Raw genomic sequence first — 72,089 nt, 5'->3', positions numbered from 1 at the left:
TGTGAAAAGTTGTAGCCTCAAAATCAGGCAATGTAGAACTTAATACCTTTTTGAAATTATTTAATACATAATTGTATTAAAACATGAACTGTTTGGGCAGCATTACAAGTTAATTTTAAGGCTGACCATAGCCATACCATTCCAAGATATTAAAAATCAGTTCATAGTTGTGTGTCAGGGCTATAATATCATGCTGACCACATTTTGTGTGAATGTGATGAACCCCCTAGGAAGAGTATTTCAAAGTTTGGTACGTGAAAAAACACTTAAAAACACACAAAATCCAAAATAGCTCACTTCCTGTTGGGAAAAGTTAAGGGATGCAAAAGAGAAATGTGTGTGTCTTGAGGAGACCCATATGCCTACCAGATGTGGTGCATTTACGTGAAAGTATATGTCCACAATATTAGAAAAGAGCCATAGGGGGCGCTGTGTAGCCACGCCCAGATGAATGTGGATATGGATGTGATTGCACTCCAAAAGTGAATATATTTGTAAAATATCAGCCCGATCAGATGATGTAGAACGGAATTAAGCCCACTTCCTGTTTTTGGGCGTAACGTGTGTATTATACGCCTCGCCATTGCCAAACCGTTTGAGATATCAAAAATCCTTTCGTCATTTAGGGTCAGGAGTATTCTAAGATCATGATGACTACATTTGGTGTGAATGTGATGAATACCCTAGCAGGAACGCATACAAACATGATAAAAACCTCACTTCCGTTGCCAGATGGTGGCGCTATAACATTGATTTTTTCTTGGTATTTGGATGTGATTACACTCTAACAGTGAACATATTTGTAAAATATCAGCCAGATCAGACAATGTAGACCATGAATTTATGTCGACTTCCTGTTGGCGCGGCGTGACATGAAAATTGTACGCCTCGCCATGACCATACCGTTTGAGATATCAAAAATATCCTTTGCAATTAGTATCATGACTATTCTGAGACCACTTTGACCACTTTTCGTTTGAATGCAATAAACCCCCTAGGAGGAGTACTTAAAAGTGTAGTACGTGTAAAATGCACAAAATTCAAAATGGCTGACTTCCTGTTCACATATTTGATTCGATCCGAATGAGAAATGTGTTTGTCCAGAGGAGCTCCACATGCATACCAAATTAGGTGAAGGTAGCTCAAAGTGCCTGTCCACAATAGAAGACAAAGCATTAGGGGGCGCTGTGGAGTCCCTCGGCCACGCCCAGGTCTGAGCATCTGATAGGTCCTGACAACCAACACTTCTCATGTGTGTGCAAAATTCCGTGAGTTTCCATCCATGGCAAGCACCTCAAAAATGCAAAATACATTGAAAAAAAAGAGAATAATAATTATAGGGGGCGCTGTCTAGTCACGCCCCGATTGATATGTATATATTTCATATTGTACTCCAACAGTGAACATATTTGTAAAATATCAGCCAGATCGGACGATGTCAAAAAAAAAGTCATTTTTTTGCACGCAATATGTGTACTGTACGACTCGCCATTTCCATACCGTTTGAGATATCAAAAATTCCTTCACAGCTTATGGTCATGACTATCCTAAGATCATGCTGACTACATTTCGTGTGAATGTGATGAATGCCCTAGCAGGAAGGCATACAAATATGATAAAGACCTCACTTCCTGTTGCCAGATGGTGGCGCTATAACATTAACCCGTTCTTGGGATATGGATGTGATTATACTCCAACACTAAACATATTTCTAAAATATCAGCCAGATCAGACGATGTAGACCATGAAATTATGACCACTTCCTGTTGGCGCGGCGTGACATAAAAATTGCACGCCTCGCCATGACCATCCCGTTTGAGCTATCAAAAATATCCTGGCAATTTAGCATCATGAATATCCTGAGACCATTCTGACCACAGTTGGTGTGAATGCGATGAACCCCCTAGGAGGAGTACGTAAAAGTGTAGTACGTGTAAAACACACAAAATCCAAAATAGCTCACTTCCTGTTCGCATATTTGCATCAATGCGAATGAGAAATATGTTTGAATTGAGGAGCCACACATGGTTACCAAATTAGTTTCATGTAGTTCAAAGTGCCTGCCCACAATAGACAACAATGCAATGGGGGGGGGGGGTCAGCGCAATAGGGGGCGCTGTGGAGTCCCTCAGCCACACCTAGGTCTGAGCATCTGATAGATCCTGACGGCCACCACTTCTGATGTGTCTGCAAAATTTCAAGACTTTTTAGCCAGGGCAAGGCCCTCAAAAATGCCCATTTGACGGAAGAGAAAGAATAATAATAATAATAATAATAATAATAATAATAATAATAATCTTTACAATAACAATAGGGTCCTTCGCACCCTACGGTGCTTGGGCCCTAATAATAATAATAATAATAATCCTTCCAATAACAATAGGGTCCTTCGCACCCTACGGTGCTTGGGCCCTAAATATAGCTGCAAGCAGCAATGAACGGGCCCAAGCACCATGGGCGCAACCGCCTTGGTGGCATAGTTGTGCCAATGACATGTTTCACAATATGTACACACTTTGGAAATAATCAGCTTCCTGGACAACGTATAGTGTGCACAGGAATTCCACTTTGATCAATGAAGATGTTGCTGCTGCTATTGGAATGCATCAATGATATAAGCCTCACTTCCAATTGCCAGTTGGTGGCGCTATAATATTGAGCCGTGTATGGTTCATGGATTTGATTACACTCCAATAATTAACATATTTGTACATTTTCAGCCAAATTGGAAGATGTCGAGTAAATTTAAAGTCACTTCCTGTTGCCAGATGGTGGCGCTATAACATTGAGCCATTTTTGGTATATGGATTAAATTACACTCCAATAATAAAAATATTTCTATATTTTCAGCCACATCGGAAGATGTCCAGTGAAATTAAGGCCACTTCCTTTTGCCAGATGGTGGCGCTATGCCATTGAGCCTTTATTGGTATATGGATGAGATTACACTCCAAAAATGAACATGTGTGAAGTTTCAGCCACATCAGACAATGTAGAATGAAACAAAAATAACTTCTTGCTTGCACATTGTGATAACATGCTCCAGTCCTGTATGGAGAGCAGAGATGAATTAATTTCCATAGATTTTACAGCGGGAGGCACAATTTATGCTTGAGAAGTCATTTGGTTATAAATATGCACTCAAAATAAAACCATTGGCTTAAAGAAACTATTCAACTTTATTGTGGCCGCACCGGGGATGGAACCGCGGACCGTGCATGCCTTACTCCACTGCATGAACCATTAAGCTAAACTGCCCTCTTATACACGTACGCCGTCTATTGGCCAAAAGTTGTATGTTTCCTTTTATCTTGGTTAAATAATTTCTCTATGAAGTGTCTGATAATATTGCATTAAACGTCGAGTTAGCCAGCATCATTCTTTTCCATTTCACCGGTAATTATGCTGCCTGACACGCATTTGTTCTGCCAAATCTAAAGGAGATGCCAAGTCTCTGCCCTCAATCCGGTATTTTCATATTAAGTCAAAAATTCCTAGCGAAATTGTATGTTCTCTTAATTCGTGTTTAATGACAAGCAAAATAAACTAACATAGCTGGCGATTTAACTGAAAGTTTTCAATTCCTGTAAACCAACGTAGCTGACCTGTTTTTTGACTCACACAGACAGTGGACAGGCTGGCTGCTGTTAGCCCATGCCTCTCATCTCGCAACGACCTGCATGAGATACCATTGTTGAACATAACGGTCTCATGTTAACACAGAGTTCGACCAGAGCCACCTCAAACGCTCACGTTTCTTTTTGACTTCATGTCTTAATCTTTTAAATATATGATACTCTCCTGCCAGTTAAAGACAGTCATTAAATGTCTTTAATATTTATTTCAGATATGCAATTCATATAATGAAAATAGATGCAAAGAAACGTCGGGCTGGGTGTTGTCAATACATTTTGTCACGTAGGCTGCAGCTGTAAATCATACATCGTTATGCCTACTGGCTCGCTAGAAAAAAACAAAAACCTATCGTTGAAAAATCACTTGAAGGAATAAAAAAAAAAAAATAACCACTTTCTACCAATAAATGGAATCCTCGTATCAGAAATGGGGGGAAGTTACAGCGACGCAGTTAGTCTGTGAGTAGAATAGATTGTGTAGACAACTTCACCGTTTCCACAAATTAACCAAAAATGTGCTTTTTAACAGGACTTGGTCAGTGTAATGATATAAATGCTAGCATTCGATTATGGTCAACGGTCCCGAAAATGCCTGTTGCACCAGCCATCATAACAAATGTCCCAATATAGGATCGATTTAAACCTCTATATATTTTTATTTCACGTTCACAGTGTAGGCTATTATGTGTATTCCGACGCGAATTACATTTAATTGGGTTACGGCATTCACTTCAATCGAATGAAGTCAAATAGAAACGGCTCGAATTCCTTAATAACGCTTCTTGGTTTTCAAGCCAACTTTCCGAACAGCTGTTTTGTATTGAGTCCTTAAAATGCTACAACACGGTTTTTTTTAAACCAAATAACATTGAACGTCATTGCAAGATATGCATTATATGTGTTAATCTTTGAAATATATGCTACTTTCCTGCCAGTAAAAGCCTGTCTTTTATTTTAGTTATTCAATCCATATAATTAAGGTAGATGAGAAAAAACGTTGCTGTGGGCTGGGTGTTGTCAGTACATTTTGTCACGTAGGCTGCCGCTGTTACTCATACATCGTTATGGTTACTGGCTCGCAAAAAGAAACAAAACTTGTCATTGACGAATTACTTGAGAAACAATACCAACTTTTGCCAGTAGATGGCAGTCGCGTATTAGAAATGGGAGAGTCATTTGCGACTTGCGTTGAAGTTTTAAGACTGGATATAATGAGTCTCCAGCGAAAATAGTGAACTATTATTGCTTAATGGATGTGATGACACTCCAACAATGAACATATGTGAAAAGTGTTAGCCTCAAAATCAGGCAATGTAGAATTTAATACCTTTTTGAAATTATTTAATACATAATTGTATTAAAACATAAACTGTTTGGGCAGCATTACAAGTTAATTTTAAGGCTGACCAGAGCCATACCATTCCAAGATATTAAAAATCAGTTCATAGTTGTGTGTCAGGCCTATAATATCATGCTGTCCACATTTTGTGTGAATGTGATGAACCCCCTAGGAAGAGTATTTCAAAGTTTGGTACGTGAAAAAACACTTAAAAACACACAAAATCCAAAATAGCTCACTTCCTGTTGGTAAAAGTTAAGGGATGCAAATGAGAAATGTGTGTGTCTTGAGGAGACCCTTATGGCTACCAGACGTGGTGCATTTACTTGAAAGTATATGTCCACAATATTAGAAAAAAGCCATAGGGGGCGCTGTGTAGCCACGCCCAGGTGAATGTGGATATGGATGTGATTGCACTCCAAAAGTGAATATATTTGTAAAATATCAGCCCGATCAGATGATGTAGAACGGAATTAAGCTCACTTCCTGTTTTTGGGCGTAACGTGTGTATTATACGCCTCGCCATTGCCAAACCGTTTGAGATATCAAAAATCCTTTCGTCATTTAGGGTCAGGACTATTCTAAGATCATGATGACTACATTTGGTGTGAATGTGATGAATATCCTAGCAGGAACGCATACAAACATGATAAAAACCTCACTTCCGTTGCCAGATGGTGGCGCTATAACATTGATTTCTTCTTGGTATTTGGATGTGATTACACTCTAACAGTGAACATATTTGTAAAATATCAGCCAGATCAGACAATGTAGACCATGAATTTATGGCGACTTCCTGTTGGCGTGGCGTGACATGAAAATTGTACGCCTCGCCATGACCATACCGTTTGAGATATCAAAAATATCCTTTGGAATTAGTATCATGAATATCCTGAGACCACTTTGACCCCATTTCGTGTGAATGCAATGAACCCCCTAGGAGGAGTACTTAAAAGTGTAGTACGTGTAAAATGCACAAAATTCAAAATGGCTGACTTCCTGTTCACATATTTGATTTGATGCGAATAAGAAATGTGTTTGTCCAGAGGAGTCCCACATGCATACCAAATTAGGTGAAGGTAGCTCAAAGTGCCTGTCCACAATAGAAGACAAAGCATTAGGGGGCGCTGTGGAGTCCCTTGGCCACGCCCAGATCTGAGCATCTGATACATCCTGACAGCCAACACTTCTCATGTGTGTGCAAAATTCCGTGAGTTTCCATCCATGGCAAGCACCTCAAAAATGCAAAAAACATTGAAAAAAAAGAGAATAATAATTATAGGGGGCGCTGTCTAGCCACGCCCCGATTGATATGTATATATTTAATATTGTACTCCAACAGTGAACATATTTATAAAATATCAGCCAGATCGGACGATGTCGGAAAAAAAATCATTTTTTTGCACGCAATATGTGTACTGTACGACTCGCCATTTCCATACCGTTTGAGATATCAAAAATCCCTTCACAGCTTATGGTCATGACTATCCTAAGATCATGCTGACCACATTTCGTGTGAATGTGATGAATGCCCTAGCAGGAAGGCATACAAATATGATAAAGAACTCACTTCCTGTTGCCAGATGGTGGCGCTATAACATTGACCCGTTCTTGGGATATGGATGTGATTATACTCCAACATTAAACGTATTTCTAAAATATCAGCCAGATCAGACAATGTAGACCATGAAATTACGGCCACTTCCTGTTGGCGTGGCGTGACATAAAAATTGTAATTCTCCCCGTGACTGTCCCGTTTGAGCTATCAAAAATATCCTGGCAATTTAGCATCATGACTATCCTGAGACCATTCTGACCACAGTTGGTGTGAATGCGAGGAACCCCCTAGGAGGAGTACTTAAAAGTGCAGTACGTGTAAAACGCACAAAATCTAAAATGGCTGACTTCCTGTTTGCATATTTGATTAGATGCGAATTTGAAATGTGTTTGGCCTGAGGAGTGCTATAGGCATACTAAATATGGTGCAGGTAGCTCAAAGTGCCTGCCCACAATAGATGACAATGCGATAGGGGGCGCTGTGGAGTCCCTCAGCGACGACCAGGTCTGAGCATCTGAGAGATCCTGACAGCCACCACTTCGGATGTGTGTGCAAAATTCCGTGAGTTTTCATTCATGGCAAGCACCTCAAAAATGCACAAAACATTGAAAAAAAAAGAATAATAATAATAAATATAGCTGCAAGCAGCAATGAACGGGCCCAAGCACCATGGGCGCAACCGCCTTGGTGGCATAGTTGTGCCAATGACATGTTTCACAATATGTACACACTTTGGAAATAATCACCTTCCTGGACAACGTATAGTGTGCACAGGAATTCCCCTTTGATCAATGAAGATGTTGCTGCTGCTATTGGAATGCATCAATGATATAAGCCTCACTTCCTATTGCCAGATGGTGGCGCTATAATATTGAGCCGTGTATGGTTTATGGATTTGATTACACTCCAATAATTAACATATTTGTACATTTTCAGCCAAATTGGAAGATGTCAAGTAAAATTAAAGCCACTTCCTTTTGCCAGATGGTGGCGCTATGCCATTGAGCCTTTCTTGGTATATGGATGAGATTACACTCCAAAAATGAACATGTGTGAAGTTTCTGCCACATCAGACAATGTAGAATGAAACAAAAATTACTTCTTGCTTGCACATTGTAATAATATGCTCCATTCCTGTATGGAGAGCAGAGATGAATTCATTTCAATAGATTTTACAGCGGGAGGCAGAATTTACGCTTGAGAAGTCATTCGGTTATAAATATGCACTCAAAATAAAACCATTGGCGTAAAGAAACTATTCAACTTTATTGTGGCCGCACCGGGGATGGAACCGCGGACCTTGCATGTCTTAATCCACTGTCTGAACCATTAAGCTCTACTGCCCTCTTATACACGTACGCCATCTATTGGCCAAAAGTTGTATGTTTCCTTTTATCTTGGTTAAATAATTTCTCTCCAAAGTGTCGGATAATATTGCATTAAACGTCGAGTTAGCCAGCATCATTCTTTTCCATTTCACCGGTAATTATGCTGCCTGAAACGCATTTGTTCAGCCAAATCTAAAGGAGATGCCAAGTCTCTGCCCTCAATCCGGTATTTTCATATTAAGTCAAAAATTCCTAGCGAAATTGTATGTTCTCTTAATTCGTGTTTAATGACAAGCAAAATAAACTAACATAGCTGGCGATTTAACTGAAAGTTTTCTATTCATGTAAACAAACGTAGCTGACCTGTTTTTTGACTCACACAGACAGTGGACAGGCTGGCTGCTGTTAGCCAATGCGCGTCATCTCGCAACGACCTGCACGCCATACCTTTGTTGAACATAACGGTCTCATGTTAACACAGAGTTCGACCAGAGCCATCTCAAACGTTAACGTTTCTTTTTGACTTTTTTAAATATATGCTACTCTCCTGCCAATTAAAGACAGTCATTAAATGTCTTTAATTTTTATTTCAGATATTCTATTCATATCATGAAAATAGATGCAAAGAAACGTCGGGCTGGGTGTTGTCAATAAATTTTGTCACGTAGGCTGCAGCTGTAAATCATACATCGTTATGCCTACTGGCTCGCTAGAAAAAAAAAAAAAACATATCGTTGAAAAATCAGTTGAAGTAAGAAAAATATAAAAGTTCCACTTTCTGCCAATAAATGGATTCCCCGTATCAGAAATGGGGGGAAGTTACCGCGACGCAGTTAGTCTGTGAGTAGAATAGATTGTGTAGACAACTTCACTGTTTCCACAAAGGAACCAAAAATGTGCTTTTTAACAGGACTTGGTCAGTGTAATGATACAAATGCTAGCATTCGATTATGGTCAACGGTACCGAAAATGCCCGTTGCACCAGCCATCATAACAAATGTTCCAATATAGGATCGATTTAAACCTCTATATATTTTTATTTCACGTTGACAGTGTAGGCTATTATGTGTATTCCGACGCGAATTACATTTAATTGGGTTACGGCATTCACTTCAATCGAATGAAGTCAAATAGAAACGGCTCGAATTCCTTAATAAGGCTTCTTGGTTTTCAAGCTAACTTTCCGAACAGCTGTTTTGTATTGAGTCCTTAAAATGCTACAACACGGTTTTTTTTAAACCAAATAACATTGAACGTCATTGCAAGATATATGCAATACCAACTTTTGCCAGTAGATGGCAGTCGCGTATTAGAAATGGGAGAGTCATTTGCGACTTGCGTTGAAGTTTTAAGACTGGATATAATGAGTCTCCAGCGAAAATAGTGAACTATTATTGCTTAATGGATGTGATGACACTCTAACAATGAACATATGTGAAAAGTTGTAGCCTCAAAATCAGGCAATGTAGAATTTAATACCTTTTTGAAATTATTTAATACATAATTGTATTAAAACATGAACTGTTTGGGCAGCATTACAAGTTAATTTTAAGGCTGACCATAGCCATACCATTCCAAGATATTAAAAATCAGTTCATAGTTGTGTGTCAGGGCTATAATATCATGCTGACCACATTTTGTGTGAATGTGATGAACCCCCTAGGAAGAATATTTCAAAGTTTGGTACGTGAAAAAACACTTAAAAACACACAAAATCCAAAATAGCTCACTTCCTGTTGGGAAAAGTTAAGGGATGCAAATGAGAAATGTGTGTGTCTTGAGGAGACCCTTATGCCTACAAGACGTGGTGCATTTACGAGAAAGTATATGTCCACAATATTAGAAAAAAGCCATAGGGGGCGCTGTGTAGCCACGCCCAGATGAATGTGGATATGGATGTGATTGCACTCCAAAAGTGAATATATTTGTAAAATATCAGCCCGATCAGATGATGTAGAACGGAATTAAGCCAACTTCCTGTTTTTGAGCGTAACGTGTGTATTATACGCCTCGCCATTGCCAAACCGTTTGAGATATCAAAAATCCTTTCGTCATTTAGGGTCAGGACTATTCTAAGATCATGATGACTACATTTGGTGTGAATGTGATGAATACCCTACCAGGAACGCATACAAACATGATAAAAACCTCACTTCCGTTGCCAGATGGTGGCGCTATAACATTGATTTCTTCTTGGTATATGGATGTGATTACACTCTAACAGTGAACATATTTGTAAAATATCAGCCAGATCAGACAATGTAGACCATGAATTTATGGCTACTTCCTGTTGGCGCGGCGTGACATGAAAATTGTACGCCTCGCCATGACCATACCGTTTGAGATATAAAAAATATCCTTTGGAATTAGTATCATGACTATCCTGAGACCGCTTTGACCACATTTCGTGTGAATGTAATGAACCCCCTAGGAGGAGTACTTAAAAGTGTAGTACGTGTAAAATGCACAAAATTCAAAATGGCTGACTTCCTATTCACATATTTGATTCGATGCGAATGACAAATGTGTTTTTCCAGAGGAGGCCCACATGCATACCAAATTAGGTGAAGGTTGCTCAAAGTGCCTGTCCACAATAGAAGACAAAGCAATAGGGGGCGCTGTGGAGTTCCTCGGCCATGTCCAGGTCTGAGCATCTGAGACATCCTGAGAGCCAAAACTTCGCATGTGTGTGCAAAATTCCGTGAGTTTTCATCCATGGCAAGCACCTCAAAAATGCAAAATACATTGAAAAAAAAGAGAATAATAATTATAGGGGGCGCTGTCTAGCCACGCCCTGATTGATATGTATATATTTCATATTGTACTCCAACAGTGAACATATTTGTAAAATATCAGCCAGATCGGACGATGTCGAAAAAAAAGTCATTTTTTTGCACGCAATATGTGTACTGTACGACTCGCCATTTCCATACCGTTTGAGATATCAAAAATCCCTTCACAGCTTATGGTCATAACTATCCTAAGATCATGCTGACCACATTTCGTGTGAATCTGATGAATGCCCTAGCAGGAAGGCATACAAATATGATAAAGACCTCACTTCCTGTTGCCAGATGGTGGCGCTATAACATTGACTCGTTCTTGGGATATGGATGTGATTATACTTCAACATTAAACTTATTTCTAAAATATCAGCCAGATCAGACAATGTAGACCATGAAATTATGGCCACTTCCTGTTGGCGCGGCGTGACATAAAAATTGTACTCCTCCCCATGACTGTCCCGTTTGAGCTATCAAAAATATCCTGGCAATTTAGCATCATGAATATCCGGAGACCATTCTGACCACAGGTGGTGTGAATGTGATGAACCCCCTAGGAGGAGTACTTAAAAGTGCAGTACGTGTAAAACGCACAAAATCCAAAATGGCTGACTTCCTGTTTGTATATTTGATTAGATGCAAATTAGAAATGTGTTTGGTCCGAGGAGTGCTATATGCGTACTAAATTTTGTGAAGGTAGCTCAAAGTTCCTGCCCACAATAGATGACAATGCGATAGGGGGCGCTGTGGAGTCCCTCGGCCACGCCCAGGTCTGAGCATCTAATCGATCCTGAAGGTCCTCATTTCTGATGTGTGTGCAAAATTCCCAGACTTTTTATGCATGGCAAGCACCTCAAAAAGGCCCATTTGCATATAGAAAAAAGAATAATAATAATAATAATAATAATAATAATAATAATAATAATAATAATAATCTTTACAATAACAATAGGGTCCTTCGCACCCTACGGTGCTTGGGCCCTAAATATAGCTGCAAGCAGCAATGAACGGGCCCAAGCACCATGGGCGCAACCGCCTTGGTGGCATAGTTGTGCCAAGAACATGTTTCACAATATGTACACACTTTGGAAATAACCACCTTCTTGGGCAACTTATGATGTGCACAGGAATTCCCTTTTGATCAATGAAGATGTTGGCGCTGCTATTGGAATGCATCAATGGTATAAGCCTCACTTCCTGTTGCCAGATGGTGGCGCTATATTATTGATCTGTGTATGTTTTTTGAATTTGATTACACTCCAGAAATAAACATATTTGTACATTTTCAGCCACATCGGAAGATGTTCAGCGAAATTAAGGTCAATTCCTGTTGCCAGATGATGCTGCTATAATATTGAGCCGTGTATGCTTTATGGATTTGATTACACTCCAATAATTAACATATTTTTACATTTTCAGCCAAATTGGAAGATGTCAAGTAAAATTAAAGCCATTTCCTGTTGCCAGATGGTGGCGCAATGCCATTGAGCCTTTCTTGGTAAATGGATGAGATTACACTCCAAAAATGAACATGTGTGAAGTTTCTGCCACATCAGACAATGTAGAATGAAACAAAAATTACTTCTTGCTTGCACATTGTAATAATATGCTCCAGTCCTGTATGGAGAGCAGAGATGAATTAATTTCAATAGATTTTACAGCGGGAGGCACAATTTACGCTTGAGAAGTCATTCGGTTATAAATATGCACTCAAAATAAAACATTGGCGTAAAGAAACTATTCAACTTTATTGTGGCCGCACCGGGGATGGAACCGCGGACATTGAATGTCTTAATCCACTGTCTGAACCATTCAGCTCTACTGCCCTCTTATACACGTACGCCATCTATTGGCCAAAAGTTGTAAGCTTCCTTTTATCTTGGTTAAATAATTTCTCTCCGAAGTGTCGGATAATATTGCATTAAACGTCGAGTTAGCGAGCATCATTCTTTTCCATTTCACCGGTAATTATGCTGCCTGAAACGCATTTGTTCAGCCAAATCTAAAGGAGATGCCAAGTCTCTGCCCTCAATCCGGTATTTTCATATTAAGTCAAAAATTCCTAGCGAAATTGTATGTTCTCTTAATTCGTGTTTAATGACAAGCAAAATAAATTAACATATCTGGCGATTTAACTGAAAGTTTTCTATTCATGTAAACAAACGTAGCTGACCTGTTTTTTGACTCACACAGACAGTGGACAGGCTGGCTGCTGTTAGCCAATGCGCGTCATCTCGCAACGACCTGCTTGCCATACCTTTGTTGAACATAACGGTCTCATGTAAACACAGAGTTCGACAAGAGCCATCTCAAACGTTAACGTTTCTTTTTGACTTTTGACTCTTTTAAATATATGCTACTCTCCTGCCAGTTAAAGACAGTCATTAAATGTCTTTAATATTTATTTCAGATATTCTATTCAAAAATGAAAATAGATGCAAAGAAACGTCGGGCTGGGTGTTGTCAATACATTTTGTCACGTAGGCTGCAGCTGTAAATCATACATCGTTATGCCTACTGGCTCGCTAGAAAAAAAACAAAAACCTATCGTTGAAAAATCAGTTGAAGGAAGAAAAATATAAAAGTTCCACTTTCTGCCAATAAATGGAATCCCCGTATCAGAAATGGGGGGAAGTTACAGCGACGCAGTTAGTCTGTGAGTAGAATAGATTGTGTAGACAACTTCACTGTTTCCACAAAGGTGATGTGCTTTTTAACAGGACTTGGTCAGTGTAATGATATAAATGCTAGCATTCGATTATGGTCAACGGTACCGAAAATGCCCGTTGCACCAGCCATCATAACAAATGTCCCAATATAGGATCGATTTAAACCTCTATATATTTTTATTTCACGTTGACAGTGTAGGCTATTATGTGTATTCCGACGCGAATTACATTTAATTGGGTTACGGCATTCACTTCAACCGAATGAAGTCAAATAGAAACGGCTCGAATTCCTTCTTGGTTTTCAAGCTAACTTTCCGAACAGCTGTTTTGTATTGAGTCCTTAAAATGCTACAACACGGTTTTTTTTAAACCAAATAACATTGAAAGTCATTGCGAGATATATGCAATACCAACTTTTGCCAGTAGATGGCAGTCGCGTATTAGAAATGGGAGAGTCATTTGCGACTTGCGTTGAAGTTTTAAGACTGGATATAATGAGTCTCCAGCGAAAATAGTGAACAATTATTGCTTAATGGATGTGATGACACTCCAACAATGAACATATGTGAAAAGTTGTAGCCTCAAAATCAGGCAATGTAGAATTTAATACCTTTTTGAAATTATTTAATACATAATTGTATTAAAACATGAACTGTTTGGGCAGCATTACAAGTTAATTTTAAGGCTGACCATAGCCATACCATTCCAAGATATTAGAAATCAGTTCATAGTTGTGTGTCAGGGCTATAATATCATGCTGACCACATTTTGTGTGAATGTGATGAACCCCCTAGGAAGAGTATTTCAAAGTTTGGTTCGTGAAAAAACACTTAAAAACACACAAAATCCAAAATTGCTCACTTCCTGTTGGGAAAAGTTAAGGGATGCAAATGAGAAATGTGTGTGTCTTGAGGAGACCCTTATGCCTACCAGACGTGGTGCATTTACGTGAAAGTATATGTCCACAATATTAGAAAAAAGCCATAGGGGGCGCTGTGTAGCCACGCCCAGATGAATGTGGATATGGATGTGATTGCACTCCAAAAGTGAATATATTTGTAAAATATCAGCCCGATCAGATGATGTAGAACGGAATTAAGCCCACTTCCTGTTTTTGGGCGTAACGTGTGTATTATACGCCTCGCCATTGGCAAACCGTTTGAGATATCAAAAATCCTTTCGTCATTTAGGGTCAGGACTATTCTCAGATCATGACGAATACATTTGGTGTGAATGTGATGAATCCCCTAGCAGGAACGCATACAAACATGATAAAAACCTCACTTCCGTTGCCAGATGGTGGCGCTATAACATTGATTTCCTCTTGGTATATGGATGTGATTACACTCTAACAGTGAACATATTTGTAAAATATCAGCCAGATCAGACAATGTAGACCATGAATTTATGGCTACTTCCTGTTGGCGCGGCGTGACATGAAAATTGTACGCCTCGCCATGACCATACTGTTTGAGATATCAAAAATATCCTTTGGAATTAGTATCATGACTATCCTGAGACCACTTTGACCACATTTCGTGTGAATGCAATGAACCCCCTAGGAGGAGTACTTAAAAGTGTAGTACGTGTAAAATGCACAAAATTCAAAATGGCTGACTTCCTGTTCACATATTTGATTCGATGCGAATGAGAAATGTGTTTGTCCAGAGGAGCCCCACATGCATACCAAATTAGGTGAAGGTAGCTCAAAGTGCCTGTCCACAATAGAAGACAAAGCATTAGGGGGCGCTGTGGATTCCCTCGGCCACGCCCAGGTCTGAGCATCTGATACATCCTGACAGCCAACACTTTTCATGTGTGTCCAAAATTCCGTGAGTTTTCATCCACGGCAAGCACCTCAAAAATGCAAAATACATTGAAAAAAAAGAGAATAATAATTATAGGGGGCGCTGTCTAGCCACGCCCCGATTGATATGTATATATTTCATATTGTACTCCAACAGTGAACATATTTATAAAATATCAGCCAGATCGGACGATGTCGAAAAAAAAGTCATTTTTTTGCACGCAATATGTGTACTGTACGACTCGCCATTTCCATACCGTTTGAGATATCAAAAATCCCTTCACAGCTTATGGTCATGACTATCCTAAGATCATGCTGACCACATTTCGTGTGAATGTGATGAATGCCCTAGCAGGAAGGCATACAAATATGATAAAGACCTCACTTCCTGTTGCCAGATGGTGGCGCTATAACATTGACCCGTTCTTGGGATATGGATGTGATTATACTCCAACAATAAACGTATTTCTAAAATATCAGCCAGATCAGACGATGTAGACCATGAAATTACGGCCACTTCCTGTTGGCGCCGCGTGACATAAAAATTCTACGCCTCCCTAGGACCGTCCCGTTTGAGCTATCAAAAATATCCTGACAATTTAGCATCATGAATATCCTGAGACCATTCTGACCACAGGTGGTGTGAATGTGATGAACCCCCTAGGAGGAGTACTTAAAAGTGCAGTACGTGTAAAACGCACAAAATCCAAAATGGCTGACTTCCTGTTTGCATATTTGATTAGATGTGAATTAGAAATGTGTTTGGACTTAGGAGTGCTATATGCATGCTAAATGAAGTGCAGGTAGCTCAAAGTTCCTGCCCACAATAGAAGACAATGCGATAGGGGGCGCTGTGGAGTCCCTCAGCGACGCCCAGGTCTGAGCATCTGAGAGATCCTGACAGCCACCACTCCTGATGTGTGTGCAAAATTCTGTGAGTTTTCATTCATGGCAAGCACCTCAAAAATGCACAAAACATTGAAAAAAAAAGAATAATAATAATAATAAATATAGCTGCAAGCAGCAATGAACGGGCCCAAGCACCATGGGCGCAACCGCCTTGGTGGCATAGTTGTGCCAATGACATGTTTCACAATATGTACACACTTTGGAAATAATCACCTTCCTGGACAACGTATAGTGTGCACAGGAATTCCCCTTTGATCAATGAAGATGTTTCTGCTGCTATTGGAATGCATCAATGATATAAGCCTCACTTCCTATTGCCAGATGGTGGCACTATAATATTGAGCCGTGTATGGTTTATGGATTTGATTTCACTCTAATAATTAACATATTTGTACATTTTCAGCCAAATTGGAAGATGTCAAGTAAAATTTAAGCCACTTCCTGTTGCCAGATGGTGGCGGTATAATATTGAGCCGTGTATGGTTCATGGATTTGATTACACTCCAATAATTAACATATTTGTACATTTTCAGCCAAATTGGAAGATGTCAAGTAAAATTAAAGCCACTTCCTGTTGCCAGATGGTGGCGCTATGCCATTGAGCCTTTCTTGGTATATGGATGAGATTTCACTCCAAAAATGAACATGTGTGAAGTTTCTGCCACATCAGACAATGTAGAATGAAACAAAAATTACTTCTTGCTTGCACAGTGTAATAATATGCTCCAGTCCTGTATGGAGAGCAGAGATAAATTAATTTCAATAGATTTTACAGCGGGAGGCACAATTTACGCTTGAGAAGTCATTCGGTTATAAATATGCACTCAAAATAAAACCATTGGCGTAAAGAAACTATTCAACTTTATTGTGGCCACACCGGGGATGGAACCACGGACCTTGCATGTCTTAATCCACTGTCTGAACCATTAAGCTATACTGCCCTCTTATACACGGGCGCCATCTATTGGCCAAAAGTTGTATGTTTCCTTTTATCTTGGTTAAATAATTTCTCTCCGAAGTGTCGGATAATATTGCATTAAACGTCTAGTTAGCCAGCATCATTCTTTTCCATTTCACCGGTAATTATGCTGCCTGAAACGCATTTGTTCAGCCAAATCTAAAGGAGATGCCAAGTCTCTGCCCTCAATCCGGTATTTTCATATTAAGTCAAAAATTCCTAGCGAAATTGTATGTTCTCTTAATTCGTGTTTAATGACAAGCATAATAAACTAACATATCTGGCGATTTAACTGAAAGTTTTCTATTCATGTAAACAAACGTAGCTGACCTGTTTTTTGACTCACACAGACAGTGGACAGGCTGGCTGCTGTTAGCCAATGCGCGTCATCTCGCAACGACCTGCATGCCATACCTTTGTTGAACATAACGGAGTTCGACCAGAGCCATCTCAAACGTTAACGTTTCTTTTTGACTTTTGACTCTTTTAAATATATGCTACTCTCCTGCCAGTTAAAGACAGTCATTAAATGTCTTTAATATTTATTTCAGATATTCTATTCATATAATGAAAATAGATGCAAAGAAACGTCGGGCTGGGTGTTGTCAATACATTTTGTCACGTAGGCTGCAGCTGTAAATCATACATCGTTATGCCTACTGCTGCTAGAAAAAAAACAAAAACCTATCGTTGAAAAATCAGTTGAAGGAAGAAAAAAATAAAAGTTCCACTTTCTGCCAATAAATGGAATCCCCGTATCAGAAATGGGGGGAAGTTACAGCGACGCAGTTAGTCTGTGAGTAGAATAGATTGTGTAGACAACTTCACTGTTTCCACAAAGGAACCAAAAATGTGCTTTTTAACAGGACTTGGTCAGTGTAATGATATAAATGCTAGCATTCGATTATGGTCAACGGTACCGAAAATGCCCGTTGCACCAGCCATCATAACAAATGTCCCAATATAGGATCGATTTAAACCTCTATATATTTTTATTTCACGTTGACAGTGTAGGCAATTATGTGTATTCCGACGCGAATTACATTTAATTGGGTTACGGCATTCACTTCAATCGAATGAAGTCAAATAGAAACGGCTCGAATTCCTTAATAAGGCTTCTTGGTTTTCAAGCTAACTTTCCGATCAGCTGTTTTGTATTGAGTCCTTAAAATGCGACAACACGGTTTTTTTAAACCAAATAACACTGAACGTCATTGCAAGATATATACAATACCAACTTTTGCCAGTAGATGGCAGTCGCGTATTAGAAATGGGAGAGTCATTTGCGACTTGCGTTGAAGTTTTAAGACTGGATATAATGAGTCTCCAGCGAAAATAGTGAACTATTATTGCTTAATGGATGTGATGACACTCCAACAATGAACATATGTGAAAAGTTGTTGCCTCAAAATCCGGCAATGTAGAATTTAATACCTTTTTGAAATTATTTAATATATAATTTTCCTATTTGGGCAGCATTACAAGTTAATTTTAAGGCTGACCATAGCCATACCATTCCAAGATATTAAAAATCAGTTCATAGTTGTGTGTCAGGGCTATAATATCATGCTGACCACATTTTGTGTGAATGTGATGAACCCCCTAGGAAGAGTATTTCAAAGTTTGGTACATGAAAAAAAACACTTTAAAACACACAAAATCCAAAATAGCTCACTTCCTGTTGGGAAAAGTTAAGGGATGCAAATGAGAAATGTGTGTGTCTTGAGGAGACCCTTATGCCTACCAGACGTGGTGCATTTACGTGAAAGTATGTGTCCACAATATTAGAAAAAAGCCATAGGGGGCGCTGTGTAGCCACGCCCAGATGAATGTGGATATGGATGTGATTGCACTCCAAAAGTGAATATATTTGCAAAATATCAGCCCGATCAGATGATGTAGAACGGAATTAAACCCACTTCCTGTTTTTGGGTCTAACTTGTGTATTATACGCCTCGCCATTGCCAAACCGTTTGAGATATCAAAAATCCTTTTGTCATTTAGGGTCAGGACTATTCTAAGATCATGCTGACTACATTTGGTGTGAATGTGATGAATACCCTAGCAGGAACGAATACAAACATGATAAAAACCTCACTTCCTGTTGCCAGATGGTGGCGCTATAACATTGACTTCTTCTTGGTATATGGATGTGATTACACTCTAACAGTGAACATATTTGTAAAATATCAGCCAGATCAGACAATGTAGACCATGAATTTATGGCAACTTCCTGTTGGCGCGGCGTGACATGAAAATTGTACGCCTCGCCATGACCATACCGTTTGAGATATCAAAAATATCCTTTGGAATTAGTATCAAGACTATCCTGAGACCGCTTTCACCACATTTCGTGTGAATGCAATGAACCCCCTCGGAGGAGTACTTAAAAGTGTAGTACGTGTAAAATGCACAAAATTCAAAATGGCTGACTTCCTGTTCACATATTTGATTGGATGCGAAAGAGAAATGTGTTTGTCCAGAGGAGCCCCACATGCATACCAAATTAGGTGAAGGTTGCTCTAAGTGCCTGTCCACAATAGAAGAAAAAGCATTAGGGGGCGCTGTGGAGTCCCTCGGCCACGCCCAGGTCTGAGCATCTGATACTTTCTGACAGCCAACACTTCTCATGTGTGTGCAAAATTCTGTGCATTTTCATCCATGGCAAGCACCTCAAAAATGCAAAATACATTGAAAAAAAAGAGAATAATAATTATAATGGGCGCTGTCTAGCCACGCCCCGATTGATATGTATATATTCCATATTGTACTCCAACAGTGAACATATTTGTAAAATATCAGCCAGATCGGACGATGTCAAAAAAAAAGTCATTTTTTTGCACGCAATATGTGTACTGTACGACTCGCCATTTCCATACCGTTTGAGATATCAAAAATCCCTTCACAGCTTATGGTCCTGACTATCCTAAGATCATGCTGACCACATTTCGTGTGAATGTGATGAAAGCCCTAGCAGGAAGGCATACAAATATGATAAAGACCTCACTTCCTGTTGCCAGATGGTGGCGCTATAACATTGACCCGTTCTTGGGATATGGATGTGATTATACTCCAACAATAAACGTATTTCTAAAATATCAGCCAGATCAGACGATGTAGACCATGAAATTACGGCCACTTCCTGTTGGCGTGGCGTGACATAAAAATTATACGCCTGCCCAGGACCGTCCCGTTTGAGCTATCAAAAATATCCTGGCAATTTAGCATCATGAATATCCTGAGACCATTCTGACCACAGGTGGTGTGAATGTGATGAACCCCCTAGGAGGAGTACTTAAAAGTGCAGTACGTGTAAAACGCACAAAATCCAAAATGGCTGACTTCCTGTTTGTATATTTGATTAGATGCGAATGAGAAATGTGTTTGGACCGAGGAGTGCTATAAGCGTACTAAATTTTGTGATGGTAGCTCAAAGTGCCTGCCCACAATAGATGACAATGCGATAGGGGGCGCTGTGGAGTCTCTCGGCCACGCCCAGGTCTGAGCATCTAATCGATCCTGAAGGTCCTCATTTCTGATGTGTGTGCAAAATTCCCAGACTTTTTATGCATGGCAAGCACCTCAAAAAGGCCCATTTGCATATAGAAAAAAGAATAATAATAATAAATATAGCTGCAAGCAGCAATGAACGGGCCCAAGCACCATGGGCGCAACCGCCTTGGTGGCATAGTTGCGCCAATGACATGTTTCACAATATGTACACACTTTGGAAATAATCACCTTCCTGGACAACGTATAGTGTGCACAGGAATTCCCCTTTGATCAATGAAGATGTTGCTGCTGCTATTGGAATGCATCAATGATATAAGCCTCACTTCCTATTGCCAGATGGTGGCGCTATAATATTGAGCCGTGTATGGTTCATGGATTTGATTACACTCCAATAATTAACATATTTATACATTTTCAGCCAAATTGGAAGATGTCAAGTAAAATTAAAGCCACTTCCTGTTCCCAGATGGTGGCGCTATGCCATTGAGCCTTTCTTGGTATATGGATGAGATTACACTCCAAAAATGAACATGTGTGAAGTTTCAGCCACATCAGACAATGTAGAATGAAACAAAAATTACTTCTTGCTTGCACAGTGTAATAATATGCTCCAGTCCTGTATGGAGAGCAGAGATGAATTAATTTCAATAGATTTTACAGCGGGAGGCACAATTTACGCTTGAGAAGTCATTCGGTTATAAATATGCACTCAAAATAAAACCATTGGCGTAAAGAAACTATTCAACTTTATTGTGGCCGCACCGGGGATGGAACCGCGGACCTTGCATGTCTTAATCCACTGTCTGAACCATTAAGTTATACTGCCCTCTTATACACGTACGCCATCTATTGGCCAAAAGTTGTATGTTTCCTTTTATCCTGGTTAAATAATTTTTCTCCGAAGTGTCGGATAATATTGCATTAAACGTCGAGTTAGCCAGCATCATTCTTTTCCATTTCACCGGTAATTATGCTGCCTGAAATGCATTTGTTCAGCCAAATCTAAAGGAGATGCCAAGTCTCTGCCCTCAATCCGGTATTTTCATATTAAGTCAAAAATTCCTAGCGAAATTGTATGTTCTCTTAATTCGTGTTTAATGACAAGCAAAATAAACTAACATATCTGGCGATTTAACTGAAAGTTTTCTATTCATGTAAACAAACGTAGCTGACCTGTTTTTTGACTCACACAGACAGTGGACAGGCTGGCTGCTGTTAGCCAATGCGCGTCATCTCGCAACGACCTGCATGCCATACCTTTGTTGAACATAACGGTCTCATGTTAACACAGAGTTCGACCAGAGCCATCTCAAACGTTAACGTTTCTTTTTGACTTTTGACTCTTTTAAATATATGCTACTCTCCTGCCAGTTAAAGACAGTCATTAAATGTCTTTAATATTTATTTCAGATATTCTATTCAAAAATGAAAATAGATGCAAAGAAACGTCGGGCTGGGTGTTGTCAATACATTTTGTCACGTAAGCTGCAGCTGTAAATCATACATCGTTATGCCTACTGGCTCGCTAGAAAAAAAAAAAAAAACCTATCGTTGAAAAATCACTTGAAGGAAGAAAAATATAAAAGTTCCACTTTCTGCCAATAAATGGAATCCCCGTATCAGAAATGGGGGGAAGTTACAGCGACGCAGTTAGTCTGTGAGTAGAATAGATTGTGTAGACAACTTCACTGTTTCCACAAAGGAACCAAAAATGTGCTTTTTAACAGGACTTGGTCAGTCTAATGATATAAATGCTAGCATTCGATTATGGTCAACGGTACCGAAAATGCGCGTTGCACCAGCCATCATAACAAATGTCCCAATATAGGATCGATTTAAACCTCTATATATTTTTATTTCACGTTGACAGTGTAGGCTATTATGTGTATTCCGACGCGAATTACATTTAATTGGGTTACGGCATTCACTTCAATCGAATGAAGTCAAATAGAAACGGCTCGAATTCCTTAATAAGGCTTCTTGGTTTTCAAGCTAACTTTCCGAACAGCTGTTTTGTATTGAGTCCTTAAAATGCTACAACACGATTTTTTTTAAACCAAATAACATTGAACGTCATTGCAAGATATGCATTATATGTGTTAATCTTTGAAATATATGCTACTTTCCTGCCAGTAAAAGCCTGTCTTTTATTTTAGTTATTCAATCCATATAATTAAGGTAGATGAGAAAAAACGTTGCTGTGGGCTGGGTGTTGTCAGTAAATTTTATTACGTAGGCTGCCGCTGTTACTCATACATCGTTATGGTTACTGGCTCGCAAAAAGAAACAAAACTTGTCATTGACGAATTACTTGAGAAACAATACCAACTTTTGCCAGTAGATGGCAGTCGCGTATTAGAAATGGGAGAGTCATTTGCGACTTGCGTTGAAGTTTTAAGACTGGATATAATGAGTCCCCAGCGAAAATAGTGAACTATTATTGCTTAATGGATGTGATGACACTCCAACAATGAACATATGTGAAAAGTGTTAGCCTCAAAATCAGGCAATGTAGAATTGAATACCTTTTTAAAATTATTTAATACATAATTGTATTAAAACATGAACTGTTTGGGCAGCATTACAAGTTAATTTTAAGGCTGACCATAGCCATACCATTCCAAGATATTAAAAATCAGTTCATAGTTGTGTGTCAGGGCTATAATATCTTGCTGACCACATTTTGTGTGAATGTGATGAACCCCCTAGGAAGAGTATTTCAAAGTTTGGTATGTGAAAAAACACTTAAAAACACACAAAATCCAAAATAGCTCACTTCCTGTTGGGAAAAGTTAAGGGATGCAAATGAGAAATGTGTGTGTCTTGAGGAGACCCTTATGCCTACCAGACGTGGTGCATTTACGTGAAAGTATGTGTCCACAATATTAGAAAAAAGCCATAGGGGGCGCTGTGTAGCCACGCCCAGATGAATGTGGATCTGGATGTGATTGCACTCCAAAAGTGAATATATTTGTAAAATATCAGCCCGATCAGATGATGTAGAACGGAATTAAGACCACTTCCTGTTTTTGGGCGTAACGTGTGTATTATACGCCTCGCCATTGCCAAACCGTTTGAGATATCAAAAATCCTTTCGTCATTTAGGGTCAGGACTATTCTAAGATCATGATGACTACATTTGGTGTGAATGTGATGAATACCTTAGCAGGAACGCATACAAACATGATAAAAACCTCACGTCCGTTGCCAGATGGTGGCGCTATAACATAGATTTCTTCTTGGTATTTGGATGTGATTACACTCTAACAGTGAACATATTTGTAAAATATCAGCCAGATCAGACAATGTAGACCATGAATTTATGGCTACTTCCTGTTGGCGCGGCGTGACATGAAAATTGTACGCCTCGCCATGACCATACCGTTTGAGATATCAAAAATATCCTTTGGAATTAGTATCATGACTATCCTGAGACCACTTTGACCACATTTCGTGTGAATGCAATGAACCCCCTAGGAGGAGTACTTAAAAGTGTAGTACGTGTAAAATGCACAAAATTCAAAATGGCTGACTTCCTGTTTACATATTTGATTCGATGTGAATGAGAAATGTGTTTATCCAAAGGAGCCCCACATGCATACCAAATTAGGTGAAGGTAGCTCAAAGTGCCTGTCCACAATAAAAGACAAAGCATTAGGGGGCGCTGTGGAGTTCCTTGGCCACGCCCAGGTCTGAGCATCTGATACATCCTGAGAGCCAACACTTCTCATGTGTGTGCAAAATTCTGTGAGTTTCCATCCATGGCAAGCACCTCAAAAATGCAAAATACATTGAAAAAAAAGAGAATAATAATTATAGGGGGCGCTGTCTAGCCACGCCCCGATTGATATGTATATATCTGATATTGTACTGCTACAGTGAACATATTTGTAAAATATCAGCCAGATCGGACGATGTCGAAAAAAAAGTAATTTTTTTGCACGCAATATGTGTACTGTACGACTCGCCATTTCCATACCGTTTCAGATATCAAAAATCCCTTCACAACTTAGCGTAAGGACTATCTTAAGATCTTGCTGACCGCATTTGGTGTGAATGTGCTGAATGCCCTAGCAGGAATGCATACAAATATGTTAAAGACCACACTTCCTATTGCCAGATGGTGGCGCTATAACATTGACCTGTTCTTGGGATATGGATGTGATTCCACTCCAACAATAAACAAATTTCTAAAATATCAGCCAGATCAGACAATGTAGACCATGAAATTATGGCCACTTCCTGTTGGCGCGGCGTGACATAAAAATTGTACTCCTCCCCATGACCGTCCCGTTTGAGCTATCAAAAATATCCTGGCAATTTAGCATCATGACTATCCTGAGACCATTCTGACCACAGTTGGTGTGAATGCGATGAACCCCCTAGGAGGAGTACTTAAAAGTGTAGTACGTGTAAAACTCAGAAAATCCAAAATGGCTGACTTCCTGTTTGGATATTTGATTAGATCCGAATGAGAAATGTGTTTGGACCGAGGAGCGCTATATGGCCACCAAATTAGGTGCAGGTAGCTCAAAGTGCCTGCCCACAATAGAAGACAATGCGATAGGGGGCGCTGTGGAGTCCCTTGGCCACGCCCAGGTCTGAGCATCTGAGAGCTCCTGACAGCAACCACTTCTGATGTGTGTGCAAAATGTCAAGACTTTTTACGCATGGCAAGGCCCTCAAAAAAGCCCATTTGCCTGAAGAAAAAGAATAATAATAATAATAATAATAATAATAATAATAATCCTTCCAATAACAATAGGGTCCTTCGCACCCTACGGTGCTTGGGCCCTAAATATAGCTGCAAGCAGCAATGAACGGGCCCAAGCACCATGGGCGCAACCGCCTTGGTGGCACAGTTGTGCCAATGACATTTTTCACAATATGTACACACTTTGGAAATAATCACCTTCCTGGACAACGAATAGTGTGCACAGGAATTCCCCTTTGATCAATGAAGATGTTGCTGCTGCTATTGGAATGCATCAATGATATAAGCCTCACTTCCTATTGCCAGATGGTGGCGCTATAATATTGAGCTGTGTATGGTTTATGGATTTGATTTCACTCCAAAAATGAACATATTTGTACATTTTAAGCCAAATTGGAAGATGTCGAGTAAAATTAAAGCCACTTCCTGTTGCCAGATGCTGGCGCTATAATATTGAGCCGTGTATGGTTTATGGATTTGATCACACTCCAATAATTAACATATTTGTACATTTTCAGCCAAATTGGAAGATGTCAAGTAAAATTAAAGCCACTTCCTTTTGCCAGATGGTGGCGCTATGCCATTGAGCCTGTCTTGGTATATGGATGAGATTACGCTCCAAAAATGAACATGTGTGAAGTTTCTGCCACATCAGACAATGTAGAATGAAACAAAAATTACGTCTTGCTTGCACATTGTAATAATATGCTCCAGTCCTGTATGGAGAGCAGAGATGAATTAATTTCCATAGATTTTACAGCGGGAGGCACAATTTACGCTTGAGAAGTCATTCGGTTATAAATATGCACTCAAAATAAAACCATTGGCTTAAAGAAACTATTCAACTTTATTGTGCTTTATTGTGTTTAATCCACTGCCTGAACTATTAAACTATACTGCCCTCTTTTACACGTAGGCCATCTATTGGCCAAAAGTTGTATGTTTCTTTTTATCTTGGTTAAATAATTTCTCTCCTAAGTGTCGGATAATATTGCATTAAACGTCTAGTTAGCCAGCATCATTCTTTTCCATTTCACCGGTAATTATGCTGCCTGAAACGCATTTGTTCAGCCAAATCTAAAAGAGATGCCAAGTCTCTGCCCTCAATCCGGTATTTTCATATTAAGTGAAAAATTCCTATCGACATTGAATGTTCTCTTAATTCGTGTTTAATGACAAGCAAAATAAACTAACATATCTGGCGATTTAACTGAAAGTTTTCTATTCATGTAAACAAACGTAGCTGACCTGTTTTTTGACTCACACAGACAGTGGACAGGCTGGCTGCTGTTAGCCAATGCGCGTCATCTCGCAACGACCTGCATGCGATAACTTTGTTGAACATAACGGTCTCATGTTAACACAGAGTTCGACCAGAGACATCTCAAACGTTAACGTTTCTTTTTGACTTTTGACTCTTTTAAATATATGCTACTCTCCTGCCAGTTAAAGACAGTCATTAAATGTCTTTAAAATTTATTTCAGATATTCAATTCATAGAATGAAAATAGATGCAAAGAAACGTCGGGCTGGGTGTTGTCAATACATTTTGTCACGTAGGCTGCAGCTGTAAATCATACATCGTTATGCCTACTGGCTCCCTAGAAACAAAAACAAAAACCTATCGTTGAAAAATCACTTGAAGGAAGAAAAATATAAAAGTTCCACTTTCTGCCAATGAATGGAATCCCCGTATCAGAAATGGGGGGAAGTTACAGCGACGCAGTTAGTCTGTGAGTAGAATAGATTGTGTAGACAACTTCACTGTTTCCACAAAGGAACCAAAAATGTGTTTTTTAACAGGACTTGGTCAGTGTAATGATATAAATGCTAGCATTCGATTATGGTCAACGGTACCGAAAATGCCCGTTGCACCAGCCATCATAACAAATGTCCCAATATAGGATCGATTTAAACCTCTATATATTTTTATTTCACGTTGACAGTGTAGGCTATTATGTGTAGTCCGACTCGAATTACATTTAATTGGGTTACGGCATTCACTTCAATCGAATGAAGTCAAATAGAAACGGCTCGAATTCCTTAATAAGGCTTCTTGGTTTTCAAGCTAACTTTCCGAACAGCTGTTTTATATTGAGTCCTTAAAATGCTACAACACGGTTTTTTTTAAACCAAATAACATTGAACGTCATTGCAAGATATGCATTATATGTGTTAATCTTTTAAATATATGATACTTTCCTGCCAGTAAAAGCCTGTCTTTTATTTTAGTTATTCAATCCATATAATTAAGGTAGATGAGAAAAAACGTTGCTGTGGGCTGGGTGTTGTCAGTACATTTTGTCACGTAGGCTGCCGCTGTTACTCATACATCGTTATGGTTACTGGCTCGCAAAAAGAAACAAAACTTGTCATTGAGAAATCACTTTATCCAAGAAAATTAGAAAGAATACTAACCTTTGCCAGTAGATGGCAGTCGCGTATTAGAAATGGGAGAGTCAGTTGCGACTTGCGTTGAAGTTTTAAGACTGGATATAATGAGTCTCCAGCGAAAATAGTGAACTATTATTGCTTAATGGATGTGATGACACTCCAACAATGAACATATGTGAAAAGTTGTAGCCTCAAAATCAGGCAATGTAGAATTTAATACCTTTTTGAAATTATTTAATACATAATTGTATTAAAACATGAACTGTTTGGGCAGCATTACAAGTTAATTTTAAGGCTGACCTTAGCCATACCATTCCAAGATATTAAAAATCAGTTCATAGTTGTGTGTCAGGGCTATAATATCATGCTGACCACATTTTGTGTGAATGTGATGAACCCCCTAGGAAGAGTATTTCCAAGTTTGGTACGTGAAAAAACACTTAAAAACACACAAAATCCAAAATAGCTCACTTCCTGTTGGGAAAAGTTAAGGGATGCAAAAGAGAAATGTGTGTGTCTTGAGGAGACCCTTATGCCTACCAGACGTGGTGCATTTACGTGAAAGTATATGTCCACAATATTAGAAAAAAGCCATAGGGGGCGCTGTGTAGCCACGCCCAGAAGAATGTGGATATGGATGTGATTGCACTCCAAAAGTGAATATATTTGTAAAATATCAGCTCGATCAGATGATGTAGAACGGAATTAAGCCCACTTCCTGTTTTTGGGTGTAACGTGTGTATTATACGCCTCGCCATTGCCAAACCGTTTGAGATATCAAAAATCCTTTCGTCATTTAGGGTCAGGACTATTCTAAGATCATGATGACTACATTTGGTGTGAATGTGATGAATACCCTAGCAGGAACGCATACAAACATGATAAAAACCTCACTTCCGTTGCCAGATGGTGGCGCTATAACATTGATTTCTTCTTGGTATATGGATGTGATTACACTCTAACAGTGAACATATTTGTAAAATATCAGCCAGATCAGACAATGTAGACCATGAATTTATGGCTACTTCCTGTTGGCGCGGCGTGACATGAAAATTGTACGCCTCGCCATGACCATACCGTTTGAGATATCAAAAATATCCTTTGGAATTAGTATCATGACTATCCTGAGACCGCTTTGACCACATATCGTGTGAATGCAATGAACCCCCTAGGAGGAGTACTTAAAAGTGTAGTACGTGTAAAATGCACAAAATTCAAAATGGCTGACTTCCTGTTCACATATTTGATTCGATGCGAATGAGAAATGTGTTTGGCCAGAGGAACCCCACATGCATACCAAATTAGGTGAAGGTAGCTCAAAGTGCCTGTCCACAATAGAAGACAAAGCATTAGGGGGCGCTGTGGAGTCCCTCGGCCACGCCCAGGTCTGAGCATCTGATTGGTCGTGACAGCCAACACTTGTCATGTGTGTGCAAAATTCCGTGAGTTTCCATCCATGGCAAGCACCTCAAAAATGCTAAATACATTGAAAAAAAAGTGAATAATAATTATAGGGGGCGCTGTCTAGCCACGCCCCGATTGATATGTATATATTTCATATTGTACTCCAACAGTGAACATATTTGTAAAATATCAGCCAGATCGGACGATGTCGAAAAAAAAGTCATTTTTTTGGACGCAATATGTGTACTGTACGACTCGCCATTTCCATACCGTTTGAGATATCAAAAATCCCTTCACAGGTTATGGTCATGACTATCCTAAGATCATGCTGACCACATTTCGTGTGAATGTGATGAATGGCCTAGCAGGAAGGCATACAAATATGATAAAGACCTCACTTCCTGTTGCCAGATGGTGGCGCTATAACATTGACCCGTTCTTGGGATATGGATGTGATTATACTCCAACACTAAACATATTTCTAAAATATCAGCCAGATCAGACGATGTAGACCTTGAAATTATGACCACTTCCTGTTGGCGCGGCGTGACATAAAAATTGCACGCCTCGCCATGACCATCCCGTTTGAGCTATCAAAAATATCCTGGCAATTTAGCATCATGAATATCCTGAGACCATTCTGACCACAGTTGGTGTGAATGCGATGAACCCCCTAGGAGGAGTACGTAAAAGAGTAGTACGTGTAACACACACAAAATCCAAAATAGCTCACTTCCTGTTCGCATATTTGCATCAATGCGAATGAGAAATGTGTTTGAATTGAGGAGCCACACATGGTTACCAAATTAGTTTCATGTAGTTCAAAGTGCCTGCCCACAATAGACAACAATGCAATGGGGGGGGGGGGTCAGCGCAATAGGGGGCGCTGTGGAGTCCCTCGGCCACACCCAGGTCTGAGCATCTGATAGATCCTGACGGCCACCACTTCTGATGTGTCTGCAAAATTTCAAGACTTTTTAGCGATGGCAAGGCCCTCAAAAATGCCCATTTGACGGAAGAGAAAGAATAATAATAATAATAATAATAATAATAATAATAATAATCCTTCCAATAACAATAGGGTCCTTCGCACCCTACGGTGCTTGGGCCCTAATAATAATAATAATAATCTTTACAATAACAATAGGGTCCTTCGCACCCTACGGTGCTTGGGCCCTAATAATAATAATAATAATAATAATAATAATAATAATCCTTCCAATAACAATAGGGTCCTTCGCACCCTACGGTGCTTGGGCCCTAATAATAATCCTTCCAATAACAATAGGGTCCTTCGCACCCTACGGTGCTTGGGCCCTAATAATAATAATAATCTTTACAATAACAATAGGGTCCTTCGCACCCTACGGTGCTTGGGCCCTAAATATATACATATCAATCGGGGCGTGGCTAGACAGCGCCCCCTATAATTATTATTCTCTTTTTTTTCAATGTATTTAGCATTTTTGAGGTGCTTGCCATGGATGGAAACTCACGGAATTTTGCACACACATGAGAAGTGTTGGCTGTCAGGACGTATCAGATGCTCAGACCTGGGCGTGGCCGAGGGACTCCACAGCGCCCCCTAATGCTTTGTCTTCTATTGTGGACAGGCACTTTGAGCTACCTTCACCTAATTTGGTATGCATGTGGGGCTCCTCTGGACAAACACATTTCTCTTTCGCATCGAATCAAATATGTGAACAGGAAGTCAGCCATTTTGAATTTTGTGCATTTTACACGTACTACACTTTTAAGTACTCCTCCTAGGGGGTTCATTGCATTCACACGAAATGTGGTCAAAGTGGTCTCAGGATAGTCATGATAATAATTCCAAAGGATATTTTTGATATCTCAAACGGTATGGTCATGGCGAGGCGTACAATTTTCATGTCACGCCGCGCCAACAGGAAGTAGCCATAAATTCATGCTCTACATTGTCTGATCTGGCTGATATTTTACAAATATGTTCACTGTTAGAGTGTAATCACATCCAAATACCAAGAAGAAATCAATGTTATAGCGCCACCATCTGGCAACGGAAGTGAGGTTTTTATCATGTTTGTATGCGTTCCTGCTAGGGTATTCATCACATTCACACCAAATGTAGTCATCATGATCTTAGAATAGTCCTGACCCTAAATGACGAAAGGATTTTTGATATCTCAAATGGTTTGGCAATGGCGAGGCGTATAATACACACGTTACGCCCAAAAACAGGAAGTGGGCTTAATTCCGTTCTACATCATCTGATCGGGCTGATATTTTACAAATATATTCACTTTTGGAGTACAATCACATCCATATCCACATTCATCTGGGCGTGGCTACACAGCGCCCCCTATGTCTTTTTTCTAATATTGTGGACATATACTTTCACGTAAATGCACCACGACTGGTAGACATAAGGGTCTCCTCAAGACACACACATTTCTCATTTGCATCCCTTAACTTTTCCCAACAGGAAGTGAGCTATTTTGGATTTTGTGTGTTTTTAAGTGTTTTTTCACGTACCAAAGTTTGAAATACTCTTCCTAGGGGGTTCATCACATTCACACAAAATGTGGTCAGCATGATATTATAGCCCTGACACACAACTATGAACTGATTTTTAATATCTTGGAATGGTATGGCTATGGTCAGCCTTAAAATTAACTTGTAATGCTGCCCAAACAGTTCATGTTTTAATACAATTATGTATTAAATCATTTCAAAAAGGTATTAAATTCTACATTGCCTGATTTTGAGGCTACAACTTTTCACATATGTTCATTGTTGGAGTGTCATCACATCCATTAAGCAATAATAGTTCACTATTTTCGCTGGAGACTCATTATATCCAGTCTTAAAACTTCAACGCAAGTCGCAAATGACTCTCCCATTTCTAATACGCGACTGCCATCTACTGGCAAAAGTTGGTATTGTATATATCTTGCAATGACGTTCAATGTTATTTGGTTTATAAAAAACCGTGTTGTAGCATTTTAAGGACTCAATACAAAACAGCTGTTCGGAAAGTTGGCTTGAAAACCAAGAAGCGTTATTAAAGAATTTGAGCCGTTTCTATTTGACTTCATTCGATTGAAGTGAATGCCGTAACCCAATTAAATGTAATTCGCGTCGGAATACACACAATCGCCTACACTGTGAACGTGAAATAAAAATATATAGAGGTTTAAATCGATCCTATATTGGGACATTTGTTATGATGGCTGGTGCAACGGGCATTTTCGGTACCGTTGACCATAATCGAATGCTAGCATTTATATCATTACACTGACCAAGTCCTGTTAAAAAGCACATTTTTGGTTCCTTTGTGGAAACAGTGAAGTTGTCTACATAATCTATTCTACTCACAGACTAACTGCGTCGCTGTAACTTCCCCCCATTTCTTATACGGGGATTCCATTTATTTGCTGAAAGTGGTACTTTTTTTTTTTTCTTCCTTCAAGTGATTTTTCAACGATAGGTTTTTGTTTTTTTCTAGCAGCAGTAGGCATAACGATGTATGATTTACAGCTGCAGCCTACGTGACAAAATGTATTGACAACACCCAGCCCGACGTTTCTTTGCATCTATTTTCATTCTATGAATTGAATATCTGAAATAAATATTAAAGACATTTAATGACTGTCTTTAACTGGCAGGAGAGTAGCATATATTTAAAAGAGTCAAAAGTCAAAAAGAAACGTTAACGTTTGAGATGGCTCTGGTCGAACTCTGTGTTAACATGAGACCGTTATTTTCAAAAAAGGTATGGCATGCAGGTCGTTGGCTAACAGCAGCCAACCTGTCCACTGTCTGTGTGAGTCAAAAAACAGGTCAGCTACGTTTGTTTACATGAATAGAAAACTTTCAGTTAAATCGCCAGATATGTTAGTTTATTTTGCTTGTCATTAAACACGAATTAAGAGAACATACAATTTGGCTAGGAATTTTTGACTTAATATGAAAATACCGGATTGAGGGCAGAGACTTGGCATCTCCTTTAGATTTGGCTGAACAAATGCGTTTCAGGCAGCATAATTACCGGTGAAATGGAAAAGAATGATGCTGGCTAACTAGACGTTTATTGCAATATTATCCGACACTTAGGAGAGAAATTATTTAACCAAGATAAAAGGAAACATACAACTTTTGGTCAATAGATGGCGTACGTGTATAAGAGGGCAGTATAGCTTAATGGTTCAGACAGTGGATTAAGACATGCAAGGTCCTCAGTTCCATCCCCGGTGCGGCCACAATAAAGTTGAATAGTTTCTTTACGCCAATGGTTTTATTTTGAGTGCATTTTTATAACCGAATGTCTTCTCAAGCGTAAATTGTGCCTCCCGCTGTAAAATCTATTGAAATTAATTCATCTCTGCTCTCCATACAGGACTGGTGCATATTATTACAATGTGCAAGCAAGAAGTAATTTTTGTTTCATTCTACATTGTCTGATGTGGCAGAAACTTCACACATGTTCATTTTTGGAGTGTAATCTCATCCATTTTCCAATAAAGGCTCAATGGCAAAGCGCCACCCGCTGGCAACAGGAAGTGAGCCTTATATTGCATTCTTAAGCATTATTTTTCAATGGGTTCATGACATTCACGGTAAATGTGGTCAGCATGATGCTAGGATGGTCCTGACAAAACAGATTTTTGATTTACTGGGATGATATAGCTATGGTCAGGCACATAAAAAACACATCATGCCAGACAAACAGGAAGTGGTCATACTTAAATTCTCCAATGTCTGATGTGACTGCAACTTTACACAGATGCTCAGTGTTGGAGTGTAATCAAATCCATATTCCAAAAACGACTCAATGTTAAAGCAGCATCATCTGGAAACAGGAATTGACCTTAATTTCGCTCAACGTCTTCCGATGTGGCTGAAAATGTACAAATATGTTTATTTCTGGAGTGTAATCAAATTCAAAAACCATACATGGCTCAATAATATAGCGCCACCATCTGGCAATAGGAAATGAGGCTTATATCATTGATGCGTTCCAATAGCAGCGCCAACATCTTCATTGATAAAAAGGGAATTCCTGTGCACACTATACGTTGTCCAGGAAGGTGATTATTTCCAAAGTGTGTACATGTTGTGAAACATGTCATTGGCAGAACTATGCCACCAAGGCGGTTGCCCCCATGGTGCTTGGGCCCGTTCATTGCTGCTTGCAGCTATATTTATTATTATTATTATTATTATTCTTTTTTTTTCAATGTTTTGTGCATTTTTGAGGTGCTTGCCATGAATGAAAACTCACGGAATTTTTCACACACATCAGAAGTGGTGGCTGTCAGGATCTCTCACATGCTCAGACCTGGGCGTCGCTGAGGGACTCCACAGCGCCCCCTATCGCATTGTCTTCTATTGTGGGCAGGCACTTTGAGCTACCTGCACCATATTTAGTATGCATATAGCACTCCTCAGGGCAAACACATTTCAAATTCGCATCTAATCAAATATCCAAACAGGAAGTCAGCCATTTTGGATTTTGTGCGTTTTACACGTTCTACACTTTTAAGTACTCCTCCTAGGGGGTTCATTGCATTCACAGCAACTGTGGTCAGAATGGTCTTAGGATAGTCATGATGCTAAATTGCCAGGATATTTTTGATAGCTCAAACGGGACAGTCACGGGGAGGATTACAATTTTTATGTCACGCCACGCCAACAGGAAGTGGCCGTAATTTCATGGTTGACATCGTCTGATCTGGCTGATATTTTAGAAATACGTTTACTGTTGGAGTATAAACACATCCATGTCCCAAGAACGGGTCAATGTTATAGCGCCACCATCTGGCAACAGGAAGTGTGGTCTTCATTATATTTGTATGCCTTCCTGCTAGGGCATTCATCACATTCACACCAAATGTGGTCAGCATGATCTTAAGATAGTCCTTACACTAAATTGCGAAGGGATTTTTGATATCTCAAACGGTATGGAAATGGCGAGTCGTAGAGTAGACATAGTGCGTGCAAAAAAATGACTTTTTTTTCGATATCGTCCGATCTGGCTGATATTTTAGAAATATGTTCACTGTTGGAATACAATATCAAATATAAACATATCAATCGGGGCGTGGCTAGACAGCGCCCCCTATAATTATTATAATCTTTTTTTTCTATGTTTTGTGCATTTTTGAGGTGCTTGCCATGGATGAAAACTCATGGAATTTTGCACACACATGAGAAGTGGTGTCTCTCAGGAACTGTCAGATGCTCAGACCTGGGCGTGGCCAAGGGACTCCACAGCGCCCCCTATTGCTTTGTCTTCTATTGTGGACAGGCACTTTGAGCTACCTTCACCTAATTTGGTGCGCTTGTGGGGCTCCTCTGGACAAACACATTTCTCATTCGCATCGAATCAAATATGTGAACAGGAAGTCAGCCATTTTGAATTTTGTGCATTTTACACGTACTACACTTTTAAGTACTCCTCCTAGGGCGTTCATTGCATTCACACGAAATGTGGTCAAAGTGGTCTCAGGATAGTCATGATACTAATTCCAAAGGATATTTTTGATATCTCAAACGGTATGGTCATGGCGAGGCGTACAATTTTCATGTCACGCCGCGCCAACAGGAAGTAGCCATAAATTCATAATCTACATTGTCTGATCTGGCTGATAATTTACAAATATGTTCAATGTGAGAGTGTAATCACATCCAAATACCAAGAAGAAATCAATGTTATAGCGCCACCATCTGGCAACGGAAGTGACGTTTTTATCATGTTTGTATGCGTTCCTGCTAGGGTATTCATCACATTCACACCAAATGTAGTCATCATGATCTTAGAATAGTCCTGACCCTAAATGACGAAAGGATTTTTGATATCTCAAACGGTTTGGCAATGGCGAGGCGTATAATACACACGTTACGCCCAAAAACAGGAAGTGGGCTTAATTCCGTTCTACATCATCTGATCGGGCTGATATTTTACAAATATATTCACTTTTGGAGTGCAATCACATCCATATCCACATTCATCTGGGCGTGGCTACACAGCGCCCTCTATGGCTTTTTTCTAATATTGTGGACATATACTTTCACGTAAATGCACCACGTCTGGTAGGCATAAGGGTCTCCTCAAGACACACACATTTCTCATTTGCATCCCTTAACTTTTCCCAACAGGAAGTGAGCTATTTTGGATTTTGTGTGTTTATAAGTGTTTTTTCACGTACCAAACTTTGAAATACTCTTCCTAGGGGGTTCATCACATTCACACAAAATGTGGTCAGCATGATATTATAGCCCTGACACACAACTATGAACTGATTTTTAATATCTTGGAATGGTATGGCTATGGTCAGCCTTAAAATTAACTTGTAATGCTGCCCAAACAGTTCATGTTTTAATACAATTATGTATTAAATAATTTCAAAAAGGTATTAAATTCTACATTGCCTGATTTTGAGGCTACAACTTTTCACATATGTTCATTGTTGGAGTGTCATCACATCCATTAAGCAATAATAGTTCACTATTTTCGCTGGAGACTCATTATATCCAGTCTTAAAACTTCAACGCAAGTCGCAAATGACTCTCCCATTTCTAATACGCGACTGCCATCTACTGGCAAAAGTTGGTATTGCATATATCTTGCAATGACGTTCAATGTTATTTGGTTTAAAAAAAACCGTGTTGTAGCATTTTAAGGACTCAATACAAAACAGCTGTTCGGAAAGTTAGCTTGAAAACCAAGAAGCCTTATTAAGGAATTCGAGCCGTTTCTATTTGACTTCATTCGGTTGAAGTGAATGCCGTAACCCAATTAAATGTAATTCGCGTCGGAATACACATAATAGCCTACACTGTCAACGTGAAATAAAAATATATAGAGGTTTAAATCGATCCTATATTGGGACATTTGTTATGATGGCTGGTGCAACGGGCATTTTCGGTACCGTTGACCATAATCGAATGCTAGCATTTATATCATTACACTGACCAAGTCCTGTTAAAAAGCACATCACCTTTGTGGAAACAGTGAAGTTGTCTACACAATCTGTTCTACTCACAGACTAACTGCGTCGCTGTAACTTCCCCCCATTTCTGATACGGCGATTCATTTTATTGGCAGAAAGTGGTACTTTCATTTTTTTCTTCCTTCAAGTGATTTTTCAACGATAGGTTTTTGTTTTTTTCTAGCGAGCCAGTAGGCATAACGATGTATGATTTACAGCTGCAGCCTACGTGACAAAATGTATTGACAACACCCAGCCCGACGTTTCTTTGCATCTATTTTCATTACATGAATTGAATAACTAAAAGAAATATTAAAGACATTTAAAGACTTAAAGACAGGCTTTAACTGGCAGGAGAGTATCATATTTTTAAAAGATTAACACATGAAGTCAAAAAGAAACTTTAGCGTCTGAGGTGGCTCTGCTCGAACGCTGTGTTAACATGAGACCGTTTTGTTCAACAAAGGTATCACATGCAGGTCGTTGCGAGATGACACGCACGGGCTAACAGCAGCCAGCCAGTCCACTGTCTGTGTGAGTCAAAAAACAGGTCAGCTACGTTGGTTTACATGAATAGAAAACTTTCAGTTAAATCGCCAGCTATGTTAGTTTATTAGGCTTGTCATTAAACACGAATTAAGAGAACATACAATTTCGCTAGGAATGGTAAATTAATATGAAAATACTGTATTGAGGGCAGAGAGTTGGCATCTTTTAGATTTGGCTGAACAAATGCGTTTCAGGCAGCATAATTACCAGTGAAATGGAAAAGAATGATGCTGGTTAACTAGACGTTTCGTGCAATATTATCCGACACTTCGTAGAGAAATTATTAAACCAAGATAAAAGGAGACATTTGGCCAATAGATGGCACCCGTGTATAAGCGGGCAGTATAGCGTAATGGTTAGGGCGGTGGATTAAGGCACGCAAATTCAGCCGTTCGATCCCCGCTGCAGCCACAATGAATTTGAATAGTTTCTTGAAGCCAATTGTTTTCATTTTGAGTGCATGTTTATGGCCTAATGACTTTTCAAGCATAAATTGTGCCTCCCCGTGTAAAAACTATGGAAATTAATTAATCTCTGCTCTCCATACAGGACTGTAGCATGTTATCACAATGTGCAAGCAAGACGTTATTTTTATTTCATTCTACATTGTCTGTTGTGGCTGAAACTTCACACGTTCATTTTTGGAGTGTAATCTCATCCATTTTCCAATAAAGGCTAAATGGCAAAGCGCCACCCGCTGGCAACAGGAAGTGAGCCTTATATTGCATTCTTAAGCATTATTTTTCAATGGGTTCATGACATTCACGGTAAATGTGGTCAGCATGATGCTAGGATGGTCCTGACAAAACAGATTTTTGATTTACTGGGATGATATAGCTATGGTCAGGCAGATAAACACATCATGCCAGACAAACAGGAAGTGGTCATACTTAAATTCTCCAATGTCTGATGTGACTGCAACTTTACACAGATGCTCAGTGTTGGAGTGTAATCAAATCCATATTCCAAAAACGACTCAATGTTATAGCAGCATCATCTGGAAACAGGAATTGACCTTAATTTCGCTGAACATCTTCCGATGTGGCTGAAAATGTACAAATATGTTTATTTCTGGAGTGTAATCAAATTCAAAAAACATACACGGATCAATAATATAGCGCCACCATCTGGCAACAGGAAGTGAGGCTGATATCATTGATGCATTCCAATAGCAGCGCCAACATCTTCATTGATCAAAGGGAAATTCCTGTGCACACTATACGTTGTCCAGGAAGGTGATTATTTCCAAAGTGTGTACATGTTGTGAAACATGTCATTGGCAGAACTATGCCACCAAGGCGGTTGCCCCCATGGGGCTTGGGCCCGTTCATTGCTGCTTGCAGCTATATTTAGGGCCCAAGCACCGTAGGGTGCGAAGGACCCTATTGTTATTGGAAGGATTATTATTATTATTATTATTATTATTATTATTATTATTATTAGGGCCCAAGCACCGTAGGGTGCGAAGGACCCTATTGTTATTGTAAAGATTATTATTAGGGCCCAAGCACCGTAGGGTGCGAAGGACCCTATTGTTATTGGAAGGATTATTATTATTAGGGCCCAAGCACCGTAGGGTGCGAAGGACCCTATTGTTATTGGAAGGATTATTATTATTATTATTATTATTATTATTATTATTATTATTATTCTTTTTTTTTCAATGTTTTGTGCATTTTTGAGGTGCTTGCCATGGATGAAAACTCACAGAATTTTGCAAACACATCAGAAGTCGTGGCTGTCAGGTTGTCTCAGATGCTCAGACCTGGGCGTGGCTGAGGGACTCCACAGCGCCCCCTATCGCATTGTCTTCTATTGTGGGCAGGCACTTTGAGCTACCTTCACAAAATTTAGTACGCATATAGCACTTCTCAGGCCAAACACATTTCTCATTCGCATCTAATCAAATATACAAACAGGAAGTCAGCCATTTTGGATTTTGTGCGTTTTACACGTACTGCACTTTTAAGTACTCCTCCTAGGGGGTTCATCACATTCACACCACCTGTGGTCAGAATGGTCTCAGGATAGTCATGATGCTAAATTGCCAGGATATTTTTGATAGCTCAAACGGGACGGTCCTGGGGAGGCGTAGAATTTTTATGTCACGCCACGCCAACAGGAAGTGGCCGTAATTTCATGGTCTACATCGTCTGATCTGGCTGATATTTTAGAAATACGTTTATTGTTGGAGTATAATCACATCCATATCCCAAGAACGGGTCAATGTTATAGCGCCACCATCTGGCAACAGGAAGTGTGGTCTTTATCATATTTGTATGCCTTCCTGCTAGGGCATTCATCACATTCACATGAAATGTGGTCCGCATGATCTTAGGAAAGTCATGACCATAAGCTGTGAAGGGATTTTTGATATCTCAAACGGTATGGAAATGGCGAGTCGTACAGTACACATATTGCGTGCAAAAAAATGACTTTTTTTTTGACATCGTCCGATCTGGCTGATATTTTACAAATATGTTCACTGTTGGAGTACAATATGAAATATATACATATCAATCGGGGCGTGGCTAGACAGCGCCCCCTATAATTATTATTCTCTTTTTTTTCAATGTATTTTGCATTTTTGAGGTGCTTGCCATGGATGAAAACTCACAGAACTTTGCACACACATGAGAAGTGTTGGCTGTCAGGATGTATCAGATGCTCAGACCTGGGCGTGGCCGAGGGACTCCACAGCGCCCCCTAATGCTTTGTCTTCTATTGTGGACAGGCACTTTGAGCTACCTTCACTTAATTTGGTATGCTTGTGGGACTCCTCTGGACAAACACATTTTTCATTCGCATCGAATGAAATATGTGAACAGGAAGTCAGCCATTTTGAATTTTGTGCATTTTACACGTACTACACTTTTAAGTACTCCTCCTAGGGGGTTCATTGCATTCACACGAAATGTGGTCAAAGTGGTCTCAGGATAGTCATGATACTAATTCCAAAGGATATTTTTTATATCTCAAACGGTATGGTCATGGCGAGGCGTAAAATTTTCATGTCACGCCGCGCCAACAGGAAGTAGCCATAAATTCATGGTCTACATTGTCTGATCTTTCTGATATTTTACAAATATGTTCACTGTTAGAGTGTAATCACATCCAAATACCAAGAAGAAATCAATGTTATAGCGCCACCATCTGGCAACGGAAGTGAGGTTTTTATCATGTTTGTATGCGTTACTGCTAGGGTATTCATCACATTCACACCAAATGTAGTCATCATGATCTTAGAATAGTCCTGACCCTAAATGACGAAAGGATTTTTGATATCTCAAACGGTTTGGCAATGGCGAGGCGTATAATACACACGTTACGCCCAAAAACAGGAAGTGGGCTTAATTCCGTTCTACATCATCTGATCGGGCTGATATTTTACAAATATATTCACTTTTGGAGTGCAATCACATCCATATCCACATTCATCTGGGCGTGGCTACACAGCGCCCCCTATGGCTTTTTTCTAATATTGTGGACATATACTTTCACGTAAATGCACCACGTCTGGTAGGCATAAGGGTCTCCTCAAGACACACACATTTCTCATTTGCATCCCTTAACTTTTCCCAACAGGAAGTGAGCTATTTTGGATTTTGTGTGTTTTTAAGTGTTTTTTCACGTACCAAACTTTGAAATACTCTTCCTAGGGGGTTCATCACATTCACACAAAATGTGGTCAGCATGATATTATAGCCCTGACACACAACTATGAACTGATTTTTAATATCTTGGAATGGTATGGCTATGGTCAGCCTTAAAATTAACTTGTAATGCTGCCCAAACAGTTCATGTTTTAATACAATTATGTATTAAATAATTTCAAAAAGGTATTGCCTGATTTTGAGGCTACAACTTTTCACATATGTTCATTGTTGGAGTGTCATCACATCCATTAAGCAATAATAGGTCACTATTTTCGCTGGAGACTCATTATATCCAGTCTTAAAACTTCAACGCAAGTCGCAACTGACTCTCCCATTTCTAATACGCGACTGCCATCTAGTGGCAAAGGTTAGTATTCTTTCTAATTTTCTTGGATAAAGTGATTTCTCAATGACAAGTTTTGTTTCTTTTTGCGAGCCAGTAACCATAACGATGTATGAGTAACAGCGGCAGCCTACGTGACAAAATGTACTGACAACACCCAGCCCACAGCAACGTTTTTTTCATCGACCTTAATTTTATGGATTGAATAACTAAAATAAAGGACAGGCTTTTACTGGCAGGAAAGTATCATATATTTCAAAGATTAACACATATAATGCAGATCTTGCATTGACGTTCAATGTTATTTGGTTTTAAAAAAAACGTATTGTAGCATTTTAAGGACTCAACACAAAACAGCTGTTCGGAAAGTTGGCTTGAAAACCAAGAAGCCTTATTCAGGAATTCGAGCCGTTTCTATTTGACTTCATTCGATTGAAGTGAATGCCGTAACCCAATTAAATGTAATTCGCGTCGGAATACACACAATCGCCTACACTGTCAAATGAAATAAAAATATATAGATGTTTAAATCGATCCTATATTGGGACATTTGTTATGATGGCTGGTGCAACGGGCATTTTCGGTACCGTTGACCATAATCGAATGCTAGCATTTATATCATTACACTGACCAAGTCCTGTTTAAAAGCACATTTTTGGTTCCTTTGTGGAAACAGTGAAGTTGTCTACATAATCTATTCTACTCACAGACTAACTGCGTCGCTGTAACTTCCCCCCATTTCTGATACGGGGATAGGTTTTTGTTTTTTTCTAGCGAGCCAGTAGGCATAACGATGTATGATTTACAGCTGCAGCCTACGTGACAAAATGTATTGACAACACCCAGCCCGACGTTTCTTTGCATCTATTTTCATTATATGAATTGAATATCTAAAATAAATATTTAAAAAATTTAATGACTGTCTTTAAATGGCAGGAGAGTATCATATATTTTAAAGAGTAACACATGAAGTCAAAAAAAAAACGTTAGCATTCGAGGTGGTGCTCGAACACTGTGTTAAGATGAAACCGTTATGTTCAACAAAGGTATGGCTTGCAGGTCGTTGCGAGATGACAGATATTGGCTAACAGGAGCCAATCTGTCCACTTGTCTGTGTGAGTCAAAAAACAGGTCCGCTACGTTGGTTTACATGAATAGAAAACTTTCCGTTAAATCGCCAGCTATGTTAGTTTATTTTGCTTGTCATTAAACACGAATTAAGAGAACATACAATTTCGCTAGGAATTTGTGACTTAATATGAAAATAACGGATTGAGGGCAGAGACTTGGCATCTCCTTTAGATTTGGCTGAACAAATGCGTTTCAGGCAGCATAATTACCAGTGAAATGGAAAAGAATGATGCTGGCTAACGAGACGTTTAATGCAATATTATCCGACACTTCGGAGAGAAATTATTTAACCAAGATAAAAGGAAACATACAACTTTTGGCCAATAGATAGCGTACGTGTATAAGAGGGCAGTATAGTTTTACGGTTCAGGCAGTGGATTAAGACATGCAAGGTCCGCGGTTCCATCCCTGGTGCGGCCACAATAAAGTTGAATAGTTTCTTTAAGCCAATGGTTTCATTTTGAGTGCATATTTATAACCGAATGACTTCTCAAGCATAAATTGTGCCTCCCGCTGTAAAATCTATGGAAATGAATTCATCTCTGCTCTCCATACAGGACTGGAGCATATTATTACAATGTGCAAGCAAGAAGTAATTTTTGTTTCATTCTACATTGTCTGATGTGGCTAAAACTTCACACATGTTCATTTTTGGAGTGTAATCTCATCCATATAGCAATAAAGGCTCAATGGCATAGCTCCACCATCTGGCAAAAGGAAGTGGCCTTAATTTCACTCGACATCTTCCGATGTGGCTGAAAATGTAAAAATATTTTGATTATTGCAGTGTAATTAAATCCATGTATCAAAAATGGCTCAATGTTATAGCGCCACCTGCTGGCAACAGGAAGTGGCCTTAATTTCACTCAACATCTTCCGATGTGGCTTAGAATTTAGAAATAGGTTTATTATTGGAGTGTAATCAAATTCAAAAACCATACATGGTTCAATATTATAGCGCCACCATCTGGCAACAGGAAGTGAGGCTTATATCATTGATGCATTCCAATAGCAGCACCAACATCCTCATTGCTCAAAGGGGAATTCCTGTGCACACTATACGTTGTCCAGGAAGGTGATTATTTCCAAAGTGTGTACATGTTGTGAAACATGTCATTGGCACAACTATGCCACCAAGGCGGTTGCGCCCATGGTGCTTGGGCCCGTTCATTGCTGCTTGCAGCTATATTTAGGGCCCAAGCACCGTAGGGTGCGAAGGACCCTATTGTTATTGTAAAGATTATTATTATTATTATTATTATTATTATTATTATTCTTTTTTCTATATGCAAATGGGCCTTTTTGAGGTGCTTGCCATGCATAAAAAGTCTGGGAATTTTGCACACACATCAGAAATGAGGACCTTCAGGATCGATTAGATGCTCAGACCTGGGCGTGGCCGAGAGACTCCACAGCGCCCCCTATCGCATTGTCATCTATTGTGGGCAGGCACTTTGAGCTACTATCACAAAATTTAGTACGCTTATAGCACTCCTCGGTCCAAACACATTTCTCATTCGCATCTAATCAAATATACAAACAGGAAGTCAGCCATTTTGGATTTTGTGCGTTTTACACGTACTGCACTTTTAAGTACTCCTCCTAGGGGGTTCATCACATTCACACCACCTGTGGTCAGAATGGTCTCAGGATATTCATGATGCTAAATTGCCAGGATATTTTTGATAGCTCAAACGGGACGGTCCTGGGGAGGCGTATAATTTTTATGTCACGCCACGCCAACAGGAAGTGGCCGTAATTTCATGGTTTACATCGTCTGATCTGGCTGATATTTTAGAAATACGTTTATTGTTGGAGTATAATCACATCCATATCCCAAGAACGGGTCAATGTTATAGCGCCACCATCTGGCAACAGGAAGTGAGGTCTTTATCATATTTGTATGCCTTCCTGCTAGGGCTTTCATCACATTCACACGAAATGTGGTCAGCATGATCTTAGGATAGTCAGGACCATAAGCTGTGAAGGGATTTTTGATATCTCAAACGGTATGGAAATGGCGAGTCGTACAGTACACATATTGCGTGCAAAAAAATGACTTTTTTTTTGACATCGTCCGATCTGGCTGATATTTTACAAATATGTTCACTGTTGGAGTACAATATGGAATATATACATATCAATCGGGGCGTGGCTAGACAGCGCCCCCTATAATTATTATTCTCTTTTTTTTCAATGTATTTTGCATTTTTGAGGTGCTTGCCATGGATGAAAATGCACAGAATTTTGCACACACATGAGAAGTGTTGGCTGTCAGAAAGTATCAGATGCTCAGACCTGGGCGTGGCCGAGGGACTCCACAGCGCCCCCTAATGCTTTTTCTTCTATTGTGGACAGGCACTTAGAGCAACCTTCACCTAATTTGGTATGCATGTGGGGCTCCTCTGGACAAACACATTTCTCTTTCGCATCCAATCAAATATGTGAACAGGAAGTCAGCCATTTTGAATTTTGTGCATTTTACACGTACTACACTTTTAAGTACTCCTCCGAGGGGGTTCATTGCATTCACACGAAATGTGGTGAAAGCGGTCTCAGGATAGTCATGATACTAATTCCAAAGGATATTTTTGATATCTCAAACGGTATGGTCATGGCGAGGCGTATAATTTTCATGTCACGCCGCGCCAACAGGAAGTTGCCATAAATTCATGGTCTACATTGTCTGATCTGGCTGATATTTTACAAATATGTTCACTGTTAGAGTGTAATCACATCCATATACCAAGAAGAAGTCAATGTTATAGCGCCACCATCTGGCAACAGGAAGTGAGGTTTTTATCATGTTTGTATTCGTTCCTGCTAGGGTATTCATCACATTCACACCAAATGTAGTCAGCATGATCTTAGAATAGTCCTGACCCTAAATGACAAAAGGATTTTTGATATCTCAAACGGTTTGGCAATGGCGAGGCGTATAATACACAAGTTAGACCCAAAAACAGGAAGTGGGTTTAATTCCGTTCTACATCATCTGATCGGGCTGATATTTTGCAAATATATTCACTTTTGGAGTGCAATCACATCCATATCCACATTCATCTGGGCGTGGCTACACAGCGCCCCCTATGGCTTTTTTCTAATATTGTGGACACATACTTTCACGTAAATGCACCACGTCTGGTAGGCATAAGGGTCTCCTCAAGACACACACATTTCTCATTTGCATCCCTTAACTTTTCCCAACAGGAAGTGAGCTATTTTGGATTTTGTGTGTTTTAAAGTGTTTTTTTTCATGTACCAAACTTTGAAATACTCTTCCTAGGGGGTTCATCACATTCACACAAAATGTGGTCAGCATGATATTATAGCCCTGACACACAACTATGAACTGATTTTTAATATCTTGGAATGGTATGGCTATGGTCAGCCTTAAAATTAACTTGTAATGCTGCCCAAATAGGAAAATTATATATTAAATAATTTCAAAAAGGTATTAAATTCTACATTGCCGGATTTTGAGGCAACAACTTTTCACATATGTTCATTGTTGGAGTGTCATCACATCCATTAAGCAATAATAGTTCACTATTTTCGCTGGAGACTCATTATATCCAGTCTTAAAACTTCAACGCAAGTCGCAAATGACTCTCCCATTTCTAATACGCGACTGCCATCTACTGGCAAAAGTTGGTATTGTATATATCTTGCAATGACGTTCAGTGTTATTTGGTTTAAAAAAACCGTGTTGTCGCATTTTAAGGACTCAATACAAAACAGCTGATCGGAAAGTTAGCTTGAAAACCAAGAAGCCTTATTAAGGAATTCGAGCCGTTTCTATTTGACTTCATTCGATTGAAGTGAATGCCGTAACCCAATTAAATGTAATTCGCGTCGGAATACACATAATTGCCTACACTGTCAACGTGAAATAAAAATATATAGAGGTTTAAATCGATCCTATATTGGGACTTTTGTTATCATGGCTGGTGCAACGGGCATTTTCGGTACCGTTGACCATAAGCGAATGCTAGCAATTATATCATTACACTGACCAAGTCCTGTTAAAAAGCACATTTTTGACTCCTTTGTGGAAACAGTGAAGTTGTCTACACAATATATTCTACTCACAGACTAACTGCGTCGCTGTAACTTCCCCCCATTTCTGATACGGGGATTCCATTTATTGGCAGAAAGTGGAACTTTTATTTTTTTCTTCCTTCAACTGATTTTTCAACGATAGGTTTTTGTTTTTTTTCTAGCAGCAGTACCCATAACGATGTATGATTTACAGCTGCAGCCTACGTGACAAAATGTATTGACAACACCCAGCCCGACGTTTCTTTGCATCTATTTTCATTATATGAATAGAATATCTGAAATAAATATTAAAGACATTTAATGACTGTCTTTAACTGGCAGGAGAGTAGCATATATTTAAAAGAGTCAAAAGTCAAAAAGAAACGTTAACGTTTGAGATGGCTCTGGTCGAACTCCGTTATGTTCAACAAAGGTATGGCATGCAGGTCGTTGCGAGATGACGCGCATTGGCTAACAGCAGCCAGCCTGTCCACTGTCTGTGTGAGTCAAAAAACAGGTCAGCTACGTTTGTTTACATGAATAGAAAACTTTCAGTTAAATCGCCAGATATGTTAGTTTATTATGCTTGTCATTAAACACGAATTAAGAGAACATACAATTTCGCTAGGAATTTTTGACTTAATATGAAAATACCGGATTGAGGGCAGAGACTTGGCATCTCCTTTAGATTTGGCTGAACAAATGCGTTTCAGGCAGCATAATTACCGGTGAAATGGAAAAGAATGATGCTGGCTAACTAGACGTTTAATGCAATATTATCCGACACTTAGGAGAGAAATTATTTAACCAAGATAAAAGGAAACATACAACTTTTGGCCAATAGATGGCGTACGTGTATAAGAGGGCAGTATAGCTTATTGGTTCAGACAGTGGATTAAGACATGCAAGGTCCGCAGTTCCATCCCCGGTGCGGCCACAATAAAGTTGAATAGTTTCTTTACGCCAATGGTTTTATTTTGAGTGCATATTTATAACCGAATGACTTCTCAAGCGTAAATTGTGCCTCCCGCTGTAAAATCTATTGAAATTAATTCATCTCTGCTCTCCATACAGGACTGGAGCATATTATTACAATGTGCAAGCAAGAAGTAATTTTTGTTTCATTCTACATTGTCTGATGTGGCAGAAACTTCACACATGTTCATTTTTGGAGTGTAATCTCATCCATATACCAAGAAAGGCTCAATGGCATAGCACCACCATCTGCGAACAGGAAGTGGCTTTAATTTTACTTGACATCTTCCAATTTGGCTGAAAATGTACAAATATGTTAATTATTGGAGTGTAATCAAATCCATGAACCATACACGGCTCAATATTATACCGCCACCATCTGGCAACAGGAAGTGGCTTAAATTTTACTTGACATCTTCCAATTTGGCTGAAAATGTACAAATATGTTCATTATTGGAGTGTAATCAAATCCATGAACCATACCTGACAAAACAGATTTTTGATTTACTGGGATGATATAGCAATGGTCAGGCACATAAAAAACCCATCATGCCAGACAAACAAAAAGTGGTCATACTTAAATTCTTCAATGTCTGATGTGACTGCAACTTTACAAAGATGCTCAGTGTCTGAGTCTAATCAAATCCATATTCCAAAAATGACTCAATGTTATAGCAGCATCATCTGGAAACAGGAATTAACCTTAATTTCGCTCAACATCTTCCGATGTGGCTGAAAACGTACAAATATGTTTATTTCAGGAATGTAATCAAATTCAAAAACCATACATGGCTCAATATTATAGCGCCACCATCTGGCAATAGGAAGAGAGGCTTATATCATTGATGCATTCCAATAGCAGCAGCAACATCTTCATTGATCAAAGGGGAATTCCTGTGCACACTATACGTTGTCCAGGAAGGTGATTATTTCCAAAGTGTGTACATATTGTGAAACATGTCATTGGCACAACTATGCCACCAAGGCGGTTGCGCCCATGGTGCTTGGGCCCGTTCATTGCTGCTTGCAGCTATATTTATTATTATTATTCTTTTTTTTTCAAAGTTTTGTGCTTTTTTGAGGTGCTTGCCATGGATGAAAACTCACAGAATTTTGCACACACATCAGAAGTGGTGGCTTTCAGGTTGTCTCAGATGCTCAGACCTGGGCGTTGCTGAGGGACTCCACAGCGCCCCCTATCGCATTGTCATCTATTGTGGGAAGGCACTTTGAGCTACCTTCACAAAATTTAGTACGCATATAGCACTCCTCAGTCCAAACACATTTCTCATTCGCATCTAATCAAATATACAAACAGGAAGTCAGCCATTTTGGATTTTGTGCGTTTTACACGTACTGCACTTTTAAGTACTCCTCCTAGGGGGTTCATCACATTCACACCACCTGTGGTCAGAATGGTCTCAGGATATTCATGATGCTAAATTGCCAGGATATTTTTGATAGCTCAAACGGGACGGTCCTGGGGAGGCGTAGAATTTTTATGTCACGCCACGCCAACAGGAAGTGGCCGTAATTTCATGGTTTACATCGTCTGATCTGGCTGATATTTTAGAAATACGTTTATTGTTGGAGTATAATCACATCCATATCCCAAGAACGGGTCAATGTTATAGCGCCACCATCTGGCAACAGGAAGTGAGGTCTTTATCATATTTGTATGCCTTCCTGCTAGGGCATTCATCACATTCACACGAAATGTGGTCCGCATGATCTTAGGATAGTCTTGACGATAAGCTGTGAAGGGATTTTTGATATCTCAAACGGTATGGAAATGGCGAGTCGTACAGTACACATATTGCGTGCAAAAAAATGACTTTTTTTTTGACATCGTCCGATCTGGCTGATATTTTACAAATATGTTCACTGTTGGAGTACAATATGAAATATATACATATCAATCGGGGCGTGGCTAGACAGCGCCCCCTATAATTATTATTCTCTTTTTTTTCAATGTATTTTGCATTTTTGAGGTGCTTGCCATGGATGAAAACTCACAGAATTTTGCACACACATGAGAAGTGTTGGCTGTCAGGATGTACCAGATGCTCAGACCTGGGCGTGGCCGAGGGACTCCACAGCGCCCCCTAATGCTTTGTCTTCTATTGTGGACAGGCACTTTGAGCTACCTTCACCTAATTTGGTACGTATGTGGGCCTCCTCTGGACAAACACATTTCTCATTCGCATCAAATAAAATATGTGAACAGGAAGTCAGCCATTTTGAATTTTGTGCATTTTACACGTACTACACTTTTAAGTACTCCTCCTAGGGGGTTCATTGCATTCACACGAAATGTGGTCAAAGTGGTCTCAGGATAGTCATGATACTAATTCCAAAGGATATTTTTGATATCTCAAACGGTATGGTCATGGCGAGGCGTAAAATTTTCATGTCACGCCGCGCCAACAGGAAGTAGCCATAAATTCATGGTCTACATTGTCTGATCTGGCTGATATTTTACAAATATGTTCACTGTTAGAGTGTAATCACATCCATATACCAAGAAGAAATCAATGTTATAGCGCCACCATCTGGCAACGGAAGTGTGGTTTTTATCATGTTTGTATGCGTTCCTGCTAGAGTATTCATCACATTCACACCAAATGTAGTCATCACGATCTGAGAATAGTCCTGACCCTAAATGACGAAAGGATTTTTGATATCTCAAACGGTTTGGCAATGGCGAGGCGTATAATACACACGTTACGCCCAAAAACAGGAAGTGGGCTTAATTCCGTTCTACATCATCTGATCGGGCTGATATTTTACAAATATATTCACTTTTGGAGTGCAATCACATCCAAATCCACATTCATCTGGGCGTGGCTACACAGCGCCCCCTATGGCTTTTTTCTAATATTGTGGACATATACTTTCACGTAAATGCACCACGTCTGGTTGGCATAAGGGTCTCCTCAAGACACACACATTTCTCATTTGCATCCCTTAACTTTTCCCAACAGGAAGTGAGCTATTTTGGATTTTGTGTGTTTTTAAGTGTTTTTACACATACCAAAGTTTGAAATACTCTTCCTAGGGGGTTCATCACATTCACACAAAATGTGGTCAGCATGATATTATAGCCCTGACACACAACTATGAACTGATTTTTAATATCTTGGAATGGTATGGCTATGGTCAGCCTTAAAATTAACTTGTAATGCTGCCCAAACAGGAAAATTATGTATTAAATCATTTCAAAAAGGTATTGAATTCTACATTGCCTGATTTTGAAGCTACAACTTTTCACATATGTTCATTGTTGGAGTGTCATCACATGCATTAAGCAATAATAGTTCACTATTTTCGCTGGAGACCCATTATATCCAGTCTTAAAACTTCAACGCAAGTCGCAACTGACTCTCGCATTTCTAATACGCGACTGCCATCTACTGGCAAAAGTTGGTATTGTTTCTCAAGTAATTCCTCAATGACAAGTTTTGTTTCTTTTTGCGAGCCAGTAACCATAACGATGTATGAGGAACAGCGGCAGCCTACGTGACAAAATGTACTGACAACACCCAGCCCACAGCAACGTTTTTTCTCATCTACCTTAATTATATGGATTGAATAACTAAAATAAAAGACAGGCTTTTACTGGCAGGAAAGTAGCATATATTTCAAAGATTAACACATATAATGCATATCTTGCAATGACGTTCAATGTTATTTGGTTTAAAAAAAACCGTGTTGTAGCATTTTAAGGACTCAATACAAAACAGCTGTTCGGAAAGTTAGCTTGAAAACCAAGAAGCCTTATTAAGGAATTCGAGCCGTTTCTATTTGACTTCATTCGATTGAAGTGAATGCCGTAACCGAATTAAATGTAATTCGCGTCGGAATACACATAATAGCCTACACTGTCAACGTGAAATAAAACTATATAGAGGTTTAAATCGATCCTATATTGGAACATTTGTTATGATGGCTGGTGCAACGGGCATTTTCGGTACCGTTGACCATAATCGAATGCTAGCATTTGTATCATTACACTGACCAAGTCCTGTTAAAAAGCACATTTTTGGTTCCTTTGTGGAAACAGTGAAGTTGTCTACACAATCTATTCTACTCACAGACTAACTGCGTCGCTGTAACTTCCCCCCATTTCTGATACGGGGATTCCATTTATTGGCAGAAAGTGGAACTTTTATATTTTTCTTCCTTCAAGTGATTTTTCAACGATAGGTTTTTGTTTTTTTCTAGCGAGCCAGTAGGCATAACGATGTATGATTTACAGCTGCAGCCTACGTGACAAAATGTATTGACAACACCCAGCCCGACGTTTCTTTGCATCTATTTTCATGATATGAATAGAATATCTGAAATAAATATTAAAGACATTTAATGACTGTCTTTAATTGGCAGGAGAGTAGCATATATTTAAAAAAGTCAAAAGTCAAAAAGAAACGTTAACGTTTGAGATGGCTCTGGTCGAACTCTGTGTTAACATGAGACCGTTATGTTCAACAAAGGTATGGCATGCAGGTCGTTGCGAGATGACGCGCATTGGCTAACAGCAGCCAGCCTGTCCACTGTCTGTGTGAGTCAAAAAACAGGTCCGCTACGTTTGTTTACATGAATAGAAAACTTTCAGTTAAATCGCCAGCTATGTTAGTTTATTTTGCTTGTCATTAAACACGAATTAAGAGAACATACAATTTCGCTAGGAATTTTTGACTTAATATGAAAATACCGGATTGAGGACAGAGACTTGGCATCTCCTTTAGATTTGGCTGAACAATTGCGTTTCAGGCAGCATAATTACCGGTGAAATGGAAAAGAATGATGCTGGCTAACTCGACGTTTAATGCAATATTATCCGACACTTCGGAGAGAAATTATTTAACCAAGATAAAAGGAAACATACAACTTTTGGCCAATAGATGGCGTACGTGTATCAGAGGGCAGTAGAGCTTAATGGTTCAGACAGTGGATTAAGACATGCAAGGTCCGCGGTTCCATCCCCGGTGCAGCCACAATAAAATTGAACAGTTTCTTGAAGGTAATGGTTTTATTTTGAGTGCATATCTATAGCCAAATGACTTTTCAAGCATAAATTGTGCCTCCCCGTGTAAAAACTATGGAAATTAATTAATATCTGCTCTCCATACAGGACTGTAGCATGTTATCACAATGTTCAAGCTAGAAGTTATTTTTGTTTCATTCTACATTGTCTCATGTGGCTGAAACTTCACTCATGTTCATTTTTGGAATGTAATCTCATCCATATCCCAATAAAGGCTCAATGGCATAGCACCACCTCCTGGGAACAGGAAGTGTGGCTTCATTTCATTTCACATCGTCTGATTTTGCTGACGCTTTAGAACAGGGGTCACCAACCTTTCTGAAACTGAAAGCTACTTCATGGGTACTGAGTCATACTAAGCGCTACCAGTTTGTTTTGTCACGTGCACAATACTGACCTTTGAACTAGAGTGGGTCAGAGTTCACCTAAACTTTTCAACTTCATGGATAGTAAACATATTTTTAAGATATTGTCATTTTTAAATCTATATAAATGCAAGTGTGATTAAAAAAAAATAGCAACAGAATAAAATTAAATTTTAGATGCAGCTCACTAGTGAGTTGTGCTATTTTTAGAACAGGCCTGCGGGCGACTCATGTGGTCCTTGGGGGCGACCTGGTGCCCGCGGGCACCGTGTTGGTGACCCCTGCTTTAGAGATATGTTCCATGTTGGATTATAATCACATCCATGTTCCAATAAATGCTCAATGTCACATCGCCACCTGCTGGCAACAGGAAGCGGCCTTAATTTCACTCAACATCTTCTGATGTGGCTTAGAATTTAGAAATAGGTTTATTATTGGAGTGTAATCAAATTCAAAAACCATACATGGTTCAATATTATAGCGCCACCATCTGGCAAAAGGAAGTGAGGCTTATATCATTGATGCATTCCAATAGCAGCACCAACATCCTCATTGATCAAAGGGGAATTCCTGTGCACACTATACGTTGTCCAGGAAGGTGATTATTTCCAAAGTGTGTACATGTTGTGAAACATGTCATTGGCACAACTATGCCACCAAGGCGGTTGCGCCCATGGTGCTTGGGCCCGTTCATTGCTGCTTGCAGCTATATTTATTATTATTATTCTTTTTTTTTCAATGTTTTGTGCATTTTTGAGGTGCTTGCCATGGATGAAAACTCACAGAATTTTGCACACACATCAGAAGTGGTGGCTGTCAGGTTGTCTCAGATGCTCAGACCTGGGCGTCGCTGAGGGACTCCACAGCGCCCCCTATCGCATTGTCATCTATTGTGGGCAGGCACTTTGAGCTACCTTCACAAAATTTAGTACGCATATAGCACTCCTCGGTCCAAACACATTTCTCATTCGCATCTAATCAAATATACAAACAGGAAGTCAGCCATTTTGGATTTTGTGCGTTTTACACGTACTGCACTTTTAAGTACTCCTCCTAGGGGGTTCATCACATTCACACCACCTGTGGTCAGAATGGTCTCAGGATATTCATGATGTTAAATTGCCAGGATATTTTTGATAGCTCAAACGGGACGGTCCTGGGGAGGCGTAGAATTTTTATGTCACGCCACGCCAACAGGAAGTGGCCGTAATTTCATGGTCTACATCGTCTGATCTGGCTGATATTTTAGAAATACGTTTATTGTTGGAGTATAATCACATCCATATCCCAAGAACGGGTCAATGTTATAGCGCCACCATCTGGCAACAGGAAGTGAGGTCTTTATCATATTTGTATGCCTTCCTGCTAGGGCATTCATCACATTCACACGAAATGTGGTCCGCATGATCTTAGGATAGTCATGACCATAAGCTGTGAAGGGATTTTTGATATCTCAAACGGTATGGAAATGGCGAGTCGTAAAGTACACATATTGCGTGGAAAAAAATGACTTTTTTTTCGACATCGTCCGATCTGGCTGATATTTTACAAATATGTTCACTGTTGGAGTACAATATGAAATATATACATATCAATCGAGGCGTGGCTAGACAGCGCCCCCTATAATTATTATTCTCTTTTTTTTTAATGTATTTTGCATTTTTGAGGTGCTTGCCATGGATGAAAACTAACAGAATTTTGCACACACATGAGAAGTGTTGGCTGTCAGGATGTATCAGATGCTCAGACCTGGGCGTGGCCGAGGGACTCCACAGCGCCCCCTAATGCTTTGTCTTCTATTGTGGACAGGCACTTTGAGCTACCTTCACCTAATTTGGTATGCATGTGGGGCTCCTCTGGACAAACACATTTCTCTTTCGCATCCAATCAAATATGTGAACAGGAAGTCAGCCATTTTGAATTTTGTGCATTTTACACGTACTACACTTTTAAGTACTCCTCCTAGGGGGTTCATTGCATTCACACGAAATGTGGTCTAAGCGGTCTCAGGATAGTCATGATACTAATTCCAAAGGATATTTTTGATATCTCAAACGGTATGCTCATGGCGAGGCGTACAATTTTCATGTCACGCCGCGCCAACAGGAAGTAGCCATAAATTCATGGTCTACATTGTCTGATCTGGCTGATATTTTACAAATATGTTCACTGTTAGAGTGTAATCACATCCATATACCAAGAAGTAGTCAATGTTATAGCGCCACCATCTGGCAACGGAAGTGAGGTTTTTATCATGTTTGTATGCGTTCCTGCTAGGGTATTCATCACATTCACACCAAATGTAGTCATCATGATCTTAGAATAGTCCTGACCCTAAATGAGGAAAGGATTTTTGATATCTCAAACGGTTTGGCAATGGCGAGGCGTATAATACACAGGTTACACCCAAAAACAGGAAGTGGGCTTAATTCCGTTCTACATCATCTGATCGGGCTGATATTTTGCAAATATATTCACTTTTGGAGTGCAATCACATCCATATCCACATTCATCTGGGCGTGGCTACACAGCGCCCCCTATGGCTTTTTTCTAATATTGTGGACATATACTTTCACGTAAATGCACCACGTCTGGTAGGCATAAGGGTCTCCTCAAGACACACACATTTCTCATTTGCATCCCTTAACTTTTCCCAACAGGAAGTGAGCTATTTTGGATTTTGTGTGTTTTTAAGTGTTTTTTCACGTACCAAACTTTGAAATACTCTTCCTAGGGGGTTCATCACATTCACACAAAATGTGGTCAGCATGATATTATAGCCCTGACACACAACTATGAACTGATTTTTAATATCTTGGAATGGTATGGCTATGGTCAGCCTTAAAATTAACTTGTAATGCTGCCCAAATAGGAAAATTAAAAATTAAATAATTTCAAAAAGGTATTAAATTCTACATTGCCTGATTTTGAGGCTACATCTTTTCACATATGTTCATTGTTGGAGTGTCATCACATCCATTAAGCAATAATAGTTTACTATTTTCGCTGGAGACTCATTATCTCCAGTCTTAAAACTTCAACTCAAGTCGCAACTGACTCTCCCATTTCTAATACGCGACTGCCATCTAGTGGCAAAGGTTAGTATTCTTTCTAATTTTCGGTATTGTTTCTCTTTTTCTTGGATAAAGTGATTTCTCAACGACAAGTTTTGTTTCTTTTTGCGAGCCAGTAACCATAACGATGTATGAGTAACAGCGGCAGCCTACATGACAAAATGTACTGAAAACACCCAGCCCACAGCAACGTTTTTTCTCATCTATCTTAATTAACTCGATTGAATAACTAAAATAAAAAACAGGCTTTTCCTGGCAGGAAAGTATCATATATTTAAAAGATTCACACATATAATGCATATATTGCTTTGACGTTCAATGTTATTTGGATTTTAAAAAAACCGTATTGAAGCATTTTAAGGACTCAATACAAAACAGCTGTTCGGAAAGTTGGCTTGAAAACCAAGAAGCCTTATTAAGGAATTCGAGCCGTTTCTATTTGACTTCATTCGATTGAAGTGAATGCCGTAACCCAATTAAATGTAATTCGCGTCGGAATACACATAATAGCCTACACTGTCAACGTGAAATAAAAATATATAGAGGTTTAAATCGATCCTATATTGGGACATTTGTTATGATGGCTGGTGCAACGGGCATTTTCGGTACCGTTGACCATAATCGAATGCTAGCATTTATATCATTACACTGACCAAGTCCTGTTAAAAAGCACATTTTTGGTTCCTTTGTGGAAACAGTGAAGTTGTCTACACAATCTGTTCTACTCACAGACTAACTGCGTCGCTGTAACTTCCCCCCATTTCTGATACGGCGATTCAATTTATTGGCAGAAAGTGGTACTTTCATTTTTTTCTTCCTTCAAGTGATTTTTCAACGATAGGTTTTAGTTTTTTTCTAGCGAGCCAGTAGGCATAACGATGTATGATTTACAGCTGCAGCCTACGTGACAAAATGTATTGACAACACCCAGCCCGACGTTTCTTTGCATCTATTTTCATTACATGAATTGAATAACTAAAATAAATATTAAAGACATTTAAAGACTTAAAGACAGGCTTTAACTGGCAGGAGAGTATCATATTTTTAAAAGATTAACACATGAAGTCAAAAAGAAACTTTAGCGTCTGAGGTGGCTCTGCTCGAACGCTGTGTTAACATGAGACCGTTTTGTTCAACAAAGGTATCACATGCAGGTCGTTGCGAGATGACACGCACAGCCAGCCAGTCCACTGTCTGTGTGAGTCAAAAAACAGGTCAGCTACGTTGGTTTACATGAATAGAAAACTTTCAGTTAAATCGCCAGCTATGTTAGTTTATTAGGCTTGTCATTAAACACGAATTAAGAGAACATACAATTTCGCTAGGAATGGTAAATTAATATGAAAATACTGTATTGAGGGCAGAGAGTTGGCATCTCTTTTAGATTTGGCTGAACAAATGCGTTTCAGGCAGCATAATTACCAGTGAAATGGAAAAGAATGATGCTGGTTAACTAGACGTTTCGTGCAATATTATCCGACACTTCGTAGAGAAATTATTAAACCAAGATAAAAGGAGACATTTGGCCAATAGATGGCACGCGTGTATAAGCGGGCAGTATAGCGTAATGGTTAGGGCGGTGGATTAAGGCACGCAAATTCATCCGTTTGATCCCCGCTGCAGCCACGATGAATTTGAACAGTTTCTTGAAGGTAATGGTTTTATTTTGAGTGCATATCTATAGCCTAATGACTTTTCAAGCATAAATTGTACCTCCCCGTGTAAAAACTATAGAAATTAATTAATCTCTGCTCTCCATACAGGACTGTAGCATGTTATCACAATGTTCAAGCTGGAAGTTATTTTTGTTTCATTCTACATTGTCTCATGTGGCTGAAACTTCACTCATGTTCATTTTTGGAATGTAATCTCATCCATATCCCAATAAAGGCTCAATGGCATAGCACCACCTCCTGGGAACAGGAAGTGTGGCTTCATTTCATTTCACATCGTCTGATTTTGCTGACGCTTTAGAGCAGGGGTCACCAACCTTTTTGAAACTGAGAGCTACTTCATGGGTACTGAGTCATACTAAGCGCTACCAGTTTGTTTTGTCACGCGCACAATACTGACCTTTGAACTAGAGTAGGTCAGAGTTCACCTAAACTTTTCAACTTCATGGATAGTCAACATATTTTTAAGATATTGTCATTTTTAAATAAATATAAATGCAAGTGTGATTAAAAAAAAATAGCAACAGAATAAAATAAAATTTTAGATGCAGCTCACTAGTGAGTTGTGCTATTTTTAGAACAGGCCTGCGGGCGACTCATGTGGTCCTTGGGGGCGACCTGGTGCCCGCGGGCACCGTGTTGGTGACCCCTGCTTTAGAGATATGTTCCATGTTGGATTATAATCACATCCATGTTCCAATAAATGCTCAATGTCACATCGCCACCTGCTGGCAACAGGAAGCGGCCTTAATTTCACTCGACATCTTCTGATGTGGCTTAGAATTTAGAAATAGGTTTATTATTGGAGTGTCATCAAATTCAAAAACCATACATGGTTCAATATTATAGCGCCAGCATCTGGCAACAGGAAGTGAGGCTTATATCATTGATGCATTCCAATAGCAGCACCAACATCTTCATTGATCAAAGGGGAATTCCTGTGCACACTATACGTTGTCCAGGAAGGTGATTATTTCCAAAGTGTGTACATGTTGTGAAACATGTCATTGGCACAACTATGCCACCAAGGCGGATGCGCCCATGGTGCTTGGGCCCGTTCATTGCTGCTTGCAGCTATATTTATTATTATTATTCTTTTTTTTTCAATGTTTTGTGCATTTTTGAGGTGCTTGCCATGAATGAAAACTCACGGAATTTTGCACACACATCAGAAGTGGTGGCTGTCAGGATCTCTCAGATGCTCAGACCTGGGCGTCGCTGAGGGATTCCACAGCGCCCCCTATCGCATTGTCTTCTATTGTGGGCAGGCACTTTGAGCTACCTGCACCATATTTAGGAGGCATATAGCACTCCTCAGGCCAAACACATTTCAAATTCGCATCTAATAAAATATGCGAACAGGAAGTCAGCCATTTTGGATTTTGTGCGTTTTACACGTTCTACACTTTTAAGTACTCCTCCTAGGGGGTTCATCGCATTCACACCAACTGTGGTCAGAATGGTCTCAGGATAGTCATGATACTAAATTGCCAGGATATTTTTGATAGCTCAAACGGGACAGTCACGGGGAGGATTACAATTCTTATGTCACGCCACGCCAACAGGAAGTGGCCGTAATTTCATGGTCGACATCGTCTGATCTGGCTGATATTTTAGAAATACGTTTATTGTTGGAGTATAAACACATCCATATCCCAAGAACGGGTCAATGTTATAGCGCCACCATCTGGCAACAGGAAGTGTGGTCTTCATCATATTTGTATGCCTTCCTGCTAGGGCATTGATCACATTCACACCAAATGTGGTCAGCATGATCTTAAGATAGTCCTTACACTAAATTGCGAAGGGATTTTTGATATCTCAAACGGTATGGAAATGGCGAGTCATAGAGTAGACATAGTGCGTGCAAAAAAATGACTTTTTTTTCGATATCGTCCGATCAGGCTGATATTTTAGAAATATGTTCACTCTTGGAATACAATATCAAATATATACATATCAATCGGGGCGTGGTTAGACAGCGCCCCCTATAATTATTCTAATCTTTTTTTTCTATGTTTTGTGCATTTTTGAGGTGCTTGCCATGGATGAAAACTCACGGAATTTTGCACAAACATGAGAAGTGGTGTCTCTCAGGAACTGTCAGATGCTCAGACCTGGGCGTGGCCAAGGGACTCCACAGCGCCCCCTATTGCTTTGTCTTCTATTGTGGACAGGCACTTTGAGCTACCTTCACCTAATTTTGTAGGGTTGTGGGGCTCCTCTGCCCAAACACAATTCTCATTCGCATCGAATCAAATATGTGAACAGGAAGTCAGCCATTTTGAATTTTGTGCGTTTTACACGTACTACACTTTTAAGTACTCCTCCTAGGGGGTTCATCGCATTCACACCACATGTGGTCAAAGTGGTCTCAGGATAGTTATGATACTAATTCCCAAGGATATTTTTGATATCTCAAACGGTATGGTCATGGCGAGGAGTACAATTTTCATGTCACGCCACACCAACAGGAAGTAGCCATAAATTCATGGTCTACATTGTCTGATCTGGCTGATATTTTACAAATATGTTCACTGTTAGAGTGTAATCACATCCATATACCAAGAAGAAGTCAATGTTATAGCGCCACCATCTGGCAACAGGAAGTGAGGTTTTTATCATATTTGTATGCCTTCCTGCTAGGGTATTCATCACATTCACACCAAATGGAGTCATCATGATCTGAGAATAGTCCTGACCCTAAATGACAAAAGGATTTTTGATATCTCAAACGGTTTGGCAATGGCGAGGCGTATAATACACACGTTACGCCCAAAAACAGGAAGTGGGCTTAATTCCGTTCTACATCATCTGATCGGGCTGATATTTTACAAATATATTCACTTTTGGAGTGCAATCACATCCATATCCACATTCATCTGGGCGTGGCTACACAGCGCCCCCTATGGCTCTTTTCTAATATTGTGGACATATACTTTCACGTAAATGCACCACGTCTGGTAGGCATAAGGGTCTCCTCAAGACACACACATTTCTCATTTGCATCCCTTAACTTTTCCCAACAGGAAGTGAGCTATTTTGGATTTTGTGTGTTTTTAAGTGTTTTTTCACGTACCAAACTTTGAAATACTCTTCCTAGGGGGTTCATCACATTCACACAAAATGTGGTCAGCATGATATTATAGCCCTGACACACAACTGTGAACTGATTTTTAATAACTTGGAATGGAATGGCTATGGTCAGCCTTAAAATTAACTTGTAATGCTGCCCAAACAGGAAAATTATGTATTAAATCATTTCAAAAAGGTATTAAATTCTACATTGCCTGATTTTGAGGCTACAACTTTTCACATATGTTCATTGTTGGAGTGTCATCACATCCATTAAGCAATAATAGTTCACTATTTTCGCTGGAGACTCATTATATCCAGTCTTAAAACTTCAACGCAAGTCGCAACTGACTCTCCCATTTCTAATACGCGACTGCCATCTAGTGGCAAAGGTTAGTATTCTTTCTAATTTTCTTGGATAAAGTGATTTCTCAATGACAAGTTTTGTGTCTTTTTGCGAGCCAGTAACCATAACGATGTATGAGTAACAGCGGCAGCCTACGTGAGAAAATGTACTGACAACACCCAGCCCATAGCAACGTTTTTTTCATCTACCTTAATTATATGGATTGAATAACTAAAATAAAAGACAGGCTTTTACTGGCAGGAAAGTATCATATATTTAAAAGATTAACACATATAATGCAGATCTTGCATTGAAGTTCAATGTTATTACTACGTTAAAAAAAAACGTAGTGTAGCATTTTAAGGACTCAACACAAAACAGCTGTTCGGAAAGTTGGGTTGAAAACCAAGAAGCCTTATTAAGGAATTCGAGCCGTTTCTATTTGACTTCATTCGATTGAAGTGAATGCCGTAACCCAATTAAATGTAATTCGCGTCGCAATACACACAATCGCCTACACTGTCAACGTGAAATAAAAATATATAGAGGTTTAAATCGATCCTATATTGGGACATTTGTTATGATGACTGGTGCAACGGGCATTTTCGGTACCGTTGACCATAAGCGAATGCTAGCAATTATATCATTACACTGACCAAGTCCTGTTAAAAAGCACATTTTTGGTTCCTTTGTGGAAACAGTGAAGTTGTCTACATAATCTATTCTACTCACAGACTAACTGCGTCGCTGTAACTTCCCCCCATTTCTGATACGGGGATTCCATTTATTGGCAGAAATTGGTACTTTTATTTTTTTCTTCCTTCAAGTGATTTTTCAACGATAGGTTTTTGTTTTTTTCTAGCGAGCCAGTAGGCATAACGGTGTATGATTTACAGCTGCAGCCTACGTGACAAAATGTATTGACAACACCCAGCCCGACGTTTCTTTGCATCTATTTTCATTATATGAATTGAATATCTAAAATAAATATTAAAGACATTTAAAGACTTAAAGACAGGCTTTAACTGGCAGGAGAGTATCATATATTTAAAAGATTTACACATATAATGCATATCTTGCATTGACGTTAAATGGTATTTTGTAAAAAAAAAAACGTATTGTAGCATTTTCAGGACTCAATACAAAACTGCTGTTCGGAAAGTTAGCTTGAAAACCAAGAAGCCTTATTTAGGAATTCGCGCCGTTTCTATTTGACTTCATTCGATTGAAGTGAATGCCGTAACCCAATTAAATGGAATTCGCGTCGGAATACACATAATAGCCTACATTGTCAACGTGAAATAAAAATATATAGAGGTTTAAATCGATCCTATATTGGGACTTTTGTTATCATGGCTGGTGCAACGGGCATTTTCGGTACCATTGACCATAATCGAATGCTAGCATTTATATCATTAAACTGACCAAGTGGCGGCACGAATGGTGCAGTGGGTAGCACTGCCGCCTCACAGCAAGGAGGTCCTGGGTTCGAATCCCCGTCGGCCGGGGCCTCTCTGTGCGGAGTTTGCATGTTCTCCCCGTGTCTGCGTGGGTTTTCTCCGGGTACTCCGGTTTCCTCCCACAGTCCAAAGACATGCATGTTAGGCTGATTGGAGAGTCTAAATTGCCCGTAGGTATGAGTGTGTGAGTGAATGGTGTGTGTGCCCTGTGATGGACTGGCGACCCGTCCAGGGTGTATTCCTGCCTTTCGCCCAATGTATGCTGGGATAGGCTCCAGCCCCCCTGCGACCCTGTTCAGGATAAGCGGGTTCAGATAATGGATGGATGGATGGAAACTGACCAAGTCCTGTTAAAAAGCACATTTTAGACTCCTTTGTGGAAACAGTGAAGTTGTCTACACAATATATTCTACTCACAGACTAACTGCGTCGCTGTAACTTCCCCCCATTTCTGAAACGGGGATTCCATTTATTGGCAAAAAGTGGTACTTTGATTTTTGTCTTCCTTCTAGTGATTTTTCAACGATAGGTTTTCGTTTTTTATATCGAGCCAGTAGGCATAACGATGTATGATTTACAGCTGCAGCCTACGTGACAAAATGTATTGACAACACCCAGCCCGACGTTTCTTTGCATCTATTTTCATTATTTTAATTGAATATCTAAAATAAATATTAAAGACATTTAATGACTGTCTTTAACTGGCAGGAGAGTGTCATATATTTAAAAGAGTAACACATGAAGTCAAAAAGAAACGGTAGCGTTTGAGGTGGCTCTGCTCGAACGCTGTGTTAACAAGAGACCGTTATGTTCAACAAAGTTATCGCATGCAGGTCGTTGCGAGATGACGCGCATTGGCTAACAGCAGCCAGCCTGTCCACTGTCTGTGTGAGTCAAAAAACAGGTCAGCTACGTTTGTTTACATGAATAGAAAACTTTCAGTTAAATCGCCAGATATGTTAGTTTATTTTGCTTGTCATTAAACACGAATTAAGAGAACATACAATGTCGCTAGGAATTTTTCACTTAATATGAAAATACCGGATTGAGGGCAGAGACTTGGCATCTCTTTTAGATTTGGCTGAACAAATGCGTTTCAGGCAGCATAATTACCGGTGAAATGGAAAAGAATGATGCTGGCTAACTAGACGTTTAATGCAATATTATCCGACACTTAGGAGAGAAATTATTTAACCAAGATAAAAAGAAACATACAACTTTTGGCCAATAGATGGCCTACGTGTATAAGAGGGCAGTATAGTTTAATAGTTCAGGCAGTGGATTAAACACAATAAAGCACAATAAAGTTGAATAGTTTCTTTAAGCCAATGGTTTTATTTTGAGTGCATATTTATAACCAAATGACTTCTCAAGCATAAATTGTGCCTCCCGCTGTAAAATCTATGGAAATTAATTCATCTCTGCTCTCCAGACAGGACTGTAGCACGTTATCACAATGTGCAAGCAAGAAGTTGTTTTTATTTCATTCTACATTGTCTGATGAGGCTGAAACTTCACACATGTTCATTTTTGGAGTGTAATCTCATCCATATACCAATAAAGGCTCAATGGCATAGCGCCACCATCTGGCAACAGGAAGTGGCCTTAATTTCACTGGACAACTTCCGATGTGGCTGAAAATATAGAAATATTTTTATTATTGGAGTGTAATTAAATCCATATACCAAAAATTGCTCAATGTTATAGTGCTACCATCTGGCAACAGGAAGTGACTTTAAATTTACTCGACATCTTCCAATTTGGCTGAAAATGTACAAATATGTTAATTATTGGAGTGTAATCAAATCCATGAACCATACACGGCTCAATATTACAGCGCCACCAACTGGGAATTGGAAGAGAGGCTTATATCATTGATGCATTCCAATAGCAGCAGCAACATCTTCATTGATCAAAGTGGAATTCCTGTGCACACTATACGTTGTCCAGGAAGCTGATTATTTCCAAAGTGTGTACATATTGTGAAACATGTCATTGGCACAACTATGCCACCAAGGCGGTTGCGCCCATGGTGCTTGGGCCCGTTCATTGCTGCTTGCAGCTATATTTATTATTATTCTTTTTCATCAGGCAAATGGGCTTTTTTGAGGGCCTTGCCATGCGTAAAAAGTCTTGACATTTTGCACACACATCAGAAGTGGTTGCTGTCAGGAGCTCTCAGATGCTCAGACCTGGGCGTGGCCGAGGGACTCCACAGCGCCCCCTATCGCATTGTCTTCTATTGTGGGCAGGCACTTTGAGCTACCTGCACCTAATTTGGTGGCCAAATAGCGCTCCTCGGTCCAAACACATTTCTCATTCGGATCTAATCAAATATCCAAACAGGAAGTCAGCCATTTTGGATTTTCTGAGTTTTACACGTACTACACTTTTAAGTACTCCTCCTAGGGGGTTCATCGCATTCACACCAACTGTGGTCAGAATGGTCTCAGGATAGTCATGATGCTAAATTGCCAGGATATTTTTGATAGCTCAAACGGGACAGTCACGGGGAGGATTACAATTTTTATGTCACGCCGCGCCAACAGGAAGTGGCCATAATTTCATGGTCTAAATTGTCTGATCTGGCTGATATTTTAGAAATTTGTTTATTGTTGGAGTGTAATCACATCCATATCCCAAGAACAGGTCAGTGTTATAGCGCCACCATCTGGCAATAGGAAGTGAGGTCTTTAACATATTTGTATGCCTTCCTGCTAGGGCATTCAGCACATACACACCAAATGCGGTCAGCATGATCGTAAGATAGTCCTTACGCTAAATTGTGAAGGGATTTTTGATATCTCAAACGGTATGGAAATGGCGAGTCGTACAGTACACATATTGCGTGCAAAAAAATGACTTTTTTTTCGACATCGTCCGATCTGGCTGATATTTTACAAATATGTTCATTGTAGCAGTACAATATCAGATATATACATATCAATCGGGGCGTGGCTAGACAGCGCCCTCTATAATTATTATTCTCTTTTTTTTCAATGTATTTTGCATTTTTGAGGTGCTTGCCATGGATGGAAACTCACAGAATTTTGCACACACATGAGAAGTGTTGGCTGTCAGGATGTATCAGATGCTCAGACCTGGGCGTGGCCAAGGGACTCCACAGCGCCCCCTAATGCTTTGTCTTCTATTGTGGACAGGCACTTTGAGCAACCTTCACCTAATTTGGTATGCATGTGGGACTCCTCTGGACAAACACATTTCTCTTTCGCATCAAATCAAATATGTAAACAGGAAGTCAGCCATTTTGAATTTTGTGCATTTTACACGTACTACACTTTTAAGTACTCCTCCTAGGGGGTTCATTGCATTCACACGAAATGTGGTGAAATTGGTCTCAGGATAGTCATGATACTAATTCCAAAGGATATTTTTGATATCTCAAACGGTATGGTCATGGCGAGGCGTACAATTTTCATGTCACGCCGCGCCAACAGGAAGTTGCCATAAATTCATGGTCTACATTGTCTGATCTGGCTGATATTTTACAAATATGTTCACTGTTAGAGTGTAATCACATCCAAATACCAAGAAGAAATCAATGTTATAGCGCCACCATCTGGCAACGGACGTGAGGTTTTTATCATGTTTGTATGCTTTCCTGCTAAGGTATTCATCACATTCACACCAAATGTAGAGATCATGATCGTAGAATAGTCCTGACCCTAAATGACGAAAGGATTTTTGATATCTCAAACGGTTTGGCAATGGCGAGGCGTATAATACACACGTTACGCCCAAAAACAGGAAGTGGGCTTAATTCCGTTCTACGTCATCTGATCGGGCTGATATTTTACAAATATATTCACTTTTGGAGTGCAATCACATCCATATCCACATTCATCTGGGCGTGGCTACACAGCGCCCCCTATGGCTTTTTTCTAATATTGTGGACATATACTTTCACGTAAATGCACCACGTCTGGAAGGCATAAGGGTCTCCTCAAGACACACACATTTCTCATTTGCATCCCTTAACTTTTCCCAACAGGAAGTGAGCTATTTTGGATTTTGTGTGTTTTTAAGTGTTTTTTCACGTACCAAACTTTGAAATACTCTTCCTAGGGGGTTCATCACATTCACACAAAATGTGGTCAGCATGATATTATAGCCCTGACACACAACTATGAACTGATTTTTAATATCTTGGAATGGTATGGCTATGGTCAGCCTTAAAATTAACTTGTAATGCTGCCCAAACAGTTCATGTTTTAATACAATTATGTATTAAATAATTTCAAAAAGGTATTAAATTCTACATTGCCTGATTTTGAGGCTACAACTTTTCATATATGTTCATTGTTGGAGTGTCATCACATCCATTAAGCAATAATAGTTCACTATTTTCGCTGGAGACTCATTATATCCAGTCTTAAAACTTCAAGGCAAGTCGCAAATGACTCTCCCATTTCTAATACGCGACTGCCATCTACTGGCAGAACTTGGTATTGTTTCTCAAGTGATTTCTCAAATACAAGTTTTGTTTCTTTTTGCGAGCCAGTAACCATAACGATGTATGAGTAACAGCGGCAGCCTACGTGACAAAATGTACTGACAACACCCAGCCCACAGCAACGTTTTTTCTCATCCACCTTAATTTTATGGATTGAATAACTAAAATAAAAGACAGGCTTTTACTGGCAGGAAAGTATCATATATTTCAAAGATTAACACATATAATGCATATCTTGCAATGACGTTCAATGTTATTTGGTTTATAAAAAACCGTGTTGTAGCATTTTAAGGACTCAATACAAAACAGCTGTTCGGAAAGTTAGCTTGAAAACCAAGAAGCCTTATTAAGGATTTCGAGCCGTTTCTATTTGACTTCATTCGATTGAAGTGAATACCGTAACCCAATTAAATGTAATTCGCGTCGGAATACACATAATAGCCTACACTGTCAACGTGAAATAAAAATATATAGAGGTTTAAATCGATCCTATATTGGGACATTTGTTATGATGGCTGGTGCAACGGGCATTTTCGGTAGCGTTGACCATAATCGAATGCTAGCATTTATATCATTACACTGACCAAGTCCTGTTAAAAAGCACATTTTTGGTTCCTTTGTGGAAACAGTGAAGTTGTCTACACAATCTATTCTACTCACAGACTAACTGCGTCGCTGTAACTTCCCCCCATTTCTGATACGGGGATTCCATTTATTGGCAGAAAGTGGAACTTTTATATTTTTCTTCCTTCAACTGATTTTTCAACGATAGGTTTTTTTTTTTTTTCTAGCGAGCCAGTAGGCATAACGATGTATGATTTACAGCTGCAGCCTACGTGACAAAATGTATTGACAACACCCAGCCCGACGTTTCTTTGCATCTATTTTCATTATATGAATAGAATATCTGAAATAAATATTAAAGACATTCAATGACTGTCTTTAACTGGTAGGAGAGTACCATATATTTAAAAGAGTCAAAAGTCAAAAAGAAACGTTAACGTTTGAGATGGCTCTGGTCGAACTCTGTGTTAACATGAGACCGTTATGTTCAACAAAGGTATGGCATGCAGGTCGTTGCGAGATGACGCGCATTGGCTAACAGCAGCCAGCCTGTCCACTGTCTGTGTGAGTCAAAAAACAGGTCAGCTACGTTTATTTACATGAATAGAAAACTTTCAGTTAAATCGCCAGATAATTTTAGTTTATTTTGCTTGTCATTAAACACGAATTAAGAGAACATACAATTTCGCTAGGAATTTTTGACTTAATATGAAAGTACCGGATTGAGGGCAGAGACTTGGCACCTCCTTTAGATTTGGCTGAACAAATGCGTTTCAGGCAGCATAATTACCGGTGAAATGGAAAAGAATGATGCTGGCTAACTCGACGTTTAATGCAATATTATCCGACACTTCGGAGAGAAATTATTTAACCAGGATAAAAGGAAACATACAACTTTTGGCCAATAGATGGCGTACGTGTATAAGAGGGCAGTATAGCTTAATGGTTCAGACAGTGGATTAAGACATGCAAGGTCCGCGGTTCCATCCCCGGTGCGGCTACAATAAAGTTGAATAGTTTCTTTACTCCAATGGTTTTATTTTGAGTGCATATTTATAACCGAATGACTTCTCAAGCGTTAATTTTGCCTCCCGCTGTAAAATCTATGGAAATTAATTCATCTGTGCTCTCCATACAGGACTGGAGCATATTATTACAATGTGCAAGCAAGAAGTAATTTTTGTTTCATTCTACATTGTCTGATGTGGCAGAAACTTCACACATGTTCATTTTTGGAGTGTAATCTCATCCATATACCAAGAAAGGCTCAATGGCATAGCGCCACCATCTGGCAAAAGGAAGTGGCTTTAATTTTATTGACATCTTCCAATTTGGCTGAAAATGTACAAATATGTTAATAATTGGAGTGTAATCAAATCCATAAACCATACACAGCTCAATATTATAGCGCCACCATCTGGCAACAGGAAGTGAGGCTTATATCATTAATTTTATTGTAAAGATTATTATTATTATTATTATTATTATTAGGGCCCAAGCACCGTAGGGTGCGAAGGACCCTATTGTTATTGTAAAGATTATTATTATTATTATTATTATTATTATTATTAGGGCCCAAGCACCGTAGGGTGCGAAGGACCCTATTGTTATTGTAAAGATTATTATTAGGGCCCAAGCACCGTAGGGTGCGAAGGACCCTATTGTTATTGTAAAGATTATTATTATTATTATTATTCTTTTTTTTCAATGTTTTGTGCATTTTTGAGGTGCTTGCCATGAATGAAAACTCACGGAATTTTGCAGACACATCAGAAGTGGTGGCTGTCAGGATCTCTCAGATGCTCAGACCTGGGCGTCGCTGAGGGACTCCACAGCGCCCCCTATCGCATTGTCTTCTATTGTGGGCAGGCACTTTGAGCTACCTGCACCATATTTAGTAGGCATATAGCACTCCTCAGGCCAAACACATTTCAAATTCGCATCTAATCAAATATGCGAACAGGAAGTCAGCCATTTTGGATTTTGTGCGTTTTACACGTTCTACACTTTTAAGTACTCCTCCTAGGGGGTTCATCGCATTCACACCAACTGTGGTCAGAATGGTCTCAGGATAGTCATGATACTAAATTGCCAGGATATTTTTGATAGCTCAAACGGGACAGTCACGGGGAGGATTACAATTTTTATGTCACGCCACGCCAACAGGAAGTGGCCGTAATTTCATGGTCGACATCGTCTGATCTGGCTGATATTTTAGAAATACGTTTATTGTTGGAGTATAAACACATCCATATCCCAAGAACGGGTCAATGTTATAGCGCCACCATCTGGCAACAGGAAGTGTGGTCTTCATCATATTTGTATGCCTTCCTGCTACGGCATTGATCACATTCACCCCAAATGTGGTCAGCATGATCTTAAGATAGTCCTTACACTACATTGCGAAGGGATTTTTGATATCTCAAACGGTATGGAAATGGCGAGTCATAGAGTAGACATAGTGCGTGCAAAAAAATGACTTTTTTTTCGATATCGTCCGATCAGGCTGATATTTTAGAAATATGTTCACTCTTGGAATACAATATCAAATATATACATATCAATCGGGGCGTGGTTAGACAGCGCCCCCTATAATTATTATAATCTTTTTTTTCTATGTTTTGTGCATTTTTGAGGTGCTTGCCATGGATGAAAACTCACGGAATTTTGCACAAACATGAGAAGTGGTGTCTCTCAAGAACTGTCAGATGCTCAGACCTGGGCGTGGCCAAGGGACTCCACAGCGCCCCCTATTGCTTTGTCTTCTATTGTGGACAGGCACTTTGAGCTACCTTCACCTAATTTTGTAGGGTTGTGGGGCTCCTCTGCCCAAACACAATTCTCATTCGCATCGAATCAAATATGTGAACAGGAAGTCAGCCATTTTGAATTTTGTGCGTTTTACACGTACTACACTTTTAAGTACTCCTCCTAGGGGGTTCATCGCATTCACACCACATGTGGTCAAAGTGGTCTGAGGATAGTTATGATACTAATTCCGAAGGATATTTTTGATATCTCAAACGGTATGGTCATGGCGAGGAGTACAATTTTCATGTCACGCCACGCCAACAGGAAGTAGCCATAAATTCATGGTCTACATTGTCTGATCTGGCTGATATTTTACAAATATGTTCACTGTTAGAGTGTAATCACATCCATATACCAAGAAGAAGTCAATGTTATAGCGCCACCATCTGGCAACAGGAAGTGAGGTTTTTATCATATTTGTATGCCTTCCTGCTAGGGTATTCATCACATTCACACCAAATGGAGTCATCATGATCTGAGAATAGTCCTGACCCTAAATGACAAAAGGATTTTTGATATCTCAAACGGTTTGGCAATGGCGAGGCGTATAATACACACGTTACGCCCAAAAACAGGAAGTGGGCTTAATTCCGTTCTACATCATCTGATCGGGCTGATATTTTACAAATATATTCACTTTTGGAGTGCAATCACATCCATATCCACATTCATCTGGGCGTGGCTACACAGCGCCCCCTATGGCTCTTTTCTAATATTGTGGACATATACTTTCACGTAAATGCACCACGTCTGGTAGGCATAAGGGTCTCCTCAAGACACACACATTTCTCATTTGCATCCCTTAACTTTTCCCAACAGGAAGTGAGCTATTTTGGATTTTGTGTGTTTTTAAGTGTTTTTTCACGTACCAAACTTTGAAATACTCTTCCTAGGGGGTTCATCACATTCACACAAAATGTGGTCAGCATGATATTATAGCCCTGACACACAACTGTGAACTGATTTTTAATAACTTGGAATGGAATGGCTATGGTCAGCCTTAAAATTAACTTGTAATGCTGCCCAAACAGGAAAATTATGTATTAAATCATTTCAAAAAGGTATTAAATTCTACATTGCCTGATTTTGAGGCTACAACTTTTCACATATGTTCATTGTTGGAGTGTCATCACATCCATTAAGCAATAATAGTTCACTATTTTCGCTGGAGACTCATTATATCCAGTCTTAAAACTTCAACGCAAGTCGCAACTGACTCTCCCATTTCTAATACGCGACTGCCATCTAGTGGCAAAGGTTAGTATTCTTTCTAATTTTCTTGGATAAAGTGATTTCTCAATGACAAGTTTTGTGTCTTTTTGCGAGCCAGTAACCATAACGATGTATGAGTAACAGCGGCAGCCTACGTGAGAAAATGTACTGACAACACCCAGCCCATAGCAACGTTTTTTTCATCTACCTTAATTATATGGATTGAATAACTAAAATAAAAGACAGGCTTTTACTGGCAGTAAAGTATCATATATTTAAAAGATTAACACATATAATGCAGATCTTGCA

The sequence above is a fragment of the Conger conger genome, chromosome 3, assembly GCF_963514075.1.
Source record: "Conger conger chromosome 3, fConCon1.1, whole genome shotgun sequence".
Lineage (NCBI taxonomy): Eukaryota > Metazoa > Chordata > Actinopteri > Anguilliformes > Congridae > Conger > Conger conger.
Note: the sequence above shows the minus strand (reverse complement) of the source record.